The 70331-nt window shown below is 51.4% G+C and overlaps 2 protein-coding genes across 5 annotated transcripts in view; both read right to left on the reverse strand.

Moving 5' to 3' along the window:
* Window positions 1-8162: 8162 nt before the first annotated feature.
* FAM83F (family with sequence similarity 83, member F) lies at window positions 8163-40031 on the reverse strand. The gene is made up of 5 exons (XM_012638070.1): window positions 39466-40031; window positions 17728-17895; window positions 17031-17152; window positions 15328-16016; window positions 8163-8690 (listed from the first exon to the last, which is right to left on the reverse strand). The coding sequence occupies exons 1-5, from the start codon at window positions 39958-39960 to the stop codon at window positions 8644-8646; spliced, it is 1521 nt and encodes a 506-aa protein (XP_012493524.1). The 5' UTR covers window positions 39961-40031; the 3' UTR covers window positions 8163-8643.
* A 24181-nt stretch (window positions 40032-64212) lies between these two features.
* Window positions 64213-70331, reverse strand: part of GRAP2 (GRB2-related adaptor protein 2) — a 38354-nt gene continuing 32235 nt past the window's right edge. Inside the window, exons 4-7 of one of the 4 annotated variants that reach the window (XM_012638001.1) lie at window positions 68663-68831; window positions 66592-66810; window positions 65345-65467; window positions 64213-64747 (exon numbers count right to left, since the gene is read on the reverse strand). In XM_012638001.1, coding sequence (XP_012493455.1) covers window positions 64568-64747; window positions 65345-65467; window positions 66592-66810; window positions 68663-68831 — 691 coding nt within the window. In that variant the 3' untranslated portion in view covers window positions 64213-64567. The remainder of the gene's footprint in view (window positions 64748-65344; window positions 65468-66591; window positions 66811-68662; window positions 68832-70331) is intronic. The other 3 variants (XM_012637999.1, XM_012638000.1, XM_012638003.1) reach the window with 3 other exon arrangements.

Consider the following 70331-nt stretch of genomic DNA (forward strand, 5'->3'; position numbering starts at 1 on the left):
TCTCTGTTTCCTTATCTCAGTTTCTTAAATAATGACCTGTGGCCATCTGCACCATCAGTAGTGCTCCTTCATTCTTTAAACCTGGCTTCTAGCCCTAACTCTCCACTGAAACTCATTTCTCTAAGCTCATCTATAACCTTTTTGTGGCCAAGATCCAAGAGACTTTCTCAGTCCTTGTTTCCATGGCTTCACCACTACGTTTTACTCTGAGAATTTTCTTTGCTTCCCAAAATAGCCAGCTTTCCTCCTACCTCTACAACTGTTCATGCTCTTTTTCCTACCATTTCTTTCTCTAAGCTCCTGCAAAGGAGTCTGTCTGCACTTCTCTCCTTATGTTGTCTTATGGGGGTGTGGGGGGTGGGATGGGAGCTGGGTCGTTATCCCACTTTAACCTTTAGGATGACAACTTTCCTCTATCTCCAGCCTTCCTTCCGCAGCCCATTTGCGGCGTGACTTTGTGCAAGTCACATAAACTGAGCTTCAGTTTCCTCATTTCTAAAATGAATATAATGAATCAGATTTGTAAGATAATGACACAGCTTAGTATTTTAAAGCACAGGCTGTGCTGGGACTGACTACACAATTTGTAGGGCCCAGTGCAAAATGAAAGCATGGGGCTCCTTGTTCAAAGGTAGCATGTCCATGAAGCTGGTCCTGGAGCCAGGCTCTGTTTTAAGCATTTTATATGTATTAACTTATTCAATCCTCATAACAACTTTATGAGGTAGATACAGATGAAGAAACTAAGGCAGAGAGAGGTTAAGTAACTGCCCAAGGCCATGTGGGTTTTAACTGGTGAAGGTGACCAGTGAAGGAAGGATGGTTCCCACCCAGGGACGCCTCAGCCGGGCCATTCCCAATCCTTCCTCAGTGACTTTGTCCATGCAGTTTCTGCTGCCTGGAATGCCCCTTCCTCCTTTCCCTGCACCCAAGCCTACATTTTCTTCAAAGCACAGTTCGAGGCCCTCCTCCTCCTGTAAGGGGCATCTGAAGCAGAGACGCCAGGCCCATCTCTCTTCTCCCTGCAGATTTTCTCAGTACCCCGCATGAAGTCGGACCCACCCGGCCTGGCCTCAGGAGTGCTCACTTGCCATCGCCTACCTTCTTGAGGCTCAGTGTTAACCGGTCCTACAAGGGTGGAGGGAAAACTGCTTTAAAGCTCTCTACATCCTTAAAGCAGCTTTCCGTAGACAGTCTCACCCACCAGACAGGGAGGGCTTGAGGGCAAAAACAATATATGAGTCTTCACTTTGTCCTTGATGTTTACAATTCTCCTGAAATAGTTCTGTCCAGGCTCTGGACCTTTCCCTGGAATTCCTTGTCTCTCCTCCCCTCCCCCATTCACTCCTCAGGTGTCAGCTCAGAGATCACTTCCTCCTCCAGGAAGCCTTCCCTGACCTCCACCCCCAGGTTAAGTGCCTTCTCTGGGCTTCCAAATGTCCTGTGTTTCCCCATCATAGCACTTGCCTTCTAGCGTCCATCTTCCCAACCAGGTTATAAAAATCTTGAAGGCAGAGACCAGGTCTGTCTTATCATAGTGCCTGAGAAACAGTAGGTTCCCAATAAGTCTGAACAAATGAATGAATGAGTAAAAATTAATATTAAATAAATGTATGTTAAAACTCTGGGCTCTTTGTCAAGTGTAGTGACCCATGCCTGTAATCCTAACACTTTTGGGAGTCCAAGGTGGCAGGATCACTTGAGGCCAGGAGTTCAAGACCAGCCTGGGCAACTTAGTGAGACCCCATCTCTAAAAAAAAAAAAAAAAAGTCAGGTATGGCAGCATGTGCCTGTAGTCCCAGCTACTCGGAGGCTGAGGCAGAAGGGTCACTTGAGCCCAGGAGTTTAAGATTGCAGTGAGCTATGATGACGCCACTGCATTCCAGCCTGGGCAACAGAGCAAGACCCTATCTTTAAAACAAACGCAAAAAACAAACCTTCTGGGCTCTTGCATGCACCTCAGCACACAGCTGGGCACCTAATAGGTACTTATGTAAACTTATGAAATGAGTGAAAGCCAACGATAGCTCCAGAATTTCGATTCGGAAGGTTTAGTGGCAGCAATCTGGTTGCAGGAGTGGGAGGAGGAGGTTCCTCTTGACAGAACGATGACACAGTAAAGGTGATAGCTGAGAGTCCGTGTTGGGAGGACAGGCATAGAGACACGTTCTTGGCCAGAGGTCAGCAAGCTAGAGCTTGGGGGCCGAATCCACCTCACTGCCTTTTGGCACAGCCCACGAGCTAAGAATAGTTTTTACAATTTTTCAATGACTGAAAAAAATAATAATAATACCCGTGACGTATGAAAATTAGGAGAGTCAAATTGCACTATCCGTAAAGTTTCACTGGAACACAGCCACACCCGCTCATTTATGTACTGTCTATGATGCTTTTGTGCTACTAGAGTAGTTGCAACGGACACCGAATGCCTGCAAAGCCTAGAATATTTACTTTCTGCCCTTTTCAGGAAGTGCTTGCAGACCCCTGGCCTGGCCATCTGTCTAACCCAGAGGGGGAGGACACATGCTGCCTGCCAGCCACAAGGTGTCAGCCTTTCACCACCAAGCTTCCAGCCGCACGGACTCCTCTAAGGAACTTCACTAAGGCAGGACGTGAGCGCCTCCTTGGCTGGGAGGCAGCCAGGCAGTTGTCCCTAGAGCATGAGGCTAGATGACAGGTGGGGAGGCCTGGAGTCTACACGAAGAGTGCAGGGCTGGCTGGGGAAGCCCAGAGGCTTCGTGTAAGGTTGGCAGCCTCCTCTGGACCTGTTCTGTTTCTTTGGTTTAGGTTTTATTTGTATTTTATACACAAAGGATTCTTTAAACTAAAATTGTTTATTTCTCCCAAAATGATTACTCAAGAAAAGTTGTGAGACTTTTACACAACCAGATAAGACTGTGGCTCTCTTTCTGAGGTGGGGACGGACAGACCTATGCAAGAGGAACACGGGTCCCTACCAAGCAAGGTCGCTCACAAGTGGCATCTCTGGCCTTGAAACTTTCTCCAAGGGAACGAGCATGTGGTTGGCGTGAAAGTGGCAAATACACAGGGGGTGGGGGGGAGCAAGGGAGAGAATCCAGGAGAGAATGTCCCAAGAGGGAAGTAAGAAGCTACTGGAGGTAGCACAGTTCCAGAAGTTCCTCCTGGGCCCCAGCCCCGTGCTGGGTGCTCACGTGCTCACTCCTCTGGCCTCAGGAGAGCGGTCCTGAGATCATCCCCATTTGACACACAAGGAAACTAATTGGGACATGAAGTCACTTGCCCGGTCGCTAGCCATTCAGTGGCAGAGTCGGGATTGCAGCCTGTGCCTGCTGGTTCTGAAGCCTGTCCTCTCTCCACCACACTCCACTACCGAGGTCACAGCGAGTGGGATGCAGCCACAACGCCTTAAGACCATAAGCTCCGCCAGTGCCTTCCTTGCTCACCATGTATCCCCAGGTCTGGTGCCCACAAATATCCCCTGAACGAACAAATGAATGCTCCCTGCCAAATGCTGCAGTGCGCTACCTTTCCCTGTCCAATCGCCTAACTTCCAAGATACTTCCTGAAAGAGACGAGTCAGGGAGTCAAAGCTGCAAGCAGGAAGTGAGAATCACAGTTCTTTGCACAGGGCCCCGTGTGCACTGCCAGCTGACTGCCTGTTCTTGCCTTTTGCTCCTTTCCTCCACCAGGCTCCCACGCACTTGCTGGTATGATGGCAGGTCCTAGCCCGTCTCCTTCTATGACGTGGACATCTGTTCCTGAAGCTGCTTTTAGGTGGCTGCAGGCAGGGCCCTAACTTCTAGCCACTTTTCTGGATGAAAACTTGTTTCCAGCCAGCTGTCACTTGGGGAGGCCATACAGGGCAGTGAAAGTGCTCGAGGAGGGTCTAGATAACTGGGTTCTAGCCCTTCCTGTGACTCCTTGGGTGACTTTGGACAAATCCCCACACCTTGAAGACCCCTGCCTCCTCTCATTTCTGTGTTAAGCTTTTGAAAGGAAGCATGTAGAGAGAGGGTCATCCCTGAGCAGCCTGAGGCTTGGGGACTGGGTTCCACCCAGTCTGGAGGGCCTGGGAGATGAAGACCATCCACTCAGGACACACAATGAAAGGAGAAACCTTCCTAGAGGAAAGGATTAGATCAGGAGGGAGTTTTGATTAACCCAGTCCTTAGGAAGTTAAATAGCCGAATCCTATTTGGCTTCCATGTACAGTATTGGAAGTCAGGAAGACAGAAAGGGTCATGATCACTTCTGGAACCTCTGACCTCTTACACCTCCCCTTTATTACCCCAGCTTATTCTCTGTATTGAGTGGCTGTCAAATTTTCAATCACTTAACAAATAGGTATCAAGCACATACTGTGGTTACAACAGTGAGCCACACAGGCGAGGCCCCTGTGCTCAGAGCCTGGTCTCCACGATCAGGAAGCTCAAGGACAGATGGGGACCTACTGTGTCAGGCAGCAGCCCATGGCACCTGGAAGCCAGGCCTTCTTCAGTCCGGGGCTGGGAGAGCAGAAGCTTCAAGGGGACAGGTGAGAAGTTCAGGCTGCCTAACTTTGTGAGGCTTTGGGGCTAATCTCACAATTACTTAGCTCAAGAACACTCTCATGTCTGTGCCAGCCACTTCCCGCCCTTCTTGTCCCCCAACCTTAGTCTGGCTCAACTCACTGTGCCCAGGTTGCCTGTTCTGCAGCAAGCCTCTTGCCACTGGAATAGCAGCGTAGATGATCAGTGACAGCCACTGGGGCCTTTGGGCAGGGAGGAAGGAGCGTGGCACGCCGCCGGATGATAAACTATATCCACAGCACATGGCAGGGCTAATTAGCTGCTAAGGGGTCTTTGTCGATGTTCACTCAGAATGTGGTCATGACAGTCAGGTAGCAATCCCCCCTTGGCTTGACTTGAGTATGGAAGGTTCTCTGCTGTCAGCCCTGGCTGCTTTTGGAGGTGGGGCCACTGCTGGGCACACACAGGCGTGTCCAATGGAGCTTTCCATGCAGGACGTAGCTGAGACTGAGAGAAGAGGAGCGGACTGGGAGGAAACCGACAGGGGGCTGAGCAGAATAAGGCAGATGCATGCACATAAACACACCTGTTCTGGGGAGCACAAGGCAGTAACTAGAACAGAGGTGGAAGATGCTATCACGTCTGTCCCACAAAGCAATGTCTCAGGCAAGTCAGCCAACCTTGGCCAAAGCACTGTGTCCAACATGCCGTGGGCAGGGTGTACAGGAGCACTTCAGAGCAGCAGGCTATGCAAGCCCTGGAATAGAGCCAGTAAGCTCAGCTAGGGGCGCGTCTACCCCCAGAGCACATTTGGTAACATCTGGAGACATTTTTGGTTGTCTCATTGGAAGGGATACTACTAGCATTTAGTAGGTAGAGGCTACAGATGTTGCTAAACATCATATAATGCACAGGACAGCCTTTTCCCCATGGGGATTTTGCGTTTCCAAAGTGTCATGAGTGCTAAAACCCTGAGCTCAGATCTGCATTTTATGGGATGTGAGATTTGGAGAGAGCCTATACCTCATCTGAAAAATGGTGAAAATACAGCCCGCACTGCTCCCCACCAACTTTAGAGGCTCACTCCCCAAATGCACAGGGGAACTGTTAACTTTGTAAAGGGCTCTTTCCTGAGCTTTTCTTAGCTTGAAACCTGCATGTGACTAAAACATCTAGCACAGTGAACGGCATTTAGTGGGCACTCAATAGGTGAAAAAGAGAAAAATAACACAGTAGTTTAAAAAAAAAAGAGCCCACTTCCCCTTTCTGGTCAGCTTCTTTCATATCTCTAGGCCTCATTTTTCGTCTAGCCTTTCTATAAAGTTCTATACAGGCACAGGGAATGATGTCAGCAGAGCCTGTCTTAAAAGCATATCCCGAGGACAGACAGCTGACAAAGGAGATGGGAAGTGTCGAATCTCAAGGGACAGCCCCTCAGCCCCAGGCAGGAGTCCTGTGCTTTCTGCCCTTGTGGGGCAGAAGCCAGGGTAGCCACCCCAGGGGCTCCCTGGGAGGTTGGCCTTGCCAAAGAGCTGCACCAGTTGGTAACACTCCCCCTACAGACACTGGACTCAGCAAGTGAGACAGCAGCTGGGGGAAGGGGCCAGCGATGCCAGCCCCCACCCCCGAGGGTGCTGCTCCGTCCTGTTCCCCCCAGAGCCCTAACAGCATTACCAGCCTTGTGGAAGCTGCTGTGCGGGGACCAAGGGCATGATTCGCCCTTGAACTTGCCATCCAACTGGGAAGGCCAGATGTACCCTTGAGATTTGATGAGTAAGAGGATTTCACCACGTATGTGCAAGTGCTGGAACAGAGGGCAGATGTACTCAAAGCTGAGAAGCCAAGAGGCAGAACAGAGTGGGCCGGTGCTTAGGCAGACAAGCAAACATTACGAGCTGCATTTTATGACTTCGAGATCCTCAGCAATCTGTGGACTACAGTCCCTTTCCCAAGCATTTCAGAGCTGGAGGGGGCCAGAGACCATCTTGTCCAAACTCTGTAAGGACGAGGACGCTGAGGCTGTGGGGGAGGTGCCCTGCCTGGGCTGTCCTGTTCTGCAGGCCGGCACTCTTCCCACTAAACTCAGTTGCTTCCTCTTCAACATATGGTCTCCCCTTCGTTTCCACCGAGAAAGTGAGAAAAAACCCATCTTGGCACATGGAGAAACTAAGGCAGAAAGGAAGGCCTGCTCACGTCTGCAGTGATTTGGAACTTCCAGTTGGCAATCTTCCTAGATAAGCTATCGGGGCGAGGGAAGGACCAGGAGAGGGCAAAGGGATAAAGTCGGCCTGCTTCTCTCACAGGAGAGGCACGGGAAGCCCTAGGCTGACTTGCTTAGAAGTTGGGCCCTTCCCTAGGCCTCCTCCCTTGTCCTTGCAGGTGTCCATCCTCTATAGGGAGGGTGATGTCTTTGCCCCATTGTAATTTACGCATCTCATGTCTCATGCCTTCAAGGTGACCACTTGGAGCTGAGATGTGACACCCCCACGTCCCCATGTCACCCCCTCCCCCTTCCCTCCCCTCCAGAACAAGCTCATGCCACACTGCCAGGTCTTGGTGCGTAAGGAAGCACTTCCCAGAAGTGTTTAATCCTCACAAAAGCTCAGAGAGGTAGGTCAGGGTCCCTCCCCCACACCTGGAAGCTCACCTCAGGACTAGCAGGGCTGCCCGGCTCAGGTGTGTCCTTCCTTTCCCCTCGCCACTGCCTCAGCCTGAAGCTCCTCAATGGCTGCCCTGGCTGCCCCCACTTCCTGCTTTCTCAAGAGGATGGGCTGGCTCACCGCAGCCCCTCCACCCTTTTCTTGCCTCTCACATCGGTGGCCCTGCAGACATCTGTGCCCCTCCCCCAGGTGCTGGTGGTGTCCCAGGGTTTTCAGAAGAAAATAAAGAGGACAAGAGTTTAGTTCAGAGGTCAGAGGCCAAGGCCCTTTCACTGGAGCTTCAGCCCTTTGCTTCCTGAGGCTCAGACCCTCCCTCAACCTGCCCACAGGGCCCCCTGAGTCTGCAGCTGGCGATTTCTCTCAGCCCGCTCCAGTCATGGGGATGGAGGCAGCGTGGGAGTGTCCACTCGTCCCCCTGGCCCAGCATCATGGCGCTCAGGCCCACTGCTTTGGGGAGGCTACGGCTCCTAAACGTGGCCTGACTTTCCGCAGGGGCTAAGGCTAGTCTGTGGCTGAGATGTAATGGGGGACGCCCTGGCTGGTGAAGGGGACTGAGGACCATCTGAGGGGTGGGGGAAAGGGCCAATGCTCCTGTCCCCACACTCCCCCGTTGGATTGCAGCCTCCCACAATCCTCCTTGGCCAAGTCCTCCGCTGCCTTGGGCTGCAAACCAAGTCATGCTGAGGGAGGTGTGGTCCAGGTAAAGGCACTACGGGAGCCCCACATGGGCTTGCAGCAGGCAAAGCCAAGGGGCCTGGGCCACTCGGGCCAAGACTGCGAGGATGGCACAGAGGGAAGGAGACCACAGTGGGAAGGCTCTCGGAATGGTAGTGTCAAATTCTGCCACTGGCAGCAGGGAGGCTAAGGCCCATTCCCCTCATTCCACTCAGAGTCTAGTACAGGAGTCTACAGGGACTGGGCCACAAAGGCCACAGCAGCCAGTGTCCCAGCTCTCCCAGCTGCCTGTCACACCTTGAGTTCAGAGGCTAGAGCAAGGCTGGGACTCAGAGCCCCTGGCTCAGAGCCTTGTCCTCTTCCCTTTTATTCCACCAGTCTCTCGGGGGGACCAGAAGCACCAGGAAGCTCAAGTAAGGAGAAGCCAGGGTGCCGGGGCTGCCCTCGAGACCCCATCCTGATAAGGTATAAAGACATTCCCTCGCCCCACATGGGGACCCGCAGAGCGAGGTTGCCCAGCGGAGGGAGGGTCAGGCATAAAGGAGAACGGACACCAGTCAGGCTTCCACTTCATGTAAACAAGGCAGCAGTGACCCTGCCCAGCCACCGACAGTCTGGTGGAGGTGTGTGATCATCTTGAGATGCTTCAGACCCTCCCATTTGGGATTCAGGGTCCCCGAGGCCAGGATAGAGGCTGCAGGGCAGGAGGTCAGTTGGAGTCTGATGTGCAAACTGGTACAGGGTGTGACCTGTGTTCTCGACAGCCCAGGACAGGGCAGGTGGGCATCCACAGGTCTTGGTCACCACCGTCCTGTGGCTCAGGAAATCACGCAGTTGCTGGGCTTGGCACCAGGACTTGTTTTACCTGTGGAGGGAAGGGACACAGGCAGGGAAGGATGTGAGTGAAGCGCTCAGTGGATCTGCCTCCGGCCCCACCCTGTGCACCCTCCATACCTCAGATTCGGGGGCTGGGGTTACTGTCTCCCTCCCAAGCTGCTGATCTGGCAACCAGGTCAACAGGGCATCCAGAAAAGCAAAAGGAAAGACTTCTGCTGCACTGGCAGCCTCAGCAGGACCCCACTGGTTGGGACAACAAGGGATCTGCCTTCCCCTGACCAGAGGGGTGAGGCTGGGGGACGGATCCAGACTCCACAATCAACGACAATCGGCGACTTAGTCTTGCCAAGAGGCCGTTCACTGGCAGCCAATGTCACAGGCAGCGTCACAGCTCACAGAGCGCAACCACAGTCCTCTCCAGTGCTCTTCATGGTGGCCATGCCGTGAGCCAGGTGCCATTTGCCCTTTTCTACACCCAGGGCAGCGCGGTCCACAGCCCCCAGAGCCAGTGAGCGACAGTGCCAGAGCGGGTCTCGACAACCCAGTTCTAGCTCCAACCCAGTTCCGGCCGCCTACGCTGGAAGAAGACAAGCCTGTGCCTCAGAGCAGGCCCTGCCGGGGAGGACCGCGCTGCTTAGGGGATGGTTTGGAGGGAGAGGGTGGGGAGGAACACACTGCATGGAGGGCGGGACGGGGAGAGAAAGCTGCTCTCTTCCAGGCCGGAGACGCTCGTCTCTCCTCTTCCCCAGGCCTCCATTCCCACTTCCTTTACCACCCCAAGGTGAGGCTGGCAGTTTCTTTGGCTGGATTCCTGCTCCCTGATCAGAGGAGGAGGAAGGGGAGCTGCAAGGCAGACCTGACACCCCCCGCCCTGCGAGTTGGAGTCGGTGTCCTCGACGGCTGCCTGCCTTCCCCGGGTGGAGGCTGCGCGTTATTTCCCGCCAGTCAACCCCCACAGCAAGGCTGTCTCCCTGGCGCTCACACCACCTCCCCATATCACTTCAGTTGTGAGTTTAGTTAAGGTGGCGTCGGCCTCCTCTCCTGGGCTATGAGCAAGAGAGACACCGAACAGAGTCGGACTTGGAGCCCCAGTGCCGGCAGCACCTGCCCCGCTACGCACCCGCAGGCTGCTGCTCACGCCCGTTGCCGGCGCTTAGTAACCACGGCCTTGTCTGGGCTGGGCTGAACTGACTCTTCAGGACCCGCTACAAACCCAGCCGAGCCCTCCTTATCGGTGCTGCCCCAGACTCAGGCAGGAAGCTGCCCAGGAGGCAGGAGGGAAGATGGATGACTGTGCCCCGAGGGCTTGGGGGGCCGAGGATCTGGGGGTTCGCCTTCCATGGTGCTGCTGAGGGCCTTTCTGGTGTGGCTCTGCTGCAGTGATTAAATTCTGCCGTCCCAGAGCCCCCTCACTGCTGCAACGCACACCTCTGTCCCCATTTCCTGTCCTCGGGGGCTTGTTTTACTTGCTTGGCCTACTAAGCAGATGTCTGGTTCCTCCCCAGAGGCAGCCGCATTTTGCAGCAGGTAAGCAAATCAGGCCCCAGATCTCGGCGCAGGGGAAGAAGCTGGGAAGCAGCACAGCTCTGGGGGGCAGAGGTGGCAAGGGCGGAGGAGCCTGCTTCCAAGGCCTGCGCTGTGCTCACCGCCTCCCTGGAGAGGCCTGGGAGAGGCCGGGGTAGAGCCTGTCTTCACCAGGACGTGCTGCCACTATTTTACAGGGCCAGATGAGAGCCGGGAGAGAGAGCCCATACTCAGCATTCATCCCCACGCCTCTGGCAGAGAATGCGGTTTGAGAAAAATTCTTTGTGTTCCAACACTCCTTCAGTGCTCATGTACTGAGAGACTACCATGCGCAGGTGAATCAGGCCTGCTAAGCTCAATGGGGAAGAAAACATAAATGGCCAAAAAAAATTTTTTTACAAAGTATGTGTGGCATGGGTATGGTGGCCTGAAGAAGGCTAATGAGAGAGTCAAGCTTCAAAGGGGGGTAACCAGCCTGGGCAATATCGAGACCCCGTCTCTACAAAAAATAAAAATAGCTTGGGGTGGTGGTGTGCACCTACAGTCCCAGCTACTCAGGAGGCTGAGGTGGGAGGATCTCTTGAGCCCAGGAGTTCGAGGCCACAGTGAGCTATGATTGCACTAGACTGATCAATGAAGTGAGACTGTCTCTAAAAACAAAAAACAAAGGGGGATAACTGGAGGTGAGGCTGAAAACAGAGACACCAGTGGGAGGAAGGGGCCATGCAATGTAGTGGAGCAGCATGACGTAGATGCCAGGCTGGGGGGACAGCCTGGGGCACCCAGGACCTGCAGTTTGTCTGGTTTGCTGGCCAGCAAGGTAGTACAGCCGAGAGGGAGGCAGGGGACACCCATACGGAAGGCCACGACCAGGACAATGGGTTTCATCTTCCTATAGGTTTCAGGGCTTCACATTCCCTTCATCTGGAAGATTCTACCCCAATGTCCACATGGCGCTGTCCCTCCATTCCAGTCTCTGCTGCAGTGCCCCTGTGCCAGAGAGGCCTTCCCTGAGTGCCCTTCAGAAAGGGGTCACTCTCTGCCCCTCTCCAGTATAACATGCTCCACGGTGCAGGGACTTGTTCATTCTGTTCCTGCTGCACCAGGTACTTAGAACAGTGCCCAACACAGAGCAGATATTTCACAGATACATATTTGTTGAACAAAATGAATGAGTGGGCAATGGCAAACTACTCAAGGGTTTAGAGGACTACTAATAACCGCAGTGCCAATGGCAGCGATGGCAGATGTGGGTCGGGTGATGTTCGCACCCTCGCTCACCTAGTACTCCCTGGGGTGGTGATGTGTGCCCTGGCCAGGCCCAGGAGAAATTAGAAGGAAAGAGGGATTATGATGCCCGCCAGTAAGAATGAGGACAGCTGCCTCTTTTCTAGAGCTGAGTGGGATTGGTCCCTCAGAAGACACTCACTCTGCTCCCCTCACCCACTCTGTGAGCAGAACCCCTCGCCCCTGCTGAGAAGGGCACTCAGGTTTATCAGATCAGACTGCAGCCTCCAAACACCAGCTGGGGACTGACCCGTGCTTCTCAGGGCTGCACTGAATTTTGAAGCCCTGCCTTGACAAGACAGCACTGAGCAGACTGATCCTAGCCCCGGGGTCCACGGGTCCTTACGAAACTCTGAAGCCAGGAAGCACTTCCCCAACATTCCATCCCTGACAGGGACCCAGATTTCCAGGAGAGAGATCTGAGACCCCCAACCTGCGGCGATGACACAGGAGAGCCCGAAGTCCCCAAATCCAGGAGCCCAGTGGTCACAGCTCTACAGAGTCAGAACACGCTGCCAGCCAGGGTAGCCCATCCACACATGAATGAGGGGAAGCCAGGAGAGTTCTGGAAAGGCACTGTCACTGCAGGTCACCTCACAGAACTGTGGGAGGAAGAGCCTGGGCCCAGGGGCCCTGGGGAAAGTAATGACCCAGAGGCACTCTGGAAGTTACTCCCCTCCTCTGCCTCTCAGCTGGTAGGGCAGCAGGGGAAGGGCCGGTCCTATATTCAGGCCTCTGCCCTTCCCAGCAGTCTTTAGGGATGTAGGGAAATGGTGGCAATCCTAGCCTTCTGGAGACAGCCGTGATGCTCTGCAGAAGGCCCTGGAGGCAGGAGACCACACTGCCCTGTCCTCACTGTGTGACCATGGACACAGGGGTGTGCCTCTGTGTACCTCAGGGGTTTCGTTTGTGAGACGCTGTCATCAGGCAGGATGGCTGGGAGGACAACGCCAGTTCTGTGTGACAGCATATAGTGAGGGTATCTCCCTGAGGGGACCGCGTGGGGTTTCAGGCATAGCATCTGGAACCTCCTCCCCCAGCCTGGCAGCACCCTGGGAGCAGGGTCTTGTCTGAGTGTCCTCTGTGTCACTGCAAAGTCTCTGGCCTGAGGACCCCCACATTGGAGAACCACACGGGAACATCAGAGCCCTTAAGGTAAGGACTGTATTCACGGCATTTTTAATGAAGCTCTGCACTGACTGCTGCTCCCAGAGAGCCTGGGCAGAGCTCTGGGATGGGCGCAGACGGCTAGCCCCGGGAAAGGCGGCGCGCGGGTGCAGAAAGGAGCAAGGTCCAGCTGAGGTGAGAGGCGCCCGGCTTCGGCCACTAGAGGGGGCTGCGAGCCTTCAAACCACTGGGCAGCCCCGCACCCCCAGGCATCCACAGCCCCACAGGTTCCCCCAAGGGCCACACCTGGGGTTGCAAAAATCTGCATGCCGTTTGACAACTATATACTTCTTATCAAGCAATTTTACAGGCTGTCAGTTCTTAGCTTTTTCTATTTTTCTCTCTGATGACAGAATCTGTCACCAATCCAGGTTCTCCCTTGACAAGAGGGCAGCAGAGAAAGAAAGAACAGAGTCAGAATCTGAACTCGAGGGGACCCCAGAAACCTCCCCTGGCTCACCCCTCCTCTTCTAGATGAGGAAACAGCCCTGGGTGGAGGGGGCAGGATGTGTCCTGAGGAGAGGCGGTGACGGCTGTGCTGGGGGGAAGGGGAGCCAAAGTTCTCACTAGTTCCCAGCTGGGAGCCCCACTCTGTTGGGCACGACCCCTCACATGCCCGGTCCTAGCTGCCAAGCGGCTGCCACAGGAGGGAGGCACTGAAACAGCCGCTCGGGCCAACATCCGGGAGGCTGAAGGCCAGCAGCGGCCCTCCTGCTTCGCCCTGCCTCTGCGGGGAGAGAGAAGCAGGGAGAGGAAAGGTCTCACTAGAGAGCGTGAATTTCAGGGCCGCAGGTATGGGGTGCCCAGCCAGGTGGGCAGGGGCTGTGCTGGAGGGGGCCGCTCTGTGTTTCTCCTGAAGGGTGGAAAGGAGGAGGGCGATGGCTCTGGGCATCAGACGCTCTGCGGGGAGCTTCCCAAGGGCACAGGCAGGGTCTGCCTGGCTGGCTCTGGGCACTGTGTGCAAACACTAGGGAGCAGCAGCAGTGGCAGCCACCGCAGCAGTTGTTCATGCAGGGGACCCCGATGCTGCTGAGAGACACATTGAAGGCAGCAGGAAGGGACAAGACAATGGGCCTTGCGTTTCCATGGAAACACCACCTCAGGGTGAGGGGCTGAAGGAAGGGAAAGCTCCCACTTCACTTCCAGTCAGGACGTGGGAATCAGTCCTTGTTGCGGGGCCTGCCCCTCCCCCTCCTTTCCTGCCAGGTGTTCACCATGGCAACCCTCCTCCACAGCAGAGGTGCAGAGCGGTAGCAGCATCTGGTGCTGGGGGGCCAGGCAGCCCAGGAAGAATGGGGACAGGCTAGCTACCCTTCTGCTGACAGGACATGGCCCCAGGCCCAGGCCTGGGTTTGAATCCTGGCTCTACTACCATTTCCTATTCCCTGAGACCACTTAATTCACCTCTCCGAGCTTCCACCTGCCACTTCTGTGCTTGAAGGTTGCTGTGAGGGCGGAGGGCAGAGAGCACCTATGCAGGACCCAGCAGGTGGAGGTGCTTAGCCAGTGTTTCCAGGCCAAATGGAGGTAAAGGCCTGGTGCCTCTGCTATGCCCACAGCCACAGAGACGCCCAAGCCTGTTCTAACTCTAAGAAGCAAATTTATCTGACATTTCCTGAGCACAGAGTGTGCCAGGGTCTGTAGCAGGTGCTGGGGAACCAGCAGAGGGGAAGATGGTTGTGGTCCCTGCTCCGAAGCTACTTGAGATCAGGTCAAAGCTGGGGCTTCAGGGAACGTGTGGGTCCCAGGAGCCCTCAGGCTGCACGGGATGAGACCTCAGTCCCAGCCATCACCTACGTTGCCAGCCAGGGAGCCTAGTTCTCATTGCTCTAAAGCCCCACAGCCACAGAGGGAGAAACCCACCACGGAAACCCCTCCAACTCAGGGATGCCGAGATGAGAAAGGCACCACCACAGCCCTGGCTGTCACCACCAGCCTCCTTGAAGGCCACAACAGAGACTGCTCCAGGGAAAAAGATAAAGACCAGGGCTCTTGGGGATCCCAGAGACACAGGCTTTCTAGAATGATCTCTCCCAGAGGGTAAGCAGCAGGGCGAACACCACTCATCAGATAGAAAAACAAACTATTTACAACAGAGACAGGAGAGTGGGTCAGGGCACTGGTAGGGCACAGGTGAGGGTGGGGTGTGTTTGACCAGGTGAGATCCTGACAATAGGAGATCCAGCAAGGAACAAGGTTTGCTAGAAAGAGCTCTAGACTTCAAGCCAGGGGTGGAGCCTTAGCCCTGCCACCCAGCTGTGCTGAGCCTCCATTTCTTCATTTACAAAGGAGACTCTTTCTAAGCTTACTTTATTTACTTGAGTTATCGTGAGGGCCAATGTGAATGTCCTCTAAGAGTAGTAATGAAAGCTCTCAGACTACTCCATGGCCAGCATTATACTGGGTACTTTATAGCCTCAGAATAGCTGGGCAAGGCAGGCATCATTCTCCCCTTTCAGAGAAGAGGAAACAAACTCAGAACTGCAGTGACTTGCCCAAGGCCACGAGGCAGACACAGGCCAGAGCCAGAATGGGAAGCAAGGCCCTCTGACCCCAGAGCGCCCGCTCTCCCCGTGCTGGTAGGTGGACGGCTGCCCCTCTGCAGACACGAGGCACTGCTCCTTGATGGGGCCAGATGCAGGGCCGGAAGCCTGGGGAGGCACTGGCCCCAAGGGAAGAGGACTCACCTGGGACAACAGCACTGGAACCCTCACTGGGCCTCCTCCCCATCAGAAACTCCACTTCGGCAGAGGTCTCGGTGGAGAGGGAGCTGGCCGTGCCATTGGGCACTGCAGGCCTCTTGGCCCGTCGACTCAAGAACCTGCTGCCAAAGCGCTTGCCACCCTCCTTGGCTGGGGCAGCCTCCCCGTTGGCAGCTTCTGCTGTGCCATTTCGGGTAGGTGCCTCTCGGGATTTGGGCTTCAGGTCTATGTGCATGTGAGAGACCATCCTGCCATCCTTTCGGCTCAGCTCTCCTGAGGGAAGGGGCTCCACGGCGGGCAGCACCTGCTCCACTGTAACCAGGTCATTCAGGAAGCTCTCCAGGCGCCGAGCTGACTCACGACCTCCACCACCCTCCTCCTGCCCCTCTGGGCTGCTGCCAGCCTCCTGCTGTTGCCGGGTGGCCCAGCGCATCATCTCGCCCGGCGGGTGGCGGCTGCCTGACACCAAGGCGTACTTGGGGTTGATAAGCTTGCGGGCCACAGTGGACGAGTAGTTGAGGCCAAGCCTGCCTGCCAGGCCCAGCTGCCGGTACAGGTCCACCTCCTCGGAGATGGCGTACAGCTCCCGGAACTCTACATCGAAGGGCTCCACGTTCTGCCCTGTCAGGAGGAGGAGAAGGTTCCTGTCCACGTAGGAGGAACTCCATGTGAACCTGGGAGCATGGGGACAGAACAACAAGACACGTGTGTCCAAGCCTCTCTTGCTCTGCTTGCAGCCACCTCACACCCCCTTGCCCTACCCCAACCTCGTTGTGCCATCGCCAGACCCCTTGCTACTCAGTGGAAGGCACCTCCAGGCCTCCATGCTGGACTGTTCTCCCTCCACTGACCCAAACCCTTCGTTTCTCCAGACTTTGGCCTCAAATGCAGAAAGCAAGCAGCAGAGGCAGGGAAGAGGTTGAGACATCAGGCCTGGACTCACACCAGCTTACACCCTGGCGTGCCTTGCAAAGCGGAGCTCACGGGACACATGCCAGAGTCGTCGCGAGGCTCACATGACATAATTTACATAAAACATTTAGGCACAAACACACATTTAATAAAAAGTAACTGCTGTTGCCACCATTATTAATATTATCCCATTCCTTATTGGTCCTTCTCTGAATTTTTAGAGCACTTAAGTGTGTGCAAAAACCGATCCTTTAATGAAAAAACAAAAACAAAACTCATCCTTTAACCACATAAGAGAACTTACGCCATTTATTAATTGTTTCATGTGCTTGGGTATCTCTTCTCCTCAACTAGATTTGAATTTACTTGGAGGGCAGAGACTACACAGATGCAGTCTCTCATGTTCCTGGTAATTTACTTTTAAATCAAAATTCTGAAGACATTCCTGCCATACCACACTCTCACATTTCTTTCCCAGGTCTGGTCCATTCTTCCTACTTGTCCCACCCACCAACTAGCCTCAAAATGCAACTGGTTGCAACTGGACCATGAAAGGTAGGCAGAGCTTAATGCCCAGTAAGAGTTGACTCTCTTTCTAAAATAACTCATCAACTAGAAAGTTTGAGGGAAGGGACTGGGCAGGAGGCTGTTCTTTGCCATTAGATCAGTTAGTACTTCTTAAAACTCATGACTGTGGAGGTTCCAGTCTAGCACTTTCCTGAACGGTTACCAAGAATAAGGCCTCTTGGGCCCTTCTCTGACTTGGCCCAACTCACCTGTAAGATCCAGTGGCTACTTTGTCACCATCCACCATCAGGAACCTTGATGACAGGGTCCCCTTGATCTTCCCCATGGGCATGTAGAAGCCGATGCCTGTCACGGAGCGGACACGGATGTTCTGTTGAGAAGAGGAGAAGGGCCCCGACACCCAGTTTGGGTGGGCCTAGCAGGCTCTGCACCAAGTCTTTGCTTCGGTCGGGGAAGAGCCAGCTTGTCCACGGACCCCGCCTGCTGGCTCCTGCTGCCTTCACGAGAGTCTCTGCTTCCTACAGCCTTATACACGAACCCCTCTTTGGTGAGCAGGAAGAAGTCCCCAAGTCTTGCTTTGGGCATGAACAAGCCCAGAGTGGATCCTACCTGTTCCCACAGCTGACCAGGAGAGAATTACAGCCCTAACTTTGAACCTGACAGTGAAGTCAGTGATTCTTCAGGCTGACCACCCCAGGACTGGGCCAGAGCTGCCTCCTTCAGCCTCAGCGGCCTTGGGATAAAATTTAAGCCGGGCATATAATTTAGTGGTTATCAGTTCAGAGTCAAGGCTTTAGACAGAAGGAAAGGAGTTGAGATCTTACCGTTTACCTGAGTCTCTGAACTGGGGAAGAGACAGAAACGGAGCCAGAGGAAGGGGCAGAGGGAGTTTCTGTCTTCTTCCTGCCCACCCTCCTACACCCCCGCTCCAGTGGGACAACTTACCCGAATACGGAAGTCAGTGAGTTGCAGGCCCTGACACATCTCCAGGAAATACTTCACCCCTGCCTCGTCCAGGATGATGTACACTGGGACCCGGCGCTTAGAGGCGGCATCCACAATGTCTTGGAAGATATCACCGTCAGTGAAGAGGTCCATGACCACAGCAATAACCTGGACAGGGAAGGACACTGGTGAGGCACGTTGTGACTAAACACCTACAGACACACACCCCACCCACAAAGGACCAGCTCACCCTGGGATAACGGTGGCCAAGAGTCAAAAACTCTGCCACTCCTGGGTCTCCACGCCCCCACCCACCTCTGAGCAGATCTGAGCCCAGGAGATGGGCCTGGGGGTGCAGGCCATGCTGCTTATACCTCCTCCTGGACAAATCCCCCTCACCCCCCCTGCCCCCAACCCGGGGATTTTCCAGCAGCTCTTCAGAAGCCCTATCAGGGGAGATCTAGAAGCCTGAGGAAAGTTGCTCCTGGTGCCCTAGAGAAACAAACAAGCGTAAGGAGATGCCATCGCTGAGATGCAAGGGGCGGGCTCGTTTCCACAAGTCACAGATCTGCTCAGACATCACTTTCTCAGCAGGCCTGGGTGCTTTGATCTCCCTGCAGCTGTGCAAATCCCTGTGCTTCCCCAAGCACAGATCTGGGCAGAGCTCCAGCTGGCTTGGATTCCCTGGCCTCCAGGTGTCCATCCCATCCCACCCCATCCTCAAATCGCGGTCACCGCTCAGGACTGCTCATGTACAAAAGTCAGTCCTGATTACCCAACCTGGAAGGTGAGGCCTTTTGCAGCCTGGGACAGATCCAGCTTTCTGACCATAGCTGCCTCCAGTTTCCTATACACACCAGCCTCTGCTCCAGCCACAAGGGTTTTCTTATCGGCCCCAAACATTGTGCACATGACACAGAGGAAAGGGCCTTGGCTTGGGGTCTGATCTGGTTTTAACCTTGGATCCACCACTTTCTATTGATGTGACCTTAGGCAAGTCACTAAACTTTAATGAGCCCCTGTTTCCTCATCTGCAAAGTGGGGATACTGGGACTTTGCCATGAGGGTTAGGGACAATATCTGTAAAGCACCAAACACAATGTCTGGAGTGTAATAAGTCCTCAATAAATGGTGGCTGTTTGCATAGCTCAGGGAGCCTGCTTGCCCTTGTAACTGAAAGCGCAGACTCTGAAGTCAGGCAGACGGGCCTGGGATATCACCTCTATGGCTGCCCTGGGCTTCCTGGCAGCAACATGGAGCCAATACCTGCGCCTGTCTCAGAGTGTTGTTGTAAGGACTTAGTGAGGCGAACCATGAAAGCACGAACGCAGGACCTGCACACGTAAGCTCCCCTAGTCACCATCGCCAGCGCCACCTACGCACACGCTCTGCTGTTACCTCTGCCTCTAAAGCCTCCCCGCCCCCGCATTCATACAATATCATGGAAAGCTCTTCACAGTTCTTGCATTTTGAGAAAGGAAAAAAAAAGCCTTTTTATCTGAGGAATCCAAGATAAAATCCCTTTAAAACTACCAGGCCCAAAGATGCACTGACATGTGACAGCAGTCACTTCCTACTCCCCCTTGAGCTAAGTAATCACCTGTGAAGCCACTAGTTATATGGGTTCTAGCCTGAATGACACCAAGTAGCCATACAATGCCACACGCCCTATAGTTCAAAAATGCACATCTGATCCTAACAACCCGATTTCGGTGAAGCAGTGAGAATTCCTGACCGACTTTGCCCCCCTCCTGATTGATCCTCTTTTCATTAGAAACCTGAGCCTCTCCTCTGTTCCCCGAGCACTGTCCAAGGCAAGCTGGAAGTGTGTCCCAGGCTGCAGTCCTAAACCTCGGCCCATATAAACTCTCCATACTAATTTTGCCTCCGCTTCTTCCTCTTAGGTGGACATATCGATGGTCATCCATGCAAGCGGCACAAACGACTGCTGAGCCCCACAGGCAGAGTGAGGATCTAAAAACAGGTAAGCTACAATTGATAACCTCAAGGGCTTAATCCAGGTGGAATGATAAGATCTTTACACAAAATACCTGCACATAAGGTAAATGAGTTAAATGCCTGAGGAGTTGCACAAAGGACATGTGATGTGGGTTAGAGGGGGATGGGGGAGAGAGAGATCACTTGCAGTCAGGGGAGAACAAGAAAGACTTCCCCAAAGAAGCCGAAGCTTGAAGAATGGGAAGCCTCTGGGCAGCGTGAGAAAGGCGCGGGCAGGAGAACCGAGCAGGGAAGCTGGCCAGCGGGAGGAGGTGGTGGAAGCTTCACCTGCCTGAGGAAGGGTCACCTTTTTCTAATCTACACACAGATGCCACATGGCCTCACAGGGGCTGACGAGGGGAACATTTCAGGCAAAGGGCACAGCACAAATGAAAGCACTGTAATGGTTAATTTTATGTGTTAACTTGGCTGGGCCATGGCACCCAAATATTTGGTCAACATTATTCTGGATGTTTCTATGAAGGTGATTTTTGGATGAGATTAAAATTTAACTCAGTGGACTGGTCAAGCAGATTACCCTCCATAATGTGGGAGGGTCTCATCCAATCAGTTGAAGGCCTTAATAGAACAAAGACTGATCTCCCCCAGCAAGTAGGAATTCTGTTGGCAGACTGCAACCATTCCCTCCAGCCTGCCAGCCTGTCCTGGAGATGTGGGACTTGACTCTCCACAATTCCATAAGCCGATTCCTTAGACTTGATCAATGTCTGTCTGTCTGTCTGTCTCTCTTTCTCTCTCTCTCTCTCACTCACACACACACACACACACACACACACACACACACACACACACACTTCCCATTGGTTCTCTTTCCCTGGAGAACCCTGATACAGGTACCGAGGATGGGAATTAACCTGTACCAAATACTTTCAGTACCCCATGCTGTTGTGTGTGCTTTAGGTAAATTTTCTAATCTGGTCCTCACAACTATTCTACAAGGAAGGGTTGTTATTCCCACTTCACAATCAAGGAAGTAAACACACAGAGGGGCAGAGTAATACGTCGGAGGTTACGAAGCCAACATGCGGCAGAGCAAGGTGCTCGGGTCAACCTGGCTCCAGGGCCTTCATCTCACTGCTTCATGGAGAAGGGAGCTCTGCGAGGTATTTTAGAAACACCAAATCCAAAACTGGTCCTTTAGAAAGACTAAACAAGATAGACAAAATTCTGGCAAGACTGACAAAATGAGAGGAGAGGTCAATAAAATACTGAATGAAAAAAGAGAAATAACTACAGACATAATAGATTTTTTTTTTTTTTTGAGACAGAGTCTTACTCTGTCACCCGGGCTAGAGTGCCGTGGCGTCAGCCTAGCTCACAGCAACCTCAAACTCCTGGGCTCAAGTGATTCTTTTGCCTCAGCCTCCCGAGTAGCTGGGACTACAGGCATGCACCACCACACCCAGCTAATTTTTTCTATTTTTGGGAGAGACAGGGTCTTGCTCTTGTTTAGGCCGGTCTCAAACTCCTGAGCTCAAGCAATCCTCCTGCCTTGGCCTCTCAGAGTACTAGCATTACAGGCATGAGCCACCGCACCCAGCCCATAATAGATATTTTTAAGAAATAGTAACAATGGTTAGAAAAAAATTATATATTATACATTAGTGAATCTGAAAAGGCCAATGACATGGCTAATACACTAAAAAGGCAAACTAAACATAATATGCCATAATCAAGTAAAGTTTACCCTAGGAATGTAAAGATGATTCAACATCAGAAAATGTATCATTTTAATTTAAAACATTCATGGGGTCAAGGAGGAGAAAATCATGTATTATCTTAATAATTAAAAAAGCATTTAATAAAGCTAAATCCCTATTTGTGATTACAATTCTCAGAAAACTAAAAATAGATGGTAAAATCTATCTACCAAAACCCACATGAAACATTTTAGTTAACAGAGAAACTTAAGATGCATTCCCTTTAAGTCTCAGGAAAGTCAAGGATACTCACTGTTGCTACTACTCTTCAGCATTGTATTGTCCTAACCAAATGCAGTAAGACACCAAAAAGAAATAAGAGACACAAGATTAAAGGAAACAAACCTACCAGTATTTAGAAATGATATAATTTTCATAGATAATCCAGTAGAATCAAGAGAAAAGCTATTAGAATAAGAGAATTTGGCAAGATTGCCAGATACAAGAAAAACTTACAAAAATCAATAGCCTTCTTCTACTGCAGTAATAATCAACTTAAAAGAAAGAAAGAAAGAAAGAGAGAGAGAAAGAGAAAAAGAAAGAGAAAGAGAGAAAGACCCACTAATAATTGCAACCTAAGCACATAGTATCTAGAAATTAGTATCTTTAGGGAGAAATTTTCAAAACCCTATGAAAGGACACTTAAAAATACATAAATAAATAAAGAGATAAATCATGAAAAGATACTATGATTTACTATCTTAAAAATTCAATACTCCCCATATTAATAAAAGTCAAAGTAATTCCAATAAAAGTTCAGTAAATGTTTTTGAGAAATTCAAGTGCTTCGAGGATATGAAGAAGAATAGAGATCTACAAACCACTACATCAATTTTAAAAAAGAAAAGCCAAAAGGGGACATTCGTCCAACAGAGAGTAATATATACTACAGAGCCATAGTAATAAGAATTGTAGTACTCAGGGTAGGAAGTGACAAATGGACCAGTGGAACAGAATGGTGAGACCAGAAACACACACACACACACACACACACACACACACACAACTTTATGTATAATAGGGGTAGAACCACAACTCAGTGGAGAAAAAATGCTGTTTGGTAGATGCTATTGGGGAAATTGGCTTACTATAATATATAGAGAAAAATAAAGGTGGATCCGTCCCTACCTCACCACCATACATAAAGGCGAATTTCAGGTAGGCTAAATACCTAAATGTGGAAGATAAAACTAATAAGAGAATTTATGAAATGTAGAAAAATATCTTCATGACATAGGGCAAGAAAAGATTTAAGGTTCCAAAAGCACAAACTGTAAGGCAAATAAAATAAAATTTAAAAGATGCATTTGACAAATTGGGGATTTTGCTGTTCAAATAAAGAGGTCATAGACAGAGGTAACTGATAGGTGACAGGAAGTGCAGTGTCTACAACCAAAAAGAATATTACACATGGGATCCACACAAATCAGCAAGAAAAAGACAGGAAACTAATTAGAAAAATGGGCAAAGGATATGAAGAGCCAATCCCAGGAGGAGATACCTGAATGGCTAATAAGTATATAAAAAGCAGATCTCGTTAGTAATCAGAAAATTCAGATTAAAACAAAGAGATGAGAGACAGAAAAAGAGAGAGAGAGAATGTGTTATAAGATTAACTAAAAACTAGAAAGTTGGATAATCCTAACTGTTGATAAGAATGGGAGAACCCTCATTCACTGCTGGTGGGAAGGAACAATGGTGCAGCTATTCTATAGAGCAACGGGCAGAACTTAGTGGATTTAAGTATGTGCATAACAACAAGCTAGCAAAACCACTCTTGGCCAGGCACCCTGGGAACCTCTTGGATCTCTGCACGGGTCTATAAGGGGACAGGCACAAAGATGCTCACTGCAGCTTTTTTGGAGACAGCAAGCAGCTAGCAATAACTTAGGTGTCTATCTCTAGATGACTGGGTAAGGAAAATGTGAGGAATGTGATAGAATGTTTTATAGCAAATAGAAGCAACAAACTAGTTCCACATGGAGTAACTCGTGTAGTTCTTTTTAAAATGGATATTCCAGCCAGGTACGGTGGCTCACACCTGTAATCCCAGCACTCTGGGAGGCTGAGGTGGGATGATCAATCAATTGAGGCCAGGAGTTTGAGGTAGCCTGGCAACATAGTGAGACCCCGTTTCTACAAAAAATAAAAAAATTAGCCAGGTGTGGTGGCATGTGCCTGTCGTCCCAGCTACTTGGGAGGCTGAGGCAGGATGCTTGCTTGAGGCCAGAAGTTCAAGGCTGTAGTGAGCCATGATTGTGCCACTACACTCCAGCCTGAGTGACAGAGCAAGACCCCACCTCTTAAATAAATGAAATGGATATTCCATTTCATGGCATGGTGAAAAAAAAAAAAAGAAAAAAACGGATCATTCGATTGAAAATGTTAGAGAATGGGATCTCCAGTACCATTTATGTAAATAAAAACACAGTACATAAAGTAACACTGCATGCTTTTCAAGGATATAAACATGCCCAGGAATATATACTGAACACATGAAGGTGGCTGCCTACAGAAGGAGAAAGGAGAGGAGGGAAGACGAAAGGAGAAATTCAGAGGGACCTTCCACGGATCGGTGATAGCAGAGGACTGTGAAGTGAGGTCCACAAACAGCTGTTTGCACTTGAGGTCCCAAAAAGCCAGCCAACTGACCAAACAAAAACCACATTCGAGTCCTCCGGCTGGGCTGGCACAGTTCAGGGCAGGTACGGGGCAGGTACGAGACGGCTGGGCTGGATCACGGAGGGTTCTGGCGTGAGCGCCGCAGCGTTTAGGCTTGGTTCCATCAGAAACGCAGTTCCTGGGCCAGATGCCTGATACCATCTCGTGGTGCTCTTGAGATTTTATCTCCCAAGTGCTGTCCAGGCCAGAGTTCATTGTCTTCTCATTTCTGAACTCTCACAGTTGACTCATGTCCTTGACTGACTGGTTCACGGAAGCACTTCTCAGATTCACACTCTTCCTTTTGTTTTGTAATTGAAAAATAAGCAGCGACTGGCCTAAGGATGTCGGAGAGGCAGCAGTCCCCAGGGCCTGGCTTTCAGGAGGCTTGGTCTGCAACACCCTGGTGAGAGCCAGCCATCTGTGTCACTACCAATTAAACAACGAAATATCTGTAGTAGGAAAAAAATCAATTGCTCACGGACTCCTGCAATCTACTTGTGGAGAAGTGATAATTACCCTCCGCTTTGGCCTCTGAGGGCCCTGCTTGACATCCAGGCCCAGAAAAACCAGCTCCCCACTCCTTCTGCCAGGTATCTGAATGCCCATGTGATTTTCCATGCCAAGCCAAACGTCAAGGCTCTCAGTGTAGATGCAAAATCGGGTTTTAAAAAAGGATGTCACTGGCTCAGAACCCAGGGAAACAGAGTTTGTCAGGACAGAAAATCACCCCTCTTCCTGGCTGGCTCCCTACCCCCAGTGTCCTTTACCTGGTCACTAGCTGATACGAAACACCGGGAGAGAGGTTAATTTGAGGTGGCAGTAGTTTTTATAAGCTGTCGCAGGCATGCTGGCAAAGAGGCTCTGATGTTGTAAGACTTCTCGTCGGGTGTTTCATGAGCTCAACATCTCCTCATTTGATGTCCTGCCTAGGCAGCAGGGTGAGGAGTGAGGAGGGGGGGTTAGGGAGGCTCAGAATGTCCCTCTATCTGCCATTCAACTTTAATTAAACTGCCAGCTTTTCCGGTTCTCCTTCTGGACGCTTTAATAACCATTAGATAACGAAAATGACAAAAAGGGCTCTACCTTGCCTATATGCCCCTGGTGTTTGGATGACCCAGGCTGCAGAAGGCACCACTCTGCCAGAGGTCCACACACACAGATCTTGCTGCTGCTTGGACGTGTCCACCAGCCTCCCCCACAGGCACCCCCAAAACCAACATCCTCTCAGGCACCCTGGCCAGAAGCCCACACCTACCAGCCTCCTCCTCCTCCTCCCCACTGACCAAATCCCATGGGTTGCCGACTCCAGTAGCTCCCCACTTTGGGGACCTTCTCTGGGTCAACTCCTTTCTGTTTCCGCTAGAAACGCTGCCCTAGCTCACACCCTCCTCATTTCCTCATTCCAACTTCTGCAACAGCTTCCTAACCGCTCTCTCCTGCTCCATCTCCACCGTCCCATTCATTCTCTGCGGCAATAATCCCCCTAAAACAACAGACTCATGAACCACTGCGTCCTGTAGCCCTCAGGAGTGGTCCCAACTCCTTGACTTGGCGTTTGTGGGGCCCTATGATGGGCCCTTTTTCTCATCTCCAGCTTCGTCTTGGGCCATATCTCACCTCTGCCCCAGTTTCTCAGCCACACAGAATGACCTATGGTTACCTTAACACAGTGTCTCACTGTGGCACCACTGACCTCTGGGGCTGGATGATTCTCTGTTGTTGTGGGATGTTTAGCAGCATCCCAGGACTTGACCCACCAGATGCCAGTAGCATCACCCCCAGTCATGACAACCAAAAATGTCTCTAGACATTGACAAATGTCTCTTAAGAGGCAAAATTGTGCCCCTCGCCCTCAAGAACCTTGTACGTTATCGGGCAGTTTTAAGTCCTTTGTTTCTACTCCTTCCATGCCCCTGTAAAACATCTATGCATTTTTCAAGACTGAGCTAAGAGTTTACTGAACTTCTCCCCATCTAATAGTGTTAACTACTCCCTGCTTCCTGCCCACATTGTATTCCAGGCAGATAACAGAGCTCCTCGAAGCTTTACTGGAATGTTTGTTCAGTGTCTCTGTCCCTTACTAGGCTCTGTGCTCCTGGACAGCAGGAACGATCTGATTCTTTCAGAGTTTCCACCCTCAGCACAGAGCTCAACACAAAGTCAGTTCTCCATGTTTGTGGAATAAATGGCTAAATGAAGGGAGTTTCACGTTTATTGCTTTATTTGTTGGGTGTAGGTGTAACTTTGCAATCTTCTCCTTTATTTCATTAATGACAAGGCACTGAGGTGAAGGGAAAAAAGAACGCTGAGCAAGATTCCTGGTTAGATCATTTTGCTGGAAGTTGAAGTTCTCCCGCAGTGGTGCAGAGGAGGGAAAAGAAGTTAGAACCTTTTGGGACGGTTGCCTGGATGACAGCTCAAAGGTCTGGTCTCTGTCTTCACCCAGGATCTTGAAGGAGCAGCCAGCCCTGACTGAGGACAGTATTTAACCACAGGGTAGAAGTCCACACCGAGGAAACCAGACCAGGAGGCAGGGCTGCCACCAGCACATATAGCAAGTGCCTTTGTGTACATTACAAAGAAGCACCTGCCTCCCCGTGAGGCAGTGCAAGGCCAGGAAGTAGAGCAGGGCTGCATGTCAGCCCTGACAAAGCCCCTGGGCTGTGCCCACCATTGTTTTTGACTCCTACACTCAAGACATTCCAGGCTCAACAAATCTCAGAGCTAGGAAGAAACTCAGATGGCATCTGGCCCAGCCCAAAGATTAAAGTCACCCAGCTGAGTCTTGGGAGAGCTGAACTAAAACCTAGGCTTCTGACCCCAGTCCCGACCTTTTCTATAACATCAAGCTATCACCCCCAGAGTGTGGACATGGCAGGCTCTGGGGACAGATCTATTCTGGCTAGGACCCCAGGCCACCTCTGGTCACACAAAACCAGGATGCAAACTGAGCTGCATGGTTAGGCACAGACAGTACCATCCTTCCCCTTGCTGGCTGCGCCAGCCCTGCAGATGTGGAGCTCGAGACTCTGGGGCCGTTGCCTGCAAAGATCCCAACTCTGCTCCTTCCTTACCGAGCTCCGTGGTGTGAAAAAGAAAAGGCCACAGGCCAAGCTTGCTGACCTCAGGGTCCTGCTGCTGATGGTCACTTTTCCTGGGGGAGGAAGGGAAGAAGCCGGGGACACTTTCCCACTTATTACCCATGTGAACCTGGGGCCCCACTTTGCACCCTGTGCCTCCCTGCCTGCCTCCCAGGGCTGCTGGAAGATACCGAAGGGATCACGCCTGGGAACTCCCAGGAAAACGCTGTGCAGTTAAGAGGGATCATTAAATTCCCGTTCTGCAAGGCAAATAGAGCTAACTACACACACCCGAAGCCCCAGGGTCCTTCAGGGTAGGGAGGGCAGCGGCTGGACAAACAGGTCAAGCAGCCTGGAGGCGGCCTCCCAGAATGGCCGTCCATCTGGCAGCCCAGGTGAGTTTGTTTGTCTGGGACCAGAGGGCAGAGTCCTTCCCTTTCCCATGGAGGATAGTGCTGGGTCTGCCCAACCAGCCCCCAGCTCAGACAGCTCTGACGGTGGAATCTCCTCTGATCTCCCCAAAGAGAGGGATCAAGGCCCACAGGCCAGCGGACAACCTTCAGTGCATGAACAATCACCTGGGAGAGGGGTAGGGGTGTGTGCGCACACACACCTGTCAAAATGCAGATTCCAGGGCCCCGTCCTCAAAGATTGATTCAGCAGGCCCAAGAAAATGCATTATAACAACACTCCTTCTTCACCCTCCTCCCAGGTGACTGCATGCAGGAGGTAGACGGATTGCACTTTGAGTGAAGGCTGGTGTTTGGAAAATAATGTATAGTCTGGAAGCAGAAAGTCTCACTGGTTGTGTGGCCTTGAGTGAGTCATTTACTAGGCCTCAGTTTCCTCATTTTAGGATGGGGAGGCGAAACCTTCACAGGGTTGTTCTGAGTTTTATTTACTTATTTTTTATGTAAGCGATGGGGTCTCACTATGTTGCCCAGGCTGGTCTCAAACTCCTGGTCTCAAGTGATCCTTCTGCCTTGGCTTCCCAAAACGCTGGGATTACAGGCATGAGCCACCATGCCCAGCCTGCTCTGAGTTTTAAATGAGATGATGCAGGTGGAACGACAGCATAGTGCTTGGCCTGTGGTGAGCGACAGGTAAATGCCGGTGCCCTCTTCTGTCCTCAGAGGTGGAGCCAGAACAAAGGGGCCATCACTTCAGAGGAGGGGGCAAGAGGAAAGGAGCCAGTCAGCAGGGACCTGCTGAGCTCCTGGGGAGCCAGCCAGCCAGCACCTCCTGCGGCACAGACACCGAGGTGGAGATGTTGTTCCTCTGCTGCACGCGGAGCCCAGCAGGCCCAGCCCAGAGTGGCGATTAAAGCAGAGGCAACACTATGCACAAAGGTCACAGTGAACTAACTGAGGGGAAAGGCAGCCCAAGAAAGGAAGAGTCTGCAGGATGCACTGTTAGTAAGTGATGCTTGGCGTCGACACCAGCACACCCATCAGTACAATCGCAACACACTGCTCAGAAAACCACTGCCAGGGAGGATTGCTCCAGCCCAGGAGCTCAAGGTTGCATGCAGAGAGCTATGATCGCACCACTGCACTCCAGCCTGGGCGACAGAGGGAGACCTTGTCTCTTTAAAAAAAGAAAAGAAACTGCTACCTGAGTAAAGTACCTGGAGGTGGGCTCCAGGGAACAGAGGCAACTCCTTATAACCAGCGCAGCCATTAATTGGAGCACAGAAAGGTGCTCATGGAGTATGGAAGCAATTCACTTGGGGGTGGGGGTGCTGTAAGTACTCCGAGTACACTGCCAAGACTTCCTGTGTCATCAAGACTGCAGCAGCCCCCCTCTGAATTATCACCCATTTTTACGCCAGTGGGGTGTGAACCACTGAATAACAAAGCTTTCCCTTGAGTTTCCCACGTATGTACCCTGGGGACAAAGAGGAGAGGAGAGCCAAGGAGAGGAGGTCTGCACAACCGCCCATGGCTCACGTGCACGACCCCCACAGAACACTGCCTGCTCCCCACCCCTGGACTCTAGATTCATTTCACTAAACCCCACAGTCCAAAAGTGTATTGCAGTGTGGAAAGTGTCAGAGATTCCACACTGGCTGTGAGACCTTGGACAAGTTACTTAACCCCTCTGAATTCCATTTGTAAAACGAGGCTACTTTACCATTCTTATGAGGGTGAAAAGAAACGTGATGAAGCCCCGTGGTGCACCTGCTCCAGATGGCCGAGCTCTGGCCTTCCTCTGGGACAGTGCCTGGAGTGCAGGTGCTCAGTGTCGGCTTCACGCAATACCAGCTCACTCTGTCCTGATCAGTCCCCTCTGGGCAGATGTACCCCATAACACAACCTCAAGCACATCACTTCCGTGCTCAAACACTCTGTGGCTCCCGACTGCCACAGAATCAAAGGCCCTCGGCCTAGCTGAAGATCCGCATGTGCTTCCAGCCCAAAGATGCATTCTTCCCCTCCTCCCCTGACAATCGGCCCGCACCCCATGAGATTACTCTACGTTCTCCAAGCACACTCCGCAGGCTCCAGCTCTGGTCTTAACTCACACTATCACCACCCTACTCCTATGGTGACAGGAATGTTCTACCTCTGTGGAGGTCCTTGTTTCACTCTTCCCAAGACTGTCTCAGGATCATTCTCTGTCTCCAGTCCCTAGTGCAGTGTGTGTCCTCCTAGGATGCATGTCTGCTCAGGCCAGTGTCTGCCTAAGCACCTGGGAGCATTTCCCCATCTACCCATGAGTGGTGGGGGACAGAGACCTGTCATTCCTTCCTGCAGAGAGACTGGCACATAGTAAACATTCTGAACAGAACACCTCCACACAGGTGAGCTGCGGATGCAGTTTGGGCCTGAGCCCTGGCCCACAAAGGGGGCAGAGCCAAATCCAGAGCTCCAACGGGTCCTCTTGCCCATGTGGAGGCCAGGCTGCCCCCACCCCACCAGCAGGGCATCTGTGCTTTGTCAGCTGCGGCTTCCCAGCTGTCTGCAGCCATGTTACAGTGTTTCAGCTCACTAATTAGACATCATTAAATGCCAGTTCCCTCTCTGCACTGGCAGCAACGGAGCCCAATTCTGCCCAGCCAGGACACATGCTGTCCCAGGCCCCTTCAACCTCAGTGTGGGGCTGTTCCCGACCCTGTGGGTCATGTCTCCCTGCTGCACCCACTGGGGTTCACTCCCTGTTGAGCTGACCCCCTCTGAGGCCGTCACTTTTGACACACATTCCCTAAACAAGGTTGAATGAGAGGGAACATACAAAGGAGACCCAAGCTAGCTCTGCAGGGAAAGAGAACAGACTGCACCCACGTGAGCAAGGTCAACTAATTCAGCCATGAAGAGCCATAGATAGTGCCCACCAGGGAGTAAGCATCACAATTCTTTCTAAGATCCTAGGCCAGGCCAGCTTTTCCCTGCCCCACGGCATGCTTCTGGGATAACTTCCCCGGCACTAAGTTGGTGTTAATTAGTGAAAATTATCTAATGCAAGCTCATTTTAACATTAGCTTAAAGCCAAACATAATTACAAAGATAAATCAACTGCTAAAAAAAAAAAATCCAGTGAAGATACACAAAGGATTTTTAGGATCATCTGCTGGTTTAGGTTATGAGGCTTGAGCTCTCAGCACTATGCAGCACGTGGGCAGAGCGAGGCAGGACTCAAGCCATTTGATTGATCCATCAGGGCAAGACAATTGGAGCTGGCAGTTTGCCTGGGAGGTTCTGAGAAGCAGCAAGGATAACTTTGTGGCTACTGCCAGGTGATGTTACCTGAGAGGGCTTACCCAGGGAGGCAAGTTGAGACTGCAGGGAAAGGTGTGGTTGGTGAAGGTGATACGGAGGGCATTCCGGTGATGGGAACAGTGTGAGTCCACGTGCCTCCAGCCTTGCCTCTGCCTGCCCTGCCCCTCCACAACTGGCTGATTCAGCCGTCGGTTCCCAGTAAGCCTCTGTTCACCTGGAACTCAGGGCAAGTGCACAAGCCTGGGAATCGGACTCATCTCAGTTCCCATCTGGCTTCACTACTTACTGGTCGTGTGACCTTATCCTCTCTGAACCTCAGTTCCTCACCTGTAAAATGGAAAGTTGCTGGACTGTTGTAAAAATTAAATGAAATAATATATTCTAAAAGGGCTGCACATGTCTGGCACGTAAATGCTCAATAAATAATAGCTATTATTTGTCTGTTTCCAGGCACAGGGGCTTATGCCTGTAATCCCAGCACTTTGGGAGGCAGAGGCCAGGAGTTCGAGGGTCCACATTTGATTCATCTGTAAATTTCTGATGCCCGGCATATGGTAGGTTCTCAGGACAATATGTTGAATGAATGAGCAAATAGGACTCTCCAGGCAGTCCAGGGACCCTCCTAGGTGAGGGAGTTAAGGACACTCGCAGTCTGTCCTCAGAGACTCACTGAAAGGTAGAGTCCTGGTCCCCACCTCCACCCCGCCATCTCCTGACTCACTGCTAAAAAACAAAACAAAAAACCCGTATCAGGAGCAGCCTCCTACATGCCCAGCCAGTACTGCAAGGAGCCCAACAGAATCATGGCCGGTGTACAAACTGTGCCAGGGATGTTTCCAGATTATTGGAAACCTGGGCCAGAGAGACTAATAATTAGAAAAGCCATAGGCTGTCTTCCAGGACTAAGATTCTGGGATCATTAGCAAGTCTACACACTGCAGGGATTTTAGAGAAGGAAAAAGAAAACCAGGGAAGGCAGCAGCCCCAGCTGAGGCTAACTGTCATGGCACCTGGGAGGTGGGGAGGGGTGGGGGAGGGAAAGGGATCTCTAGAGTGACTCAGCCTGCGGTGGGGCGGCTCAGGACAGCAGAAGCCAGGAACAGAAGCGGGTGGTCAGCCAGGACCCAGCCCTGGGCTCATTTGTTCTCTGCCCTGCTCCCCACCCCCACCCGCAGCTCCGCAGCTCCAGTTGGAAGCCTGCCCCAAACAGCCTCTGCTTTGTACCTTCTAAGACAAGGGGGGTGGATCTGGTCACCAGGCGAGGCAGCATCCCAGGGGGTGAGAACGTGGAGGGACTCTGGGTTGCTGGGCTGGGAATCCCCTCAAGGCCTCAGCCTGTCAGGGAGGGGCACAAGTCCAAGGGGGCCAGAAAGTGGCCATGAAGAGGTCAAATAGGTTTCTAGAAGCTACTCACACCAGATTCCCTGTGTCACCTGCGTGGATGTCACCAGGAATAAAGAACCTTTCTCCCCCCATATGGCACAGACTGGAGCAGCTAGCGGTTGTGTATTTGTCTGTCTCCAGAACTAGTCTGAAAGCCTCCCAGTAAACTTTGAATGTTTCTGGAAGTTTCAGAGGGAAGAGATGGTCCCAGAGGGAAATTCCCAAGGGTAACCTGCATTTGTAGTGGAAGGACACAGCCTTGAACTCAGACTGGCTGGAATCCCAGCTAGCCTCTTGTGAGTTCTATAACCTACGCTTTCCCCCACTTCAGGGAAAATACCACCTCCCTTGAAAGGTGCTGAGGACTGGGTTAAAGGAAACAGCATGCAGATCACCTACCTCATCTTAAGAGAAGTCCATTTTACCTGCATACATGCATTAGGTTCTTAGGAAAATCTTGTGCAAGAAAGCAAGAATCACCCCCATTTTACAGATGCGGAAATACAGAGGCCCAGCAAAGTCAAATCATTTGCCCAAGGCCATCCAGGGGGCTGGGAAAGAGACAGCCAGAGCAAGAGTGAGGATTCCCAGGCTGGCTCCCTGCAGGGGACCCCCTCCCCTGGCAGCGGCCTGTGCCTTCTGAGATCTCTGCCCGTCACACCTGGCTTTGCCACCAAGAAACCAAGAGAAGGTCATAAAGTTTGCTGAAGCCCCATCTTCTACTTTTAAACTCTCCCAGAAACACCCATCCATACAGTTTCAGGAACCCAAAGTGTCAGATTTCAGGAGTCAACGCTCCCCTCCCTCTTCTCTGAAGCGAAACACAGCCCAAGGCTGTGATTACATCATAGCTAACCCCTACACCCCCATCCCCCACCCCAATCTACCAGGGCCTCTTCTCCCAATGAAAGCTTTAATTCTCCAGAGTAAGAGAACTTGGGGTATTTCCAGACTGCCCTGGGGCTCTTTGGGCTGGGCCTGGGCAGCCAGTCAGGCCCTCCAGGATGACTGTGTGCGGGGAACATCCTCAGGGGAGCCCTGGTTTAGGGTCAGGGGAGCCTCTGCCCCTGCCTGTCTTATCTCTCTCTGCCCACAGCAGATCCCAGAGAAGATCCAGGGCTGAGGATTCAGACGCCGCAGCCTCCAGCAGGCATCTGGAGGCAAGCCCACCCCCACCAAATCAAGGCCAACAGATAAATTCAAGGAAAGGAGGAGGTGGGCAGGGCAGCTGCTGCTCCTGTCTCACACAATGGAGAAGCCACTCCTAACTCTTCTAACTCTAATCTCCTGGGTGGGGTACTCTAACTTTCTGGGAGAAAATTTGGCCACACCAATGCAAGAAGAGGGAGAAGGCAACAGTTACTTTCCAGGACAATGAACATTTGTATGACACTTTCTACTATCCTCAGCTTTCACACACCAGTTTCTTTAGTTTTTTTTAAACCATTCAGAAACCTAGATATTATCCTGCCCATTTTATCAGTCAGGAGCCTCAGAGAGGGGGGTGATTTGCCCAAAGGAACACAGCCAGTAAATGGCCAGATAGGACAGAACCCAAGATCTTTCAACGTCAGAGTCTGTCTTCCATTCTAGACATGAAGCTGGGTCTCCGTTGCTCAGGAATCCCAGCGCCTGAGATCAGTGAGTAAGCATAAAAGAGAGAGACTGGGAACCCAATAGCCAAAGTGCCCCGAGCTTGCCAGGGATGCCTGGACAGGCTGGGGCAAGATCCTGGAAGGGCTGTGAAGTGCTTATTCCCTGAAGCTGCAGCTGTGCCACTGCCCACCAGCCTTCCTGGGACAAGGACTCTGGAACTGCCCGGTGCCTCTGAAACAAAGCTTGTGTGGAACGGTCACTTGAGGAAGGGTGGACGGGTTAGGAGAGGGGACAGTGTGTGGGGCCTCTGGGGCCCTGGACTGCCCTAGAGGCCTCCTCTTGCTCTGTGCATTTAAATCAGGCTTCCAAATGGCAGCTCAGAAGCTCCTGGGTAAAGTCACTGTCCCTCTGAGGCAGAAGGGGAGGAGAATGGGGAAAGGAGGGAGGTATGGAGGTATTAATTAGGACCAAGTCAAGAACTGGGACCAGCATGCAAACTACGTGGTGAGGTAGCTAATGAATGCATAATCTGACTCTTGGAATTCAAAAACCAGTAACATTTTTTAAAAATTATATATGTACGCTGGGTTTTTTGTGGCATCTGCCTTATCTCTGTATCTCAATGCCCAGCACAGCACCTGGTATGGAGAAGGTGATTGGTGCTATTTGCTGGATGTAGCTGAATTAAAGAAGTGTCAACTGAGCTTAAGGAAGAAAGATAGTGGGCTCTACAGGGGCAGAGGCTGCCATCTGCAAAGCTGAGGCCCATGGTGAGGTGAGCTGATGACTCCAGGACTTTGCCACACCCCCTGGGCATCTGTATCCCAGCTGTTCACTATACCTGCTGACCAGCTGCCTAGACCTCTAACCAAGGCTGCTAACTTGGCCAATCATGCCTTGTGCTCTGCAACTTTACCCAAATCTCTCTGACCCATCCCTCTCCCTGTCCCCCCACTGCTCTAATTTAGAGAATTCTCTCTGCTGCCAATGAGGATTAAAGGAGTCCTCTGAGTAATGTGCAATTCAACAGGGATGTCTCCGGACACTTACTTCCCTAGAGGGACAGGTGGCCAACAGAAGACAGTTTTCAATTCTTTAAACAGATTGTTGACCACCTGTGATAGTTGGGGCACCACTGGGGTCCCGCAAAGGAGACTGAGGGGAGTAAGACAGAGTCTCTGCTCTTCTAAAGCACACAGGCCGGCAGGATAAAATGGGCTCTCCCACAGCAAGCTGTATGGAACTTTTGGATTGAAAATTTGACAAAACGCCAAGGAAGAGGTAGCCTTTCAGCCAGGCCTTGAAGGAAGGGGGACAAACCCATCAATAGGCAGAGATGGGGTAGGACTAGCCTGGTTACCCACTCCTCTCTCATCAATCAACCTGGCAGGACTATTCCACTAATTACAACAGGAATAAGAGGAGTAGCTCCTAGTTAATAACAGTTACCTATTCCAGTGGCCTCCCTCTCCTGGGTTGTGTTTATAATCTTCGTGGGGTCATTGGTAATCCTGACCAAGGGCCTGGGGATGCTGTGTAATCTCCTTGTCCTTGGTCTAAGGACAAATCATTTCACCTCTTTGGACCTCAGAGGGATCCTCTGGGAAATGAAGACAACACCCTACCTTATATGGTTATTGAGGCTCCAAGGAAACGGGGCAGTTTGTGATAAACCGAGAAGAGCTGGGTAGCTGGTACATTTGGGTGAAGGGCCTAGGAATGCACGGGTCAAGGTCAATCTTCAAGGTGAGGGGCGAGTAAATTTTCCTCTGTTTCTGAAGCACCAGGCAGTATTCTCTAAACCTGCCCAGCAGCCTCAAAAATGGATGCAGCTGTCACGAGGGAGCCTGGGTGTGTGGACAGCTTAGCATCACCTCATCCTTCCTGCTGTGTTCGGACGTGCCGTAGACAGCTCTTCGGTATCAGAGGCCCTTCCTAACCCGGTTTAGGGGCTGGGCTAGTGCCCCTCCTGTCATGGCCCCGTCAAGCACTCCTCATACTGTATTACCAGGATGGATCAGCAGATGATTAGGCTATTTAAGAGCAGAGGGGTGTTTTAAGTGTCTGTTTTTTACTAACATATGCTTAGTACACAGTAGACCTCCAGATATTTGTCCTATGACCAAATGGATGCATAATCCTTCCAAGTTGACCACCCATCCAGATTGCAGTTGTCCGGTTCTCTTACTCCAGCTTTGCGAATAACAACCCAGAGTTGCCCTGTCTACACAGAGTCCTACCAGAAGTCCACTCCCTGGCAGTTATAATGATCTGAACAGCCTACGCAGCAGCGACTTCCCCTGGTCTTCTCTACTAGCATGGCACTAGCTGGGGCTCATTTCTGGGTCCCTAAAGGTACCCTTTCCGCCTGTGGTTTAAGCAAAGTACATCATAAGCAGATTACTCAAGGGTAAAAATAACAGCAGAAAAAACTCCACCCCACAAGTAAATAGCCCATTGTTTGTTTGTCAGTTGGGAAGGGCTTTCTGCCATTTGCAGAGGCCCAGGGAGCAGAGAGCTTAGGCTGACCTCGAAGCCTTCCTCCCATTCCACGTGGCCCCACCCCACCCCTGCTGGGCTGTTTCCCCACTGGGCACCACCCTCTGCCCCTCCTTCCCAGTCATATTTTCAAAGTGTCCCCTCATTAGGCTCCTTTCTCCACATCCCTGAAGACCAGATACAGAATTCCTCGCTGGTCTGTGACCATGAGCAAGTCATGGCAACGCCTTAGTTTCCTGTTTGTCATTTGGGGACAAAAACGATAGCACCTTACAAGGTTACTCCGAGGATTAAATGAAATAAAATACAAAACTTTTCGGCACATAATTGGATGTCCTTCTGCCTCCCCTCCATGCTACCCGTGTCTCTGCACACAAACTGTCTCAGTCTGCCCCACCCAGCTTCTGAGCAGTCAGACTCTCACTGAAACAAAGGAAACTCCCTCCCTCAGGGTGAAAAGGAAGGAGGAAGGATCTAGTTTAATGGCCACGGAAAGTTCCCTGCCAGCTGGACAAGCTGGTGTGGGGGTGGGAGACAGGCAGGTGTCAGGCAGTGCAGCCTTTAGAGCAGAAGCTAGGGATATGAGTTCTTCCATAACCAACCACATGACCTTTGGGCAAGCCCCTTTCTTTGTCTGTGCCTCAGTTTCCTCACCTGTGAGACAGGGTCAACCTCTCTGTCCTACCTACTTCCCAGAGTCTTTGAGAAGTGGCTATACAGACATCAGGGACAGTGATTAAGGGTAGGGGCCCAGAGAGCCTGGGAGTTGAGTGGGCACAGATAGGGTCAGAAGCTGGTGCTTCCAGGGTGGTGGTCACCTACCTTGGGCCCAGTTTTAGGGTCCCTGCACCAGGCCTCACACAGCACTAAGCTCCCACCGTGACAGCTCTTTTTCCTGCCAATCAAACTGTCTTGCTTTTTTCAAGGGAAAATCTCTCATTTCTGCTGTGGAGTCTTACTGAGATCTGTCCATTCCAGTTTACTTCCTTCTCCCCTTCCAACTCTGCAGCTCATCTCCCTCAGGGAGCCTTCCCAGATTGGGCACATCCAGCCTCAAACTCTTTAACTTCCAGCAGAGCCCCAGCATTTGAGTAAACTCTTACAAGGCTACAGCTTGTATTTTCTTTATGGCTAGTGCCTGGCACACAGTAGGCACATAGGAAATAACTACTGATTAAATCTGTACATATTGGATTGGTTCACAATTGTTAAACTTTTTGTTAAATATTTAAAAAGTTAAGAACACCCCACTATGCAGGACTGGAAGCTTCAGTGGCCAGGGGCCCTGTCCTTCCCTTCTTGTAGCAGGAGTACACAACCTATACCCCAGGTTGTGACCAGGCTAGCTCCAGTCAAACTCCTTGCTTAATCCTACTGCACCATTATTTCAGACAGTGGGGCAGGTAGCACAGTGGTTAAGAGCAAAGGCTTTGGTGTTCAGAGGCTGGCTCAGCCACTTACTAGCTACGGGACCTCCAGCAAGAAACTTAACTGTTTGGAATCCTGATTTCTTTTTCTCCAAAAATAAGCAGAATACATATCTCACCCAGTTGTTGTGAAAAGCAAATGAGAAAATGCACAGTGGCTGGCACACGTTAAGTGCTAAATAAATCGAGGCTTTGTTAGTATTACATCACGAGACTTGACCCCTGACCCCAGCTGCAGCCTGCTGCCCAGTATTGCCGCTCACTTCCCTTACTCCTCCTCTGTGTTCAATCTTGCCTTTTTCTTCTGCAGAATGCAATGTATAAAGAAAGCTCAGTCAGACAAAGAGGAATTATTTAGAAAGGGAGGGTGGAAACATGGACAATGAAAAGTTAACCCTTCCTTCTGGAAGCCAGTCTAGCCAACCACCTAGATCAACTCTCCAGGAAGAGGACCCCTGCCACTGGTCTTTCTAGTTTACTTTTCACTTCTCAGGCCTATGGCTTCCTGTTCGGCGTCCAGGGGAAACAGAATTCCAGCCACACTCATTGAGTTGAATTAGCATGGTGAACCCAAGCCACTCCTGTTGTGTATTCTGAATTACGCACCAAAGGCTGCTGGTGTTTCTTAACAAATCTCAGGGTAGGGGAGCCAGATTTAGCAAATAAAAATACAGAATGCCTCATTCAATTTGAATTTCAGATAAGCAATGAATAACTGTTCAGTATCAATATGTCAGCATCAGTAATATTTGGGATAAATTGATACTAAAAAATGATGTGCTGTTTATTTGAAGTTCAAATTTAACGGGGCATCCTGTATTTTACTTGGAAGCTACCAAGATACTCCTACCCAAAGGCACAGAGTAAAGATTAAAGGCATTCCCCTGCTCCACAACCTACTGGCCCCACCAGTATTCCTAACCAGCCACGGTGGAAACACCCTTCCTCCCAACTCTCCGGCAGAGCGGATGTGCTAAGTAGGAGCTTTCCCCGAAGCTGCTGAGTCCAGTGACCTGCGTTGTCAAAGTGCCCAGCACAGTGCCAAGGACATAGCAGGTGCTCAAAATACATCCCCTCATTCATTCCAGGCTGCTTGAGCTCTAGTACTGGTCCCTCCCAGGAGAGGGTGTGAAAGGGAGGGGGACAGGCCAGCTTTGACTGTGGGTGGGGGTGCTCCCAAGAGCAACATGGCTGGGTGGGGGTGGGGAGGTCACCACCAGCTACTTTCTAGAGTAGTTTTGAAGATGACATGAGGAAATGGCAAGGGATATGTTCTGTAAGTCCCTGGGTAGCAGATCGGTTATTGTCAAGACCTTTGAGTGGCCCTTTTTCCACATTTTTCCTCATGGCAGCCACTCTTCCCTGGGAGAGGGACAAGACAAGTTAATTTCAGAAGTACAGAGCAAAGCCAGCGCCTCTGGACATTGTAATAAGGATGACTAACATCTGTCCGGCACCTTCTAATTTGCTAAACACGTTCACGTCCATCCTCTCTAGATAGACCTCACCATAGCCCCATGAGGGTGAGTTGGGGCCCATTGTACAGCGGGCATCAGGGAGGCCTGCTCCAGGCCCTGTCTTGGAGGTGGGGCCTGGTCCAAGGGGCTGGGGTTGGGGCCCCACCGGTGTGGGGGGCGGGGGCGGGGCCTACCTTCTGGGCCTGTTGGATCATCTGCCTGACCACCTGCTTGAGGTGCGGCGCCTTCTCCTCCTTGGGCGGGTGGGTGAAGAGGGTGACGCGGCTCACGCCTCGGTAGAAACCGGTGTCCGTCCAGCCCAGGTCCAGAGGGGGCACCTCGGTGTCCGAACGGTCGGGCCAGTAGGCCAGGGACTCGCCGGGCTCGTCCGGGGGTTGCGCGGGGGCCTGCGTCTTGGCCTTGGCCTTGCTCTTGCCCCGGGCGGCGGCGGCGGGGGCGGCGTCCTCGTAGGGGCTCCAGGCGGCGCGGAGGTCCTGGCGCTCCCGGCTGGAGAGGAAGTCCCGCAGCCGCTCCTTCGAGACCCGCTCGCGGTAGGCCTGCTCGCCGCCGCCCAGCAGCGCCTCCAGGGCGGCCCGCCGCCGCTCGCAGTAGTAGAAGGCGGCCTGCGCCTCGGTCACCCTCTCGTTCACGTGCGCCTCGTCCAGGCAGCTCAGCTGGGACTCGGCCATGGCGTCCCGGCCCGGGCCCTGGCGCGGCCCCGAGGTCCCACCGCCGTACCTGGAGCGGCCGAGGGGCGGGGCGCCTCACCTGGCCGCCGGGTCGGCCTCGGCCCGCCCGCCGCCGCGTGCCGGCCAATCCGCGCGGGCCGGAGCGCGGGCGCGGCCGTCGGGCGGGGAGGGGCCGCCGCGCCCGCCGCCGGTGCGGGCCTCGCCGGGCCTAGGGCCTTCCCCGCGGCCGCGGTCTGGCGTCGGCCTGCGGGGCCGGGCCGGGTCGGGAGCCCCAGAGTGGAAATAGACTGGGAGCCGGGCGGTAGTTAGACCCACGTGCGGCCTCTGGCCCACGCCTGCCTCCTGGCCCCGACTCTCGCGTGAGGCCAAGCTTGGCGACCTGACCTTTTCTGCCGCCAGCCCCCCGCCCGACGCGTCGCAGTGGGCGTTCATTGTCGAAGCAGGTAGGGCCCGGAGCACGTGTTCTGGCCGGGAGCCCCTGGGGCCGCCAATCTAACCCCTCCCTGGTTGAGGGTCTGGGGGCCCTGCTGCTGGACAGGATTGTGACGGCAGAGGGGGGCAGTGGGTGCGCAAGGCGAAATGCTAGTGAAATCTCTAGCTCCCTCCCACGTCCCAGTTCTGAGATCAGAGGCCTCCAGGGGCTGTCAATCCAACACCATCACCATAAAAATACCTTAAAAAAAAAATCCATCCAAACACGGAAGGGATGTAAGCAGCAGCAGTGGAATTCCGCATCCCCCCCCCCCCCGTTTTAATTTGAAGTGGGATGTGTGTGCGTGCGTGTGTGTGTGTTTGGGCAAGATAGGCTGCCAGAGGCCTGATTACTATATTAGTGAATCAGAATATATGTTTGAGCTCAAGGAAGGAAGCCACATGTGCGCGCACACACACATACACACACACACACACACAGCAGCAGTTCTGCTGTTTCCCATTGGATTAAACACAGTCTTCTTAGTCATTAACATATTATTTTGTTCATGCACTGCTGTACAATTTGATTCTCCGCATTCAAAATATTTTCAGATCATAGCAACCAAAGTTCACATTTCTCTCATTTTATAGCACGGCATCTTAGAGCTGGAAGGAGCTTTTAAATTAGTTCAACCCCCTCATTTTACAGATGAGGAAATTTAGGCCTAGAAATGTGCTTTGCCGGAGTCTCCTGCAAAGGAGAGGCAGAGCATGGGGACCGCTAGGTTCTCTACATCTCAGAGGTCTTTCCTCTACATCACAGCCACCTTTGCCTTTTCTGCTTTTCTCGTGAAATGACAGGTTATTGGGGACCTGGTTTTAACTCCAGGGGATTTGAAGAGGTCGCTTACCATTTCTAAGGCCTTCCTTTCATGGTCTGGAAAAAGGGTTAGATTTTCAAATACCTGCACATTTTATGAGCATAATCAGTTCTGGCATCCTGTGCCCAAAGATTGGGGGTGGTGAGCAGCAATATGTCCTCACTTGTCCTTTGCCTGTCTTGGGAATTGGAAGGCTTCACTGCTGGTCATACTCCACTCTTAAGTACCCATAGACAAATTATGTCTTTAGGTGGGAGAGCATTTAGTTTGTTACCTAATGACTTGAGGCCCTATAAGATGCCAGATCCTGTGCCCTGGGGACACAGAGGAGCTCAGGGCAGTGGGAGGGATAGACAATCACACACAGAGAAAAATAACAGAAGTGTGATGAAAGTGCTTTAATAAACGCAGTCAGAAATGCTTTGGGAGCAAATCGTCTCCACAGACATTTACTCGATGCCTACTATGTGCCTGATACACAATTTGTGTTTAGTATGTATTTCTTAAAGAAAAAATTAGGGTCAAGAGAAAGGTATGTGCAGGAAGTTTATGGGCATTATGAAGGAAGAAGCAATTAATCTGCCCAGTGGGATATGGATAAGAAGAACTTTGCCCAGCAGGAAGGGATTTTGAGTGGAGCCTAAGAAGATGAGAAGAATTAGAAGAGAAGGGCGTGAAGACATTTGGATAAAGGGAGGGGAGTTTGGGTACAGTCAGAGCATCATGCTGGCATCAGGCTCACATGGGTTCAGTCCAAGATACTTGGAACCTTAGTGTCCTCATCTGTAAAATGGGATAATAATGCTGACCTTTCCCGGCCTTCCAAATCGTTGTAGGGATTAAAATGAGATCACGTTTTTGATTTAATTAGCACTTGAGTCTAATTGGTAGAAAGCACAATAGTGCTTCTAAGACTTTACTGTGCCTAGTAAGCGTGTCGGGGAGGGGTGTTAAAATGCAGATTCTGATACAGGAGGTCTGGGGTGAGGCCTGAGATTTTGCTTTTCTAACAAGCTCTCGGGTAATGCTGGCAGTGCTGCTCCACTGACAGAATGCAGCATGGCAGGGATTTCTGAGACCGGTCGATGAGAGCGTGAACTTCCATGTCAAAGAGTCCTGGAATGAAATCCAGCTTTCCTGGTATTAGCTGTATGTCCCCTGGAAAGTTATTTCTCCTTTCTGGGCCTTGGTGAAATATGGGCAGTAATAGGTCCTACCTCACTGGGTTGTTTGAGAAGGAAAACAAGTTAAAGGATGTACACCACTTAGTGGCATGGCTGACACAGCTGCCCATAAAGGGCACCTAGAGTTAAAGTGTGGGAAGATGGGCCTGGAAAGAGACGGACATTGGGGTCAAATTGTAGGGACCTTGACTTTAGATCTTATTCAAAAATAGCAGCAATTACTGTGTGCCAGGCACTGTGCTCAATATTTCATATACACTTAAATGAACTATGTAATCCTATTAGAAAAATTGTTATCCCCATTTCACAGGTGAGAAAACTGAAGCACAGGGAGGTTCAGTAGCTCACTCTAGGTCACCCAGTCAAAATCCAAACCCAGACCATCTCACTCCAGAGCCTGCCTACCCACCCACTTTGCTATACTGACTCAGTTGGGAATGCTAGAAAGGGACATTAGAAAGAGAAAGTGTTCCCCTTGTTTAATAATTCATTCAACAAACATTTGCTGAATTTCTAGCACCATCCTAAGGCTCGGAAACCATTCATTCATTTCCCAGATCCTTATGGAGCCTCACTGAGCACAAGGCCCTGCTCTAGGTGCCAGGGATGCAGCTCCGAGCAAAACCGAGTCCTTGCCCACCTGGAGAGCTCCCATTGAAATAGAGTGAGTAAGACATGGTTTTTGCTCTCACGGAGCGCAAATGTTATGTGATGTGAGTTGCGATTGGACGGAAGGTTAGAAGCAGAGCAGAATATTTTAGTGATGAACAGTTCATATTGGAAAAGGTGTTTCCTAAATCTGAGACGAAACACACTGTGGTCTTTTTGTAATATTCACCTTAACATACCAATGACTTATTTATTCAACCAACATTTTTGAGCAGTTAATGTGTACTAGCTAACATGCTTGCCACTGAGAATAATAATAATAAAAAAAAGAGGAATCAGACATAATAACTAGCTGTCCTGGTGAGTCCCTTAGTTTAGCTGAGAGTCAAATTCTCATAGCAATCTTGACAAGGCAGGGTGCTAAGTGATACAATGGCGTTCACGGAGAGGTTGCAGGCAATGGAGGCGTTTTAATGTACAATTATCTAATTTGATCTGTCCCCTCCCCCCAAATCTGTTGAAGTAGACTGTGAAAGGGATTACTGTTGGGTGTCACAGATGAATAAACTGCGGCTCGAGATGTCCCATTCAAGGTTATCAGCTGTATGTTGGAAATGCTGGGCGCATATCCACATAGCCTGATCCCCAGGCCCTCCACTCTCCCCACACCTAAACACTCTGTGCGTTGCTCTTGAGATTTTTAAAAAGCCTTACTCCCAGGGAAAGCGCTTTCTTTTAGGTGCTGGCCCTACAGATCAAGCTACCTATCTTCTCATCCAGGGACATCTGTGGGGCGGTGGCCCCTTAGGAAAGGCCCTGGTCCTCTACTGGTCCTTCTGGCCCTGGGTCTGGAGTTTCCCTGAGCTAGGTGGGGCCCGGACATGGTTGCATTTCCAACTTCAGAGGCCACCTTGCCCAAGGTGACTGCCACCTTCCTGAGAATTCCTGCCTCCTCCAGCGATGCACCTCCCACTCTGCTCCCTCCTCCTCCCTCGGTAGACACAACTGTGCCCTTCTGGGTACTTGGCTCTAATTCACCTCCCTCCTGCCTGCCGCCGCACACCTCGGGCTGTGTGTTCACAAGATAAAGATAGGACACCTTATAGTTAATGTTAATTGCAGCTGTGTTCATCCCCGCACTCGTCTATTTTCCCAGGCCCTCCTGTGTAATTTGAGTCCCCAAATAGCCCACCTCATGATATATTTTTAGGGAAGTTTTCCAGGGGTGACTTTTTTCCTCCATAGCAATTTGTGTCATGAGTGCCTCTTATAATACTTTGGGGACTCTCTCGTGCCTCTAAAATTTTCGCTCACTCCTATCCCCAGAGAGGGTGAGAGAATAAAGGGAAGAGGTTCTGCCGGCCCGCGGGGAGGAGAGGCAGAGGTCCTAGGCCAAAGCTGAGCAAGCCTTCCCCTCCGACCCACTCTCCCGCCCCGAGAAATGGATACACTGAGGCCTGGCACCTGCGGCCCCTTACCTAAGGCTTTCATTTAGTCATTCAGTGAGTACTTATTGGGCACTAATTATGTACGAGGCAAGTTCGTGCCCCCACAGATCTTCCAGACTCGGGGACTTTGTTGAACCTGCCACCTTGGAGGCATCTAGGCTCCCTCTCGCATAACCACTGCGCTGCTTTCTCTGACTCGGTGATTCCTAGTTTTCTTCACCTCCCTGCCGCTCCTTCTGTCTCCTTCGTCCATCCCTTAAACATTGGTGTTCCTCACGGCTCATCCTTGGCTTTCCTGTCTTTTCCATCTCACCTGCTCCGTGGGCATCTCACCTCCTGTGCTCAGATGACTCAACTCCAGAGCTCTCTCCACTCCCGGCCAGTTTACCAGGCTGCCTGCTGGTCCCCTCTGCTCGGATGTCCCACAGGTGCCTCCAACGCAGCATGTCCCAAATGGAAGCCATCAGCCCCTTCCCCTTTGTCCCCCCTCATACTGTTCCTCCTGGTTTCCCACATCTGGAATGACCTGGCCTGGCCGTCTTCCATCTGCCGTCTTGCCCACGTGGGAAATGGGCTCATTCCCCCTCCCTCGCAGCCACTGGGGCAGAAAAGGCTTCCTCTGGGATGAGATGGGATGTGGGTCCCGTCAGTCCTCTTCCCTCCGTCCCTGCTGCCACTGACCCACTCACTTCCTCTCATTGCTATGCTACGTTTTTGCAAGAGCCTCCTAACTGGCCTCCCTAACTGAAGTCTTCTCCTTTCTAAAAGGAAAAATCATTGTTTCATCTCCCTGCATACATTTCTTCCAGTTCCCCATTGCCCATAGGCTAAAGCCCATTTCGGATCCTAACCTGCTATGCTTCCCCCTTCCTGAACATGTCGGGCCTCTGCTTAGGAGGCCCCTGCTTCTGACATGCTCTTCTCTCCAGCCCTCCAGAGAATCTTCTGAATCCTTTAGTCTTCAGCTGAGTGTTCACTTCCTCCAAAGTCTTTCCTGGGCCTCCAAGTCTGGGTTAGGCACCACCCTTCCTGCTGCCTAGCTACATTGTAGCACCCAAGCTCTGTATGGTGATGATCTGTCTCCTCCAACAGCTGTAAGATCCTTCCGGGCAGGACAGTCGTGTTTGTCATGGTGTTCCTGGGCGTTATGTCGTAACCACTGGACTTCACCCAATCCCCGCTCACTCACCACCTCTTTACTTCAAAGTGAACAGGAGTTCCTTCCTAAAACTGGGTAGGGGCTGGGCGCAGTGGCTCACACATGTAATCCCAGCACTTTGGGAGGTTGAGGCAGGAGGATCACTTGTGGCCAGGAGTTTGAGACCAGCATAAGTGAGACCCCATCTCTACAAAAACAGAAAAATTACCCAGATGTGGTGGTATGTGGCTGTAGTCCTAGCTACTCGGGAGGCTGAGGTGGGAGGATCGCTTGAGTCTAGGAGTCTAAGGTTGCAGTGAGCTGTGATGACGCCACTGCACTCTAGCCCAGGTGACAGAGCAAGACCCTGTCTCAAAAAAACAAAAAGATAAAAATAAAAACAAAAAACTGAGTAGGATTTTCTCTCTTCCCCTGCCATAGATAAAGTAGGAACATCCGAATAAGCACCTAGAGTGCAAAAGACAACTCACTGAACATGAGTTTTTTCAGCTATTCAGTTGCACAGTGTGACTTTGTGTGTGTGTGTGTGTGTGTGTGTGTGTGTGTGTGTGTGAGACAGAGAGAGAGAGAAAGCACTTATGTGTGGTAGGATACGCTACCCAGTGGACATTTTCTGTCATCTTTAAAGATGAGGAAGGATTTCAGTATCCACACCTTCCAGGGAGGCATGGACCAAAGGAGGCCCTTTCTCCAGCTGATGGGCATGGGGGACCAGGATCAGGAAGGGGCAGAGTTCAACCAAAGCCTGCCTAGGAAGAGGCCCGGGTGTTTGCTGCTTCTCCTGGCCTAGAGACTCCCCCGCCTCCCCCGGTCATTTATCAGCCCATTGTGTGTTCCTGGTGTGCACTGACCCAGAGCAAGAGCTGGTCCCCCAGAGGTGACTGTGGCAGATTAGCCTGAGATCTGCTCTCTGGTCTTCAATGGCTCTTGCTCGAACTATTTCCACTGGTTTAGCACCAGCAGGAGAGGATCCCTGAAGGAGATGGGCCAAGACAACCTTAGGACCCAAACCAGGGTTTAGTCCCTCCCATCTCCCACTGCCCTGTCAGGTGTGTCCTGCCTCACCAGAGCGGCCCCACCCCGAGGGCATCACCCCGGAGTCAGAGGGCATCACAGTCATTAGCATACGCCGTTGCCTCCACTGTTAGCTTAGGTTTCTAGGCTTAGGAACTGAGTGCGTTTGCCTTTGTGTTTCTCCGCCTTCCTCCCTTCGTTTCTGGCCAGAGTGTGCTCACTGAATAATTATTACACTGAATTTTGACTATTATTCTCAATGAAAACCATCATTCTATCAGCATACATACATGGAGCACTATGCTGTAGCGATTTAAGGAAAAACATGAGCCCACACTCCCTGCTCAATGGAGCTCAGAACACAAAGGGGTTCCAAAGCCCTCCTGTCTCCTGTGCTGTCTACCCTTCCCTGGAGCTGCCATGCAGGCAGGAATTCCACTGTTAGGGTGGCGAGGCCGGTGCACCCGGGTTTTGAGAAAGATTTCTCCAGACAGAAGTTAGGAGAGAAAGAAAGGTTTATTTACTTTTCCCTGGGGGAAGGGAAAAGGACCGGCGCAGAGGTGGAAAGAGGAAGAATGTGCTGAAAATCAGCTATCGGAGGTTTTTTTTTTTTTTTTTGAGACAGAGTCTCACTCTTTCGCCCGGGCTAGAGTGAGTGCCGTGGCGTCAGCCTAGCTCACAGCAACCTCAAACTCCTGGGCTCAAGCAATCCTTCTGCCTCAGCCTCCCGAGTAGCTGGGACTACAGGTATGTGCCACCATGCCCGGCTAATTTTTTTATATGTATATATTTTTAATTGTCCAGATCATTTCTTTCTATATTTTTAGTAGAGACGGGATCTCGCTCTTGCTCAGGCTGGTCTTGAACTCCTGAGCTCAAGCAATCCGCCCGCCTCGGCCTCCCAGAGTGCTAGGATTATAGGCGTGAGCCACTGTGCCCGGCCTGCTATCGGGGTTTTTTAAGGGGGGTTGTAAAAATGGCAGGTGCAGTCAGAAACTGCTGCTTCTGCTCCTTTCTTTCTTCTTGGCGGCAGGTAGGTAACAAACACTGCCAGGATGTCAGAGACCAAGGATGGCTCTCCTGCTTCTCCTTGGAGAAGGGGTTATCACAGAGGGTGTGACTCTGTCCTTAAGATACGGTTGAGGCTGTAGCTGCTGTTTGCTCAGGAACTCTGTAAAAGCAGATTCGCAAAAAACAATTTTGGAAGAGAGCGAGGTACATCTCTTTTCCGTTCATTCAGCTTTTTCAGAAGTTGTGCAAAACAGAACTTCTGCGGAGTGTTGGTTACGGAGAGAACTCGTAGGACTGATCTTTAACCGTTGCTGGGGAAATGGTGGGATTTGATATTTTCCTGTTGTTTTTGCAAGGCTGCCCCTTTCACTCCCTCCTGTCTCTGATTAAAATTTAATTTCTCTTTAAAATAAACTCAGAAAATTGGGGATTAGGGATGGAGGTCTCTTCTTCTGAAACCGCTTCCTGCTTGTTACGGATGGAGCGATGGCCCTGCCTGAGTTTGTTTGGATCAGTAAGGGGGAGGGATTGAAATCAGAGGGTCCTGAACGCTAGGTGAGGGGTGGAATGGAGGTTTTGCTGGAGAGAAACAGCTAGGGCCTGGCTTCGGTTCCGTATGAGTGTTATCAGATAGCAGAGAATGCAGGGTCGGAAAATGAGAGCGAAAACCAGAAACACAAGGGGCCCTAACAAGGCGCTAAACCAAGAGAACCGGGACCACACATGGATTTTAAATCCCACCAGTCAAAGCCGTGGAAGTTGCGTGCTCATGAAGTGTATTTGCCCGCTTTAGAGCGTTTGGAAGGTTAATTTGTATTTTCTCTGACTGGTTAACAAAGAAACAACAGTCTTCTCCCAGCACAGCACATGTGCCTCCCTGATGGCAGTTAAGAGCTGGAGAGCTCTCCTGTAAGACAACTCCTGCGGGGAGTTTATTTGTTGTAAGACAGTAATTTGTTGGGCTGATTCTGTGGCGAATTGGCTTACTTCTAAAGACAGTTTTTGTGCCGAAAAGATTGAATTAAGTAAACCAGCGGTGCCAGCTATTATTCCAATAATGGCAAGGATGACAAAGGCCTTACAGTTGGCCCGGTGGTATGAGAAATAAATAGGAAGAGGCATAGTATCATCGACAAGAGTGGGGTTAGGGAGTGTGTACGCTAGAGGACAAGTTCCAGTCCAGTCGGCCAGGAGGGATAGATGAGCATTTGATCCACAAAGAAAATAAGATCGATTTTTGGGATCTAGGCAAGTATCAATGGATATATCGAAATAAGGCTTCGTAAGGTGGTCTCTAAAGTGTTCTATGCCTCGATAAGTGGAAGCTAAAGTCATTCCAGCCAGTGGAGGTGAGCATGAGGTATATTTAGGAACAGTGGAGAGGTTATATGCGCAATTGAAAGAAGGAATAGTAGAGTTCCATCCTACTTCATACGCCTGGGAGGATTTTTAGTTTCTGACATTCCAGCAGGTAGGTAACAAAAACCGCAAGGATGTCAAAGTTCAAGACTTGGTTTCCTGTCCTTCCTTGGAGAAGGGATTGTCACAGGAGATGTGACTCTGTCCTCGAGATAGAGTTGAGGCTGCAGCTCGTTCTTCTGCTGTTTACTCAGGAACTCTGTAAAAGCAGATTCTCAAAAAACAATTTTGAAAGAGAGAGATATACATCTCTTTTCTGTCCATTCAGCTCTCTTCAGAAGTCGTGCAAAACAGAACTGCAGAGTGTCTGTTACTGAGAGAACTCATAGGACTGATCTTTCACCATTGCTGGGGAAATGGTGGGATTCGGTATTTTCCTGTTATTTTTGCAAGGCCGCCCTTTTCAGCCAGTATCACTTTGGAGAGGAGTTGGGAGCCCAAAGCGGGGAGTTATTTCCTGGAGAAGAACTTGGGTGACTTAAAGGCTCGTTCCGTTTCAGTAGGGAAAGCTTCCAACCAACCTGAAAACATATCTATCAGAGTTAAAAGGTATTTATGTCCCTTGTGTGGAGCCATATGTGTAAAGTCTGGCTGCCAATCTTGTCCAGGGAGATGACCTTGGAGTTGATGAGCAGGAAGAGAAGGAGGGGGCTTAAGGTGGCCTGAGGGCTGACTTGCCGACAAATAGAACAGTCCTTAGTAATTTTTTAAATTTTTCTTCTAAGGTCTGACAATGAAGGAGTGAGGACGGGAGGGTTGTCAAAGGTCGACTGACTCCCTGGGTGAATTGAGCTGTGAATGTGGTGGAGGATAGAGTTCTCTTGTTATTAGGTAAAACAAACTTGCCTTTATAGAAAAGCCAGGGTCCATTCCACACAGCCCCTGCTTGTGTAAGTTGGGTAGTTTCTTTAGCAGAGTGATTTGGGGACAGCGGTTAAAGGGAAAGGGCTTGAGTAGCTGGAAAGGGAACCGTTCCTGCTTGTTTCAGCTTCTTTATCTGCCCTGTTGTTCCCCGGGGCCTCAAGGGACTGAGAGAGTTGCTGTGCCTTGCAGTGGATAACAGCTACTTGTTGGGGGAACAGAGCTGCCTGCATGAGTCGTATGATGAGGTTGGCATGTTTGACAGAAGTGCCTTGCACAGTGAGAGGTCCTCGTTCTTCCCAGATAGCTGCGTGAGAGTGCAGACTGTGACAGGCACACTTAGAGTCGGTGTGGATGTTAAGTCTTTGATCTTTACCTAATTGCAAGGCCCTAATCAGGGCGATTAGCTCTGCCTTTTGAACGGAGGTAACAGGTGGTAGGGGAGCGCTCTCTACTGTATCGGTACTGGTGACAATAGTGTATCCTGCCTTGCGATGGACATCTCGAACATAGCTACTCCCATCGATGTACCAAATACGATCTGGAAAAGGCAGTGGGGAATCACAGCGGTCCGGTCTAACTGCAGTGGATTCCTCCAGAATTTCTAGGCAGGAGTGTTCTGGGGGCTCAGGAGAAATGGGAAGCAGGGTAGCAGGGTTTAAGGCTGAACATGGGAGAAGAGTGATAGAAGGGTTACGTATGAGTAGGATTTGGTGCTGAGTAAGATGGCTAGAGGTTAGGAAGTAATGGGCTCTTGTTTAAGACAAGAACCTGATGAGGGGTAGAAACCTGAGTTGGCTGTCCGTAAGCCACTTTATTAGCTTCTTGGACAAGGAGGGCTGTGGCTGCCAGGGCTCTTAGACAGGGTGTCCATCCCTTAATAGTGTTATCCAAATTCTTAGAGAAGAAAAGCAACAGCCTTGAAATCAGTTCCTGACTTTTGTCCCAAGACTCCAAAAGCAACCGTCCCCCGTTCATGTATGTACTTGTTACGGTTAGGAAGCTGGAACAGGGGCTTCTCAGTTTTCAGGCTCTTACAGGCTTGCAGGAGAGGGGACTTCCAATCTAAATGTTCCTGATCTGGGCCTCGGAGGGCCTCACATAGGGGTTTAGCGATGAGCCCATATTGGGGAATCCATATACGAAAATAGCTTGTTAACCTCAGAAAAGCTCTAAGATCCCTTTTGGCTGCCAGGGGATCCAAAGAGGAAATAAGTTGCTTGCACTGGGTGGTAATAGCTTGCTTTACTGGAGCTAACTGGAACCCCAAGTGACTATGGGTTGATTAACCTGAGCCTTTCCTGGTGAAACCCGATACTCTTTATGAGCTAAGTGTGCGAGGAGAGGATAGTGTTATGGAGTGAAGTAGAATGGGCAGGGCTGCAAAGGAGGAGGCCATCGACACGCCGGAGAGGTGAGCTGCCGGTAGAGAAAGTGCAGACAGGTCCTGGGCTGAAGCCCGTGCAAAGAGGTGGGGGCTGTCACGGAACCCCTGGGGCAAAGAGGTCCAGGTGAGCTGTTGTGAATGGTTTGTGTCAGGGTCGGTCCAGGTAAAAGCAAATAGGTCTTGGGAGTCAGGAGAGAGAGGTACAGTGAAGAAGGCATCTTTGAGGGCAAGGACGGTGAAAACCTGTGTGTCGGGTGGTACAGTACTGAGCAGAGTGTAAGGATTGGGGACCCCAGACAGAGCGGGATGACGGCTTCGTTAATAATGCGCAGGTCCTGGACTAGGCGGTAGGAACCGTCAGGCTTCCTCACTGGAAGGACAGGGGTGTTCTAGGGAGAGTTGGTAGGGAGAAGGAGGCCAGACTGGAGAAACTTAGCAATGAGGGGCTTGGTAATGAGTCCCCTAAGGTCATCTAGCTTACGGGGATATTACTGAGTCCTACAGGGGAAGTGAGTAGGGTCTTTGAGGGAGATAGAAATGGGGTATACGTATTGTGCCTTTCCTGGGGTGCTAATGTCCCACACCTCAGGTGGCACCTTTTGAGATACCTCAATAGGAACAGAAATGGGGAGGCTCTGATAATGCCTTTCCTAAAAACCCAAGGAAGGGAACCGGAGAAGTCAAGAGGAGTTGGGTGCTTAATTTAACCATCAGATCTCTTCCCAGCAGTGGGGTGGGATACTTGGGGAGCGCCAGAAATGAGTGTGTAAAAACTTAATCTCCCAGGGAGCAAAGGAGTGGCGAGGGGGGAAGCAGGAAAATTGTGCCCCAGCTCTAAAACAGGCCTGGTGCTGAGCGAATGTTAAACGGGTGAGCGAGTGAACGAGCGAGCAAGCGGACAAATGCAATGCCAAGGCCGATGCAGACTAAAGCAACCAATTAATTTGGGTCCTGGTGTGTGTACATGTATGTGCATTTGTGTGTGCGCAAGTGCATGTATGTATGTACATGTGTGAATATTTACATGTGTGTGTGTTTCAGGGATGAGAGAAGGACAGGGAGTGGGATCAGGCCGCAAGTATAGGCTGCCTCATGGAAGTTCTTGAATCTTTGAATTCCAGGCTGAGTTTGAACTTTGTTGGCTGCGAGGAGTTGTGGAAGACGTGTGAGCTGGGAAATGGCGTGATAAAAATCGTACCTGACAGGGCACAGGCGGGACCAGAGGCAGGGAGAGCCCACGTGGGCTCCAGCAACACTTGGTATTACAAAAAGGAGGCTGCTTAGTTTCTAAGTCTAGGGCGGTTTTAGGAGGGAACCTCCCGGAGAGACGGGGTCTTTCCTCTCTTCTCCCAGGCAGCAGCGCAGAAACAGTGAGTCCTGGAGCGCAGTCCCTGCTGGGCCGTGCACACGGCACAGGGCTGCCTGGGCGAGCAGCCCCACCCTCGCATGGTGGAGCGCCCGCCCCTCCTCCGTTGCTAGCAACACCAGGGACATTTTTAGACAAATTTTAAAACAGCTCTGACCCCAGCCAAGACTCCTGGGCTGGAATTACTTATTTCCTTAGTGTCTGCTCATCCCTGCCCTTGGGGCCTGTAACCTGGACGTCACAGGGCTCAGGCCCTGAGTACACACACCTCTCCAGGGCAAGGCTGGCAGAGCACCTGTCAGAGAAGTCGAGCAAGGGCTGGTCCATCTAGGGTGAGGGGGGAATCAAAGACGACTTTGTGACGGAGGTGGTTGCTTCCCTGGAAGGCTGGCTAAGAGGTGGACAGACATAAATAGAAAGGAAGGGGCCTTCCTCTCCACGGGTGGAGCCGCCTGCATGAACACAGTCACCAAGGAAGGAAAATGTAGGGCAGGTTTCAAGGGTGAGAGCAACCCAGATGTCCTACGTCTATGCAGCCCCACCCCCAGGAGGCAGCTTGAACCCCAAGCCGAGGATGACAGGGGAAAGGCTTCCTAATACAAAAGGTGCCTGATCTGGGCGAGGTTCTGTGTAAAGTAGTGGAGGGCCACCAGTGGAAGAAACCCAAGGTGGCTGGTATCCCTGTGGTGGCCCTCGGCTGCTGCCCACGCCCCTGCCTAGCCTGGCATTCTCCCTTCAAGAATTATTCCTTTGCTTGGCCAACACCCCCAGCACTTTGTCCTTTGCAAGTGGCTGTTGCAGGGCAGGCATTACCTGGAAGAGGTGAGGTGAGGGAGGAGAATTCTTCTCCCAGAGTTGAGGTGCTCCGTCAGCAAGTTACCCGTTTGATGGGTGTGGGGAGATTACCCCGAGGAGGGCAGAATACAGGACAGGCAAGTTTCAAAGGAGAGGAGGCCTTTGCAGCAACATGTCCTCACTGGGGACGGAGCGGCGGGCGTGGGGTGGGGTCAAGAAGGCTGTATCTGCCAAAAATGGAAGACAGCTATCGAGGGGCTAGCAGGGTAGATGGCCACAGAAGGCAAGACTCCTGCAGGGGTCAGGGAGGTCAAAAGCCAGCAGGAACCTAAGAGTTGAACTGGATTCCTTCTTTTCCATGCCCTGTTGCTTGGCCTGGGCCATAGAAATGAAAAGAATGAAGAAAGCAAATAGTCACCACATACCCACCATTTGCCAGGCCCTTACCAAGTAGTTCCTACAATTTTGTTTACTTCTCTTGACAACCCAGTACCCTTATCCCCAGTTCTCTACATTAGCTCCGAGAGGTCAAGTAACTTGTTCAGGCTCATGTGGTAAGTGGCAGAGTCTGGACTGGGGCCCAGGTGTGTCTGACTCAAAGCTTGTGCCTTTTCCCCTTCTTCATATTGCCTGGAGGAGAGAGTAACGGAGAGTTAGAAAGGAAGGGAGGGAGTAGGGTGCATAGCTCAAGGACGGGGCTTTCTCGACAGGGCTGGAAGGTTCTAGAATGCCCCAGAACAAAGCTGTCAGCTGAGAGACTGATACCATTGGATCACTCACCCTGACACCCCAGTAGTTCTCACTCTCTATGTGCAAGGTATGAATTCCTCCTTCTGCTCTCAGCTAAGAGGAAACTCAGCTTTTGAGGTGGGATGGAGAAAGTTCCCTGATATATGGCTCTGGCATCCTTGGCCACACTCAGACATTGCTCTGTTTGTCATGTTCGTATGGTGGTGGGGAGGGATCAGGAGTGGCCAAGACGTAGAACCAGACTCTCCCTCCAGGAGGAGGAAGGGGGAGGACAGACCAACCACGGGGGGTGTGACAGGGCCCGACCTGTCTTCTGGGCTTACAGGAGCCACTGGCGACTGTGGGCACAGATGGCGGTGGTGATGCTGTGCAGCCAGCAGCATCAGGGGCTCTGCACAAGGTCATCGGAGTCCAGAGGGGATGAAGCACACGGCAGGGAAGGGAGCAGTGGCCTCCAGAATGTGGAGATTCAGGTGGGCTGACAAGAGGATGGCAGGCAGAGTTAGGACACATCATCTGGATTCTGGGAAGGGGACTGGCATGAATGAGGCAGGGCAGGGAGCAGCTGGGTACTGCAGTGGTCCCAGTGTGTGGGCCCGGCAGGGATCTTGTTGCAGGAATGCGGGAAGAAGGTGGGGCCGGGTCTCAGGAGGAAGGCAGGGACAAATAGCAGACCCAAGAGGCTTGTGCAGAGGTCCACACCGGAGGTGTCAGATGGGTCCCAGCCACCTAGGGAGGGCTGGGCTAGTGTCACACCTCCACCTGGGGCAGAGGGGCCAGCAGAGCCCAAGAACTGATAGACCTTGTCTGACGGGACATCGGGCTCTAGCAAGCTGGGTGTTTGGGGGCCCACATTATGATTTATTCCTTAGGGAGTCTGGGTTCTAAAAGAACCTAGGGAGCCCCGAGGACTTGTGAATACTAATTCCGGAAACTAAATTTCTGTTAACAGAAGGGAGAATCTCCCTAACTTTCATTTGTCCTAATCGAGACACAAGCTTGCTAGTTTCTCTATTTTTTAAAAGACAAATAAACTTAATGCATTCCTTTTCTGCACCTATCTTGAGTCATTCCTTGCCTAAGAGGGGTCTTAGAATCAGTGTTTATTTAGTTTATGCCATCCGCATGCCTCAGTGGTTTAGAGCCAGAAGAGACCCAGCCCCTCCATTTGACTGATGAGGAAACTGAGGCCCAGAGGGATTTCCCTAAGGTCCAGTGGCTCAGGAGAGAGAGGACAGAGTCCTGGCGCTGATGCCAGGCCCATGCTCCCTCTCCCCTGCGCCCCCCACCCATCTGGTCTTGCCATGGTAACTAAGGCTCCTCCAGTACGGGAAGCCGTTGCCTGGCAACTCCCCATAACCAGGTCAGAGCCTGGGGAGTGAGATGCCACTCGCTGCCCACCCTGGGGAATTCAGATGTGTATAAATGGGATAGCCCACGTCAAACGTGGCCACTAATGACCTTGCATAGAGCCATGCCTGGAAGGCCCTGTGGGGGAGAATCTCACGCCAGGATCAGAGAGTCGCTGGGACCATGGCACAGCCCCAGGCTGGCTGAGGCCTCGGTCCCCACAGCAGACGCAGAGCCTCACTATGTACAGGGCTGATGGCTTTGAACAGCGTGGAACCTGTCCCCCTTGACTTGCCGGCTTAGTGTGGATGTGGGGGTTCACAGGGGAAGGTTGATTGATGGCTGTGTGTGTCTGTGTGTGTGTGTATGTGTCTGCATGTGTGAGTGTGTGTATGTGAGTGTGTGTGTGAGTGTGTGTTCACGTAGGCATTTCACCTTACTCGGGGAAAGCTGGGGAGTTGTGCTACCTTCTTGTTCCATAATTATCTCTAGAAATGTTTATGAAATGACCCGATTGTGGAATAAATGACTCTTCCTCTAACGCTCCCTGGACGTAGGGTCTTGACGGCCGTTCTCCACGACTGCTCCCCCCGTTGGCTTCTTCCTGTGGGCAGACCCTGCCTGGGGCCCCAGCTTCTGCCTCCTGCAGGGTCCTACCAGCCAACGCTGGTTGGCTCATCCTCTTGGAAATGGCCTGTTGAAGAAAGGCCCGTGATCCAGGCTGGCCCCTGGGGTCTGAGGAACGGCTGCCGCAGGACTCCTGGGAAAGGTTTTCCTCACTCATTAAAACCGGGAGGATCGCGCCCCTTCTCCGCTGGACATCGCCGTGTCTGCGTGTGGTGTCTGGAGGCACGTCACACCGATGCAGGCCAAGACTGCCTGGCCTCTGGACTTCTCACTGTGAGAGAGCGTAAGCCCCTTTTTGTTTAGGATACTTCTGGTCGGGCCCCTATTTTCTGGCCGCAGACTCACTCACTTTCCACTCGTCTGAGTGAGCCACTCGGTAGAGGCCTGGCCGTGTCCTGGTATTAACAGTAAAGGACCCAAAGGAAAACAATGTGCCTCTTACTGAATAAATCAAAAACATGGTCCTTGATCCTCCATCTCCTGGCTGGGAACTGAAATGCGACCCACGGCCACAGTCCCAGCTTCTTGCACGTCTGAATAGGCTGCTCCCAAAGGAGCCCAAGGCTGCTGTTGAGTCCCAGCGTCTGGCACATTCATTCATGCGTTCGTGCGGTGGTGTCTGGAGCTGGCTCCCGTCTGCTCATGACCGCCAATGGTGCACGTCTCTCCCCACCTCCGAGTTCAGCGATGTCACGTTGGTAGCTTGAAATCAGCCATGGTGGGAGCTGTTCTTTTTAAAGTAGATTGTTTTTTTTTTTTATAGCAGTTTTAGGTTCACAGCAAAATGGAGCAGAAGGTACACGGAGTTCTCACACGCCCCCGTCCCCACACGTGTGTAGTCTCCGCCACTGTCCATGTCTTCCAGCGTGGTGATGTATTTGTTACAATTGTTGAAGCTACACTGACACACCGTAACCACCCAAAGTGCATAGTTTATATTAGGGTTCGCTTTGGGTGTACATTCGACAGGTTTTGAAAAATGTATAATGACACCTGTCCACGGTGGTAGCGCCACAGAGAGCAGTGCCACTGCCCTAGAAATCCTCTGCACTCTGCCTAGTCACCCCTCGCTGCCCTCTGACCCTCGGCATCCTTTGATCCTTTCACTGTCTCTCTAGATTTTCCTTTTCCAGGATATCATACAGCTGGAATCAGACAGTACGGAGCCTCTTCAGACCGGCTTCTTTCGCTTGTAATATGCATGTAAGTTTCCCCACGTCTTTCGCGGCTTGCCAGCTCCTCTCTCTTCCGCGCGGAGCAGCACTCTGTTGTTCGGATGCACCGGTTTATTTATCCATTCATCCACTGAAGGACATCTGAGTTGTTTCCAAGTTTTGGCAGTTACAAATAAAGCTGCTATCGACATCCATGTGTAGGTTTTTGTGTGGATGTAAGTTTTCAACTCCTTTGGGTAAATAATGAGGAATGTTATTGTTGGATTGTATGGTACAAGTAGGTTCAGTTTTGTAAGAAACCACCAAACTATCTTCCAAAGTGGCCGTACCCTTTTGCATTCCAACCAGCAGTGAACGAATTCCTGTTCCACGTTTTCACCAGCGTCTGTGCTGTCAGTGTTGGATTTTGGGCGTTCCGGAAGGTGTGTAGCAATATCCCATTGCTTTAATGTGCAATTCCCTAACAACGTATGCGGAGCATCTTTTCATATCCTTATCTGCCATCTGTATCTTCCTCAGTGAGGTGTCTGTTCATGTCTTTTGCCCATTTTTTTAAAAATCAGGTTGTTCATTTTCTTATTGTCGAATTTTCAGAGTTCTTCGTATATTTTGGATAACAGTCCTTTATCAGGTATGTCTTTTGCAAATATTTTCTCCCAGTCTGTGGCTTATCTTCTTACTCTCTTGACACATGATGGGAGCATTTACTCCACGGGATTGGCCAATGCTACAAATCGGGCTTTCTCTCAGAGAGCCGATTGTTAACCCTTCACCAGCACAGCACCGAGTTTATACGCCAACCATTTATTGAGCGAACTGCTCGCCTTTGTTCTCAAAAATCTTCTGTCTAGTGGGGAAGGGAGATCAATGAACCCCTGATGGTAGCACAATGTTCTGAGTATTGGGGTAGAGGCAGAATGAGAACACTACAGGAACATAAAGAGGGGGCATATGTGTTGGCCACAATGTTGAGATGATTTCCCAGTGGAGACTCTGAGCCCTGAGCTAAGTATTTTGAAGTGACAGTTGTCTGGACCCATCTGCCCAGGAAGGTAGCCACTCGCCACACGTGGCTGTTTCACTCACATGCACTGGCCACATTTCAAGTATTCAATAGCCATGTGTGGCTAGTGCCTACCACATTGGACAGAGCAGATATAGAACTTCTCCATCATTGCAAAAAGTCCTATCAGACAGCATGGGTCTAGACAAAAAAGTGGGAGAAAGGCATTCCAGACAAAAGGAACAGAATTTGGTAGAGTCAGAGGTCTGAGACAACATGATTCATTCTGGGGACCACAAATAGGTCTGTGGGACTAAAGTAAGAGTATTTGGGAGTGGAGAGGTGGGAAATGCAGCTGAACAAACAGGCAGCATTCAGATCACAAAAGGCCTTTACTGTGAAGCTAAGGAGGTTAAACTCCAGCCTGAAAGCTATGGAAAACTCCTGAAGGATTTGAGCAGAAGCCTGATGTCATCAGCTTGCACATTCATAAGATCTCTCTGGCAGAGGAGGCTGGATTAGAGGAGGCTAGCCGTGACGAGGCAGGGAGAATATCGCAGTCACCTGGGAGAGAGTCGACAGAGGTTTGAAATAAGGCAGTGGCTGTGGCATGGACACAGAGAGGACAGAATTGAGAGATGTGAAGGACCCAGTGACTGACTGTGTCTGACCCCTAGGAGGTGCTTTGTAAACATTTGTTGATTTAGTGAATGAATTATAGCTGAGGCCAGACTGTACAACTGGGTGCACTTCTGCGTGGTCCCTGTGTGGCATCTACTGCACAAATGGAGAGCATCGGGCATTTCTTTTCAGCTGAAGGAGAAAGGGGCAGAGAGAGAGAGGAGAGTTGGAGGGAAGGGTTAGCAGCCCGTGTCCTGTCTGATGGGGAGAGGGTGCAGGAGAGAAGGGAGCAGGCTGTGTTCATGGAGGACTGTGAGGGACCCTGGGCCCAAGCAGGGCCTCTCAGAATAGGCCTTTCTCCACTCCACCCCTTGCCCACCTCCTTGCCACATGGACTACAGGGAAGATTTGGTACCTGAGGGATCAGGCCATTTCACCGGCAGACAGGTGTGGTGCACAGTGGATCCACGGCATCAGGGAAGGCAGCGTCAGCAGAGGATGTGTTCTGTGGGGCAACAGAACACAACCTGAGGAGGACTGGTGCCTGAAACGTGGACTCTCTTGGGCTCTCAGAGGTTGCTGGAGGAGAATCTGAGGGCAGTGGCTAAAGCCGCTGTAACTTGGGCATCCCTGTTAATATGACCTTGTTTGCTCCTACAGGTCTGGAAGGCCTGAGATATTTGGGTTATGGAATGAATGGGTGGGATGAGACAGGTCCGCGTGTTCATTCATTAGGCAAACATTTGTGGAGCCTCTCTGTGCCGTGCACGCTGCTGGATGCTGGGCACGCAATGGTTCACAAAACAGAGATGATCCCTGCCCCGCGGACCTTATGGTCTGTGTCTGTGCAGAATGTGCATTCCAGGCAGCGGGAATAGCAGGTGGAAAGATTTGGGGACAAATCCTTGGCCAGCCACCAGGAGGTTCAAAGATCAGTGGGGCAGGGTCGTGAAAGAGAGTGGGGGGGGGGCGGGGAGAGGCAGGAGAGGAGGCTGGAGATAGGCAGGGGCCAGACCTCGCAGGGCCGCGTTAGGATTTCAAATTTAAGCCTAACTCCAATGGGAAGGGGAGCGATGTGAACAGACTGATTTTTGTAAAAATTGCCCTGGCGTCTGTGTGGAGAATGAATTGGGGCAACGGGGCAGGGAGAAAAGTATGGAGGCTAAGACAGTTTCTGAAGGCAGGGATGATGGTGGCATGGCTGTGGTGATGGGGCGAATGGAGGAACTTGAGAAGTATTTTTAAAAAAGAATTGAGACAGGCCGGCAGCTCATGCCTGTAATCCTAGCACTCTGGGAGGCTGAGGCAGGAGGATCGCTTGAGCTCAGGAGTTCCAGACCAGCCTGGGCAAGAGCAAGGCCCCATCTCTACTAAAAATAGAAAGATTAGCCAGGCTTGGTGGCACACACCTATAGTTCCAGCTACTCAGGAGGCTAAGGCGGGAGGATCACTTGAGCCCAGGAGTTTGAGCTTGCTGTGAGCTATGATGACGCCACTGTACTCTACCCTGCAGCAACAGAATGAGACTCTGTCTCAAAAAAAAAAAGAAAAAAAAAAGAATTGAGACAATAAAGGTTTTTCTCACATCCTTGCCTTGGAACAGACAGGCTGAAATGTTGACTTTAGACAAGGCAAACAGCAACTATTTCAACCATGACTGTGCCATCTGTCCTCATTGTGGGCTGTTGTGCTTTAGGTCAGCTGAGAGCCAAAGCTGTCACACAGGCCCATTCCCCTGCCTTAGCCAGGGCCGCATCCAGGGAATCAGTTGTTTTTTTTTTTTTTAGACAGAGTCTCACTGTGTTGCCCGGGCTAGAGTGAGTGCCGTGGCGTCAGCCTAGCTCACAGCAACCTCAAACTCCTGGGCTCAAGCGATCCTCCTGCCTCAGCCTCCCAAGTAGCTGGGACTACAGGTATGTGCCACCATGTCCGGCTAATTTTTTTCTATACATTTTTAGTTGTCCAATTAATTTCTTTCTATTTTTAGTAGAGACGGGGTCTCGCTCTTGCTCAGGCTGGTTTCGAACTCCTGAGCTCAAACAATCCGCCCGCCTCGGCCTCCCAGAGAGCTAGGATTACAGGCGTGAGCCACCGCGCCCGGCCCAGGGAATCAGTTTTATGTTTAAAGATTTCCTGAGAAAGCTTTCACAGCATCTCCTGCAACCTCTGCTCATGTTTAAAATAATTATTATGGGGAGATTCCTGTTCATATTTCATCTGAATGCCTCTTGCTCTTAAAGTGTTTTGATTGCTGATGAAGATGAAGATGCTAAAATAATACGAATGATGTCATAATGACAGTTCTGAATTGCGCGTGTTCCAAAGCCAAAGTCATTTGTTCGTTAGCAGCAAAGAAAAATGGCTGCATATCCCCAGAAAAAGAATCAAATTAGATTTTTACAGCGATTTAGCTCGCTGCTGAGTTCTTTCCCCTTGCTACTGAAAGCGTGGACCCCGCAAGAGCACCTGGTAGCTTGTCAGAAATTCAGGACTGAATTGGAATCTGCATTTTAACACGGTCTCCATCTCCAGGCAATTCCAGGTAATTCATAGACACTTTAAATTTTGAGAAGCATCACCCGAGATCACCCTTAGGCCATCTGAAAGTGGGTGGGCAGTGGCAGGTGCAGATATTTGAAATGCAGGGTGCCTCAGCAGCGGCCAGGAAACCCAACTGGTCCGACAGGAACTGGCTTTTCTCTGGAAGTCGCCTGCTGCCAAGTCACGTAGAGCATTGCAGGCAAACTCGGAGACAACGTGTTGGTTGCTGGTTGTGTGGCTGGTGAGAGGCACTGGGTGGACACTGCCCTGGCGCTGCCAGGTAGAAACTGGGGGTCGGGGGACACACGGCAAGTTGCTCCCCTGGGCAGCGCCAGAGGCCGAGGAGAGCTGAGGTCCCCCTCCCCCTCAGTGTGGACAGTTTGGTCCTCGTCCTCTTATCTAGGTCCTCTAGAGCCCTCGTTCTCCACGGTGGTCTGGGTGACTCTATCGCTTCCTTCTGAGTTGAGCCACGCTGATGAGCAGGGCAAGGCAGTTTTAGTGTCTCCATAAAAAATGCTCCCACACACTCCCACAGTAGCCTTTGCTAGTACAGAACACACAGTTCCGGGGGTTCCAAAACTCTGCTCACAACGCCCGCGTGGTCAGCCTTTCCAGGCCAGTGACCCCTGTCAACCCCCGGCCTCACTCCCGCCCCCCACCCAAAGGGCGTGCGACACAGATACCAGACACAGCCCAGCAAAACAAGGACACTTGTTTTATTTCTGCTTTCTTGAGAACTGTTTCAAGGCACAAAATCTAGTCCAGAATCGAATCTGTCCCTTTGTCTGACTGGGGCTGGTCCTCCCACAGGGTCAGACAAACGGATGAAGTTTGTGGGCTGCTTAAAGCGTATGGTTTGTAGATACTGTAAAGTCAAACATTGCTTTCGGCTTTTGTTTACTGTACCCAGCCCCGAATAGCTTATGAGATCCACTTGGCCTTTGCTTTTTCTCCTCGTTCTTTTCATTCTCCCGCTTCTTTGCTCCCTGCTTTCCGCAGCAGTTGCTTCTCCCTTTGCCCACCTGCCCGGCCCTCCCTCCTGCGCTCTGCCTGCCACTGGCTGTCACCCTGCTCTCCCACTTCACCTCTGGCTCCCCTTCCTCCCTCTGTGCGGCTCACACTGCTCCTTGACCCTCTGAGAGGTGTCTGCAGCTGTTCCTCTCCTGCTTTCACTTCCAAAGCCTGCAGATGCGCCTCACTCGTGCTTGACTCCCCTGCCTCTCCCAGACTATTGTGTTTTCCCTCCCAGTACTCACCCAGGGGCCCTTTCCCTGCTTTTCCTCTAAAGGGAACACAGGGATCAGAGAACCGTAGAATCAGAGTCACAAGGGACACAGCTTATGTTACACTGGCAGTTGCTTCTGAGTCAGAAACTCATTTTTCTTCTCATATCACCTTCATCAATGGCTGCTCCCCCCGTCCCTCCTTAGAGCAGGAAGGGCTGGGGAAGAGAACCCCCCACCCCAGGTTCTCTCACCAACACTTTCACTCCAACCTTTTCTTTCCTGTCTCAGCACACGTGCACACACATGCATGCACGCGGAGGTCACACCCACTCCCACACATGCAGACAGGCAGGGTGCATACACCCTCGCACACACGCACACACACAGATATGCAGGATGCATGCACACATGCACACACACAAGGGTGCATGCACATACACACACGCACACACACATACAGGGTGCATGCACACACACGCATACACACAGGGTGCATGCACACGCACACACACACACTCCTTCTAGGTGCCCTCTGTGCAGACTCATTTGCTTGTAGGCTCCACTAAGGCCCTGAGCTTCCTCTGCAGTGTCTCTTCCTCCCAGCCAGGCTGGGAGCCCTAGGACACAGATTCTGGTTTGAGGTGACAAGGAGGGACAGTGGCAGTGGGACAGCTCCTCTCCCCAGGTACAGCTCTTGGGGGGAGGCCAGCAGTGGGTCAGCTCGAACAAGAAGCTTATTTCAAAGCCAGCTTCCGCCTGGGCAGTGTTCAATCAATCGATCAATAGCCGATGCTCTTGTTAAGTGGGCTTCTCTCCGTGCTACTGGGCAGGGCCTCTTCAAATCACAGAAGATCAAGAGGGAAAATGAAAAGAGCCCTGAAAACACGCCCTTGTAACCATCAAACGATGACTCTAAGCTGTGGCATTCTCAGCCAGGGCTTCCCCAGCACTTTATCTAGGACACTACTTTGCTTGCAGCTGGGGAAGCGGAGCTTACATCTGAGTAGCCACAGGGGGCTGTGAAAAACCCCTCGATTTCCCAGTGCCGGGCTCCTCACAGCGTGCCCGTTTCTCCATGTTGGAAACACTGTCTCCTGTCAGCCGCAGGGAACATTCATTTGAGGGACATGAACGTCCGGAAGGCCAGCCCTGCCCAGGCGGGTCTCTCCAGCACTGTGCTGCCTCTCCGCCCCAGCCCGCTCCCAGCTCAGACTTGCTCGGCTGCCTGCGGCACTGGATCGGCACTCGGTTCTCAATGCAGCAGTGCCCACCCCTCGGAGAGCAGGAGGAGAGCTGCCCTGCACCCGCTCCAGGGCAGCGGAGCTTGCACGTGAGCCAGGACCTGCCCCATCAAGTCCAACTCCACCCTGCTGTTCTGCGTCCAACGCCGGCCAGCGCCGGGTGTGGTCTCAGCTTATCTGCTCTCCGTGAAAATACCCAAGGCGAGGAGGAAGCGGTGTGAGCTCAAGGACAGGAGGAAGTTCCATTTCATTTCCCTGTACCCCCCACTCCGGCCTTCCGCACACCCCGGAGGGGAATAGACAGACAAGTATGAATATCATTCTCCACCCAAGCTCCTGTTCATACCAACTAATTAGCCAACCCAGTTGCCAATAAATTACTATTATAAAACATTGTGTGTGTACATAGGCATACATAGGTATACGTATGTATATGTAGTCATGCAGTCCAGCCTTTTTTCCTTGTCCGCTCTCTTGTGGGAAGCTTCAGACGAAAAGCCTCTGGCCCCCCACCCCCGGAAGGGTTCATCGCGTCATGGGTGCCACGTAGTTGGCAGGGAAGAGGCCCAGTTTGTTGTGCAGTCGGCCGGTCCACCAGGAGGGGTTGGAGCTATCCAGGACCTCGACCACCTCTCCGCTGTGGAATCCCAGCTCGTCGTCCTCGAGGGCCTCGAAGTCGTACAGTGCCCGGGCCCACCGCACTCGCTGTCGGGACAAGCACAGGGAGCTCTACTGAGCCGTGGGCCGGCCGGGCTCTCCTTGGAGCAGAGGGTCTGCTGGCTGCTGGCCGCGGCCACATCCTCCCAGAGCCCGGGACTGACCCCGCTGCAACCTAAAGTGCATGCAGGGGCACAGCCCTGAGCACGGGACTCAGGACTGTTAGCGACAGAGATGTTATTGTCCAAGGCCCCTAGAGAACCCTGGGGAATTACTCTTTCCACATCAGTAGGTGGTGTTTTTATTTCTTCAAGTGACAAACAGAATGGCAACATGCCCAGAATAATGGCCCCCCGTGTTAGTGTGATCAAGTCATGCGTGAAGATGGACCTTGGTGATAAAGACAGCGATAAAGAACTGCCATGAAGATGACAAAGACCAGAGCCAAGAACGATGACAGCAGGGAAGGCCGGACAGCCAGACTGGGAGCAGCGGGCCCCAGACCTCCCCACACCGTCACTCGCCGGCCACTCCCACCTGGAGTTTGAGCTCTGTGTGGTTCGGGTCTCTCCTGCCCTGCCTCCTCCATTGAACTCAGTCCCTCAGCCTTTCCCCCGGGAGCCTGGAGAGGGACAGTTCACCTACCCCTGCTGCTTGCAGCTGCACCGGGTCTGTGTGCCTGCGATGCATGAGGGCCGCGTTCATTTCGCTGCCCAGGCTGGTGCCACAGTGCCCGTCGTTTATGTCGAGGCTGCCTCCTCGGCGCTCCTAGAAACAGAGGCAGCAGAGGACCCGTCACCCCGCTGCCAGGCTCCCCCAGGGCACTGCTCGGATGCCATCCACACAGCCAGTATCCCAGGGATACTTGCTGCTCGCTAATGACGGCAGTAAACCCTCGATGACGGAGGGGAGAAGGAGGACCTTAGACGGGGCCTTAGACTCTGAAGGCAAAGAAGGCAAATGTGGGTTTCACTTATTCAGTCAAGAAATATCTAGCAGGCTCCGACCCTCTGTCCAGCCACTAGGGATATAAAGCTGCAAAGAGAAGGTCCCTGGCTTCGGGGCGCTTCTGTTTAGCGCGGGCACCGTGCACATGTACATGGTAAGTGATCAGGGAGAAGAGTGTCTAAGCCTGCTGGGGTAAGTCAGAGAAGGCTTCCTAGAAGAGGTGGTGCTTGCTCTCCAGCTTAAAAAAGGAGCAAGACTGGCCAGGGAAGGGCACTCGAGACGGAGGGATCAGCATATAAACAGCCACAAAGGCATGGGAGAAAGAGAAAACGGACCATTCAGGTAACTAAAGGTCGTGCAGGTCCCGGAATGCGTGTTTGCTGGGGAGAGCGGGGAGGGCTGGGGAAATAGACGTGGCAGCTCACACAGGCCTTTGTGTGCCCTGCTAAGGAATTTAGGAACGATGTTATCCGGCTGTATTGTTCCTCTCTGTAAGCCACCTGAAATCCCATCTGGACCAAGGTGGAGGGTAAATAAATAAATAAATAAATCAGCAAGGCTCCACGGTGGGTATTAATCCTTTTTTCCTGTGGATCTCGACATCCAGATGGGTTAAGGGGCAGGAATAGATTTAGAATTGTGCAGATAGGAGAATGAAGCAATTGCTCAGAGTCCTCAGGGTGAGAGTGAGTGCGTGTGTGCGTGTGTGTGCGTGTGTGTGTGTGTGTGTGTGTGTGTGTGTGTGTGTGTGTGTGTATTCAGGCATGGAGCCGTTTAATTTGCAGAGGCTTCTTTGCCAAGAGTGGTTTCCATATTTCTGCCACGTGGGGAGCCCAGGATCTTCTTCGTGAACTCCGTGAGACCTGAGGAGCCTCGGCCAGGCCTAGGGGGAGGGCAGGTCCTCCTTCCCACCCTCTCGAGCCCTCTCTACTCTTTCGGGATACCTGGTGAAAGTGGGGATGCTGCAGGTAGCGCTGCTGCGGCGGCTGCAGCGCCAGGGCGTACTGTAGGGGCGCCTGCTGGGGCTGCTGGGGCTGCGAGGCGAGGGCCGGCGGGTGGTCCGAGAGCTTCCGGTTCATGGCGGGCCGCATTTCCTCTCCCACAGCCCCACTGAGGTGGGGGCCTCCCTGGGACCTCCGGTCCAGGCTGTTGCCTCGGCGACCCTGGGAGAGTGAACAGAGATGCTTCCTGGATCTTTTGGTCCTACCCACACCTGGTAGTTGCTCCTAGACTTTGCTCACCATGGCTCCAAGGAACAGCTGGTGGGACGGGTTCACCTTAAAGAGAATGGATGGTTCAGACCTTCACACTCTCAAAAGTGGCTTCTCCGTTCTCAGATCCTCCCAGTGTTAGGAGTTCAGGTGTCTGGTTCACAGACACAGTACTGCTTGCCATGCAGTACCCATTCGTCCATTCCTAGTGGGCTTGTCTGTTTTTCTGTGTAATCAAGCTTAAGTATTCCATTTTACTGACAAACGCCACCCCTCCTTATCACATGTTGCCACACTGCTGGACATTCTACCCTCCAGATAAGCTCTGCTGTTGACTTTGCATGATTTTGAGCTGTCATTTATAGCCTGGTGACAGAGACCCAAACAGCAATGCTCCCACGGCACCATGGAAACCAGGCGGCCGCTGGGCATGCTGGGAAGGAGCAAGGCCTTTCTGCTTAACGTTAGAACAACCTCATGCATGAGAAATACTTTATTGTTATTTTTATTTGACAAACAATTACACAGGGCCCATGGGCTTAGTATATACCAGGCATTGTTCTAAGCACTTTACAAATATTAACTCATTTAATCCAGTTTAATGCAATTTTATATTGCCTCTCTTATCTCTGAACACACATCCTAGTAAGTTAATCTCTCTGTTTCCTGGTTAAAATAATTCACATGGTCTTGGTTAACCTTTGTTTTCCTTTCTGAACTTTTGTGTGCACTTGGCGGGGACACATTTTCTCCTTCGACAGTGACTTCTCAGGCTTAAAAGCAACCAAGGGCTTGCAAGGCAGGGTTTTCTGTTCTTCCCCAAAGCACATGTTGCTTTCACAGTCTTGGTGCCTTTTCAAATAACCTGTCCCTAGGATTTCAGCTATTTTTGTGAATGCTTCTTATAATACCTGTCTCTTATAACCATGTTATTTCCTTTGGAAAATAGTTATAAATTGTGTGTTTGTGAGTATGTGGATTTATTTATAGGAGGCAAGTTAACATTCCCTTAGTGCCAACTATGGGCCAGGCTCCGTGGCCATGCTTAGCTATATTATCTCATTTAATCCTCACAATGGCCCAGTGAGGGAGGTATTACCGTTCTCGCCATTCTACAGATGAGAAAACTGATACTCAGGAAGGTTTCTTAATTTTCCTAGGTAATAGAGGTAGTTAAGGGATTAAATCAGGATTCAGTGCCAGGTCTGTCTGATGCATTTTCTATTAAAACAATAGTCTATGTTCCAAACAGTTCCAAGAGCAAGAATTCCAGGCACAGTTTTCTTCTCCCATGTCCTCCCATCTCACCCCTACCCCAATCCCATCACAAAACTCTACCTGCTGCTTTAGTCCCGGACTCTAGGCTGCTCCTTAACATCCCTGTCTGTAGCCCCCTGACTCCTTCATCCTTGGTCAACTCAGGCTGAAAACCAGGATGTAGCAATGTCTATGAATAATAAGACAACGGGATCCACACCAAGAGCTAATATTTGTTGAGTGATTAGGAATGATGGAAGGGATGAGGATGAATTATCTTCTCCAGCCTTCACAACCACCCTGTGAAGTAGATAGCACCATTACCCCCATTTTATGGATGAGGAAACTGAGGATGGGAGAACTTTCCAAAGTCACATAGCTAGGAAGTGTTAAGCTGGGGTTTAAACTGAGATCTGACTTCAGAGTTATTCTGCCTTTCAGGATGCTCAGAGGGTCTGCCCATCAAATGCATTTTCTTGGTGGTTCACATGGAAACTCAAGCTGCCTAAAATCTCTAGATTGAGGTTGATTGGGACCTCGAGCATACCTGATCTTCTCGGGTTCTGTCCCTTAGGAATATCTGCTTCTGTTTGGAGATGGACGTCGTCCTGTAGTAGTCCACCAGCTTATTTAGGGATGGGAACTTCTCAGTCCACAGGAAGTAATTACCCTTGTTGTCTCGCATGACCTTGAAGTGCTGAACGTCATCCTCGTGCCTGGAGACCAAGGCAAACCCAAATTGTATGTTACATGGTGACAATGGCTCCCCCTCCAGGCTGCTTGCATCTAGAGATGGTGCAGTTCTGTTTGGGCAGGAAATGTAGACCTGGATCACTCATCACTGGGCAGGTGAGCTGGCCCAGCCACGCTTTAGCAGGTTTGCGGGACAGACCACTTAGGACATAGGCTACACTAGATTTTTACATTAGCACAAGGTAATCAGATAAGCTGAAATCTGTCCTGAACACTGGAACCAACCTTCTACAAGAAAGAAATGTTCCAGTGCCTTAAAGACTAAGAGATCAAAGTCCTTTTCACAATGTTTGTTTGAAATATGGCAACACCCAAGTCCTGTACTGTGTTAAGCCTGGTCCCCAACCTTTTTGACATCAGGGACCGGTTTCATGGAAGACAGTTTTTTCCATGGACCGGGGCTGGGGGGGGGGGCAGTTGGGAGGGTGCATCACCACCTTGGCTCCATCTCAGATCATCAGGCATTGGATTCTCACGGGGAGGTGCAACCTGGATCCCTCGCACACGCAGTTTGCGGTGGGGTTTGCACTCCTATGAGGGTCTGATGCCAATGCTGATCTGAGGGGGTGGGGCTCCAGCGGGGATGGGACCGACGGGGAACACCTGTGGGTGCAGGTGGGGCTTTGCTCCCTCATCACCGCTCACCTCCTGCTGTGTGGCCCGGTTCCTGGTGCTGGTCCAAGGCCCAGGGATTGGGGGACCGCAGGTGTTAAGGACTCAGCAGCAGAGGGGTTTTTCAAGCCCCATTATCTTTCTGTTAGAAATACTTTGAACCGTCTCCTTTAAACTATAACCATAAACTAGCACCGGCAGGTAAGAAGCTACTTGCTTCCCTAATAAAACCGTCATATTTATTCTCTACGTAATGAGGATCTCTTGATCTTGGTTTACGTTTTGCACAAATAAGGTTACAAAGTATTTTGAATTTTTGGGGAAAAAAGCGTTGTCTGGAATTGTAGAGTTTTAATTGGAAAGGACCTTGGAGACTGGGTAGCCTTACTTCTCCATTTTACAGATGAGGATGCTGAGACCCAGAGAGGTGCAGGGTTTGGTCAAGGTCACAGTGAGAGAGTGGTAGGGTTGAGGCAGGAACCCTGGTTCTCTGATTCCAGTCCAGTGAGCTTGTCATGCCACGTAAACATGCTATCTTATTTTTGATTAGCACCTTTTGATACCAGCCTGAACTCACAAGTGATGGGGCACATTCATACCAGGGCTGGAGAAATTGGATTTTATCCATCTGGGAAGGGTGGGCTGAGCCTTTGCTATTAGACCCACTCCTACTCCATTGCCAAGTCATGCTCTTTTGGATGTAAAGTTTATTTTTCAAACAAACATACATTTCTATCTAAAAATAAACTGGCACTAATGATACCAATTGCCTGATCTAGAAGAAAGGTCAAGAATTTAAAGGGTCTTAGAGAGTAAAGATAACCCTGAAGGTAAGTGGAGGTTCTTGGGGA

This window comes from Propithecus coquereli, unplaced genomic scaffold (assembly GCF_000956105.1).
Source record: "Propithecus coquereli isolate 6110/MARCELLA unplaced genomic scaffold, Pcoq_1.0 Scaffold126, whole genome shotgun sequence".
Lineage (NCBI taxonomy): Eukaryota > Metazoa > Chordata > Mammalia > Primates > Indriidae > Propithecus > Propithecus coquereli.

Bases quoted from the DNA above. Each gene is read 5' to 3' on its own strand.
- FAM83F (XM_012638070.1), bottom strand. From the start codon at position 39,960: ATGGCCGAGTCCCAGCTGAGCTGCCTGGACGAGGCGCACGTGAACGAG. The intron at 17,896-39,465 runs GTAGGCCCCGCC...TTCCCTGTCCAG, and splicing joins TGATCCAACAGGCCCAGAAG to GTTATTGCTGTGGTCATGGA. The intron at 16,017-17,030 runs GTGAGTTGGGCC...CCATGCTCCCAG, and splicing joins GTAGCCACTGGATCTTACAG to GTTCACATGGAGTTCCTCCT.